General features: G+C 44.5%; 1 protein-coding gene across 4 annotated transcripts; it reads left to right on the forward strand.

Annotated features, from left to right (window-relative positions):
• The first annotated feature begins 2,974 nt into the window (after positions 1 to 2,974).
• On the forward strand, positions 2,975 to 58,383 carry RCBTB1 (RCC1 and BTB domain containing protein 1). 4 transcript variants are annotated; one of them, XM_055143501.1, is made up of 13 exons: positions 2,975 to 3,097; positions 20,847 to 20,956; positions 21,211 to 21,379; positions 21,688 to 21,838; positions 31,477 to 31,643; positions 36,749 to 36,907; positions 40,370 to 40,477; positions 40,891 to 41,033; positions 42,116 to 42,306; positions 43,988 to 44,114; positions 47,341 to 47,492; positions 48,575 to 48,705; positions 55,861 to 58,383. In XM_055143501.1, exons 3-13 carry the CDS (start codon positions 21,254 to 21,256, stop codon positions 55,999 to 56,001), a joined length of 1,596 nt encoding a protein of 531 aa, XP_054999476.1. In that variant the 5' UTR covers positions 2,975 to 3,097; positions 20,847 to 20,956; positions 21,211 to 21,253; the 3' UTR covers positions 56,002 to 58,383. The 4 variants fall into 4 exon arrangements, with proteins under 4 accessions (XP_054999476.1, XP_004604544.1, XP_054999487.1 ...); XM_004604487.2 differs by having other exon boundaries at positions 21,214 to 21,379; XM_055143512.1 differs by having other exon boundaries at positions 20,847 to 20,929.
• The last annotated feature ends 2,565 nt before the right edge of the window (positions 58,384 to 60,948 follow it).

Here is a 60,948-nt window from a genome sequence, read left to right on the forward strand (position 1 = left end):
CCAAAACAATGAAGCAAGATCCATATGAGAATATTTTTATTGATCCCAGCATCACCATGGAGTTATTCCAAGACTTCAAGATGCATACGAATCCCCAGAATATTAGTTCTAACAGTTAGAACTTTTGCCCTCTGAAAGACTAGAGACATCATATATCCAACCAGAATATAGTGATTGAGTCTTTAATGAGGTCTGTTGTTCTTGGTGCAGTCACAGCCAAGCGAAAGTGGAACCAGACTGCTGCTGCTGAATGAAAGAAATAGAGGAAGCCAGTTCACATGGGCAGTACAGGAATTCCATATTTAAGATGCTCTATCATTTGAAAAAGGACAAGGAAGCAAATATAAACAGTGTATTGGTTCGCGTTATACATGAGCATGGTCTGAAGTGGAGTTATACAGACCTTCGTAAGTGGTATATCTTGTTAAGGAGACAAGGTTTATTGCTTTTTATCTTTTTTTTTGCCACTTTCTCAGTGCCTGCAGGTGAAGATATAAATTAATGAGGACTACAATAGTGTGGTCTGTTTTAGGAAGGGGCAAGAAGCTTAGTTTAAATGCTTGCATGGTAAGATAGGGCAGAGAGGAACCTTCCCCCTAACTCTGGGTTGTTCTTGGGTTGTAAAGTAACCAAAGTAATACAAGGAAGAAAAGAACAAATGTAATTGCATATGTATGGGAATCTATAAGGATATTGATTCTAAAGTCAACAGAACAAAATGAGAATCTCTTCAGCTGAAGACAGGCTTCAAGGAGGGTTGAGGGGCGGAACTCTAAGACAAGCAGAAAGAGACGTCTATGATGAAAGCCAAATATCCTATGATTAATGTTTTCCCTACCATATAGATATTTTTCTCTAATAGAAAGGGTATTTCTATTGAAAATTCTTAAGAGATGTTACCCACAATTTCAATTCTTTTGTTCTTATCGGCATAGTAAAAGTTCTTCATGGGCTTGCATGGCCTCTATTGGCCTTGGCTTGAAATAATCTATATGCTAAAATGATGCATTTGGAAAGGTGTATTAGAAATGCCTTTCTGAATCTATTGGGGGCACTTGGTTTTCACTGAGAAAAGGGAATTCAGCTAGGTCTTTGGAAGAGGGGAAAAGGAAATTAGAATGAAAATGATCCTATTACTATTTCTTTTTTTAATTTAACATTCTTTTCTTTAGACACCTTGGACAATGCTAATAATATTGAAGTTTCAGGAATACAATGTTGCCAACACAAAATCCACCACTGTCATTTGCCTCCATCGCATCATAGATCCCCTCTCAATCCCTCCCCACAACGAGCAAACCCAGTTCTATAGACCCTCTTGCAGGCTGCTGTTTACTGATATATCACTTTATACATCAGAGGATTCATTTAGTATTTTAAAATGAATAGATTAATCTTTGGAGTGTTAGAAATAGTCCAACAGTAATTAAGTAGTAAAAAGATTTTATTCAGAAACTATTTAAATAGTTAAAAAGAGACTTCAATATGGGCTCAGTTCCTAAATAAACTAGCTTCAAGCTTCTGAATAAAACGTTTGTTGCACTCCTGGGCACCTATTCTGCCTAATAGAGAAAGTGTTGTGACTTAGGACATTCCAGAAAGGCAAAAGTATGCATAATGTAAAGACACTTAATGAAAAGCAAGCAAGACTGGAGCTAGTAAAGCAGAAAGTTGCTTGCCTTACATGTGGCTGACCCAGGTTTGATCTCCGGCACCACATACATCCCCTTGCACAGCTAGGAGTGATTCCTGAGCACGGATCAAGGAGTAAGCCTTGACACAGCTGGGCGAGGCCTAAACGCCAAAAGCAAAACAAGAAGGAAGTAAATCAGAGAAAGTAGCACTGTCCTCCCGTTGCTCATCGATTTGCTCCAGCGTGCACCAGTAACGTCTCCATTGTGAGACTTGTTAGTGTTTTTGGCATATTGAATATGCCATGGGGAGCTTGCCAGGCTCACCGGGTGGGCAGGATACTCTTGGTAGCTTGCCGGGCTCTCCGAGAGGGATGGAGGAATCGAACCCAGGTGGGCTGCGAGCAAGGTAAACGCACTTACCCTCTGAGCTGTCGATCCAGGCCAAATCAGAGAAAGTGAAAAAAAAATCAGTAGTTGGAGCCTGTGATTAGGGAGGGCACTTGACTAGCACTCCAGGTATCTGGGTTCAATACCTGGCACCACCAGGAGTGACACGTGAGCAGAGTCAGGAGTAAAAGCCGAGCATGCCCGGGTGTAGCCCAACAACTTCCCTTCTCCCCCAACCCCCGAAAGAAAAAAGTAATTTTTGGCAGCCAGAGCCTGCTGAAGAAACGGCAGATAAGGAGGAAAAGCAAGTTTCTTTTAGATTAGCACTTCTTTTCAGTAAGTCGAGTGATACTTGAAAATGAAATGCTTTTCTTATTCACGGAAGCCGAAATGGTAAAAGCTGTAACGAGTCTGCCTGGAGTCAATGCCAAGAACTTTGGACTTTGTCCTGATCAGTCATTAGGGAATTTCCAGGAAGGTGCGCAAATACAATTTTACAAAGATGATTGTGTCCCAATAGACGATAGCAGGAAAGCGAATCCCCTCCCAATTTCAGTTTACTTATGTAAAAGAAAAGGGTCTTCTGCCTTTTGGGGATCGGCCGTGACAGCCTCCTGAGCTACTCTCTGTTCCCTTCTGATCCAGGTCCTCGAGGCACCGGGTGGGCGCTGCACACCGTCACGCCATCCCGGGGGGAAAGCGGGCCAGCTCCCCGGCCCCCGGAGAGATAAAAGCCCAGCAACTAGCACGCTCCACCGCGACGCCCCGCAGAGCTCTGGGGGCCCGACAGCCAATCGGTTTCCGCAGAAGTCCGGGCGCGGCCGCCGGAGCCCACAGAGACCCGGCCTCCCCGGCCGCGTGAACGCGCGCCAAAATCCCCGGGCGGCGCGTCGCCGTCACGTGACGCGACGGTCCGCGTGACCCGGAGGCCCCGCCCCCGCGCCCGCCTCCCGCTCGCCCCTCCCGCGGCCCCAGGCGCCGCCGCTCGCCTGAGTCCCTGCGCCCGCGGAGCTGGCGGCTTCCCCGCGGCGCTGGCGGTGTCCGGGCCCCGCGCGCGCCGGCGGCTCCCCTCCCGGGTAAGGCGCTCGCGGGGCCGCTGCCGCCTCGGTCTCCTCCTGTAGCTGCTTCCTGGCCGGCCGGCCGGCCCGGCGTGGCCCGTTACTCCTGCCTGTCCCCTCCCGGTTGTGGCCGGGCCGCGGCTCAGTCCGCGGGGCTTCTCCGGCCGGCGGGGGAGCGGGGAGCGGGGTGCCCCGCGCCCCCCTCGGAGTCGGTGCGCGGGGTTCCTGCGGGCTGAAGGCGGTCAGTGCGCTTCACGTTGCTTTGGCGGAGCGGGGACCTCCCGCCGACCCCCCGTATCCTCTCTGGGTGCTCCCTGCATCTCCTCGGTCGCCTGGGCAGCGAGTGACGAGCCTTCGTCCCCCCAGGCCCAAGGGTCCTGCGCGCTTAGCTGGACCTGGACGCTTCTCGCCCGCCGGGAAGCTCCAGTGCCCACGTAAGATAACTAGCGAGGCATGCTGCTCTCATCGGGGGCTTTTCCCATATACATATACGCATATATATGAAAAAATAAATACATACTGTAGTGAGACATTCCGAAGTCACTGCAGATGGCTCTCCGCTGTTGGGGATTACGGAACAATATTCTATCTGTATGAAAAGGTTTGGCAATCTCGTTTGTCTTTAAATCTGTTGTTTCCGAGGAGTCCGAGGCGGCCGGGGAAGAGGTAGTACTCTTAGGGACAAGAATTGTGAGTTTCTAAAACCGATGTGTGTTGTGGGTTAGTAACAGAACATTAAAGAGGTGGGGGGAAAAAGTGATCCAACCCTGATAGTAATTTATAGCTTGTTTTTAACTCTAGAAAGTGTCCATTTGACATGAGCGTTGGTCGACTTTTAGTTCTTCCCCGAGCTCTCAGGATAAAGTAACTGTATATTTTGGTTCTATTAATATAGCAGCTAATCTGTGGGGTGAATATCTTTTAATCCACCGTGTGAATGCCAGTCTGTTTATTCATGCTCCCAGACAAGTCCTTTTCTTTTATCTTTAACTTTCTCTAGAAGAGGAAAGATGACTAATTTTTAAGGAAGTTTTTTCACATTGACTTTCATTTATTTATATATTACTTTTTGAATTTTGGGCCACCTGGCAATGCTCAGGGCTTACTCCTGGCTCTGCACTCAAGAATTACGTGCTCAGGGGACCATATGGGATGTTGGAGATTGAACCCGGGTCAGCTGTGTGCCAGGCAAGCACCTTACCAGCTGTACTATCTCTCTAGCCCCATCACATTGACTTTTATGTATGTGATCCAAATGATAAGATCCTGGGAATTTCAGAAAACAGCCATTGACCCCAAAATCGTCATATTTGCAGCTTTAAAAAAATTCTTAAGATTTTTAAAAAGTTATTTCTTACGTATACCAGCCATGAGCAAGACTTCTTTTTTTAAATTTAATTTTATTTTTATAAAGTTGTTCATGGTGATGTATTGCATTCAGTATTCCAACACTAATCCCACCACCATTATTTCCAATTTTCCCAACCACCACCCAAACCTGCCCCAATAGCAGGTCCTAATTAATTTATTTTGTATTGCTTATTATGAGTAATTTGCTACAAATGATCAAAAAAGATTTCCTTAGAAGAAAGTGTGTGAAGATTGTTGTATCTTACCCTGGAGCCATTAAGCCCTTATATAAGAGATTACTAAAGCATTGTTACAGGTTAAGCCTTGTGTGTGTGTTAATATTTTCTTAATCGAGATTGGTTGCCTTCTTTTTTACTTCCCATCCAGTGTGATATGGTACTCTGGTCTATCAGTGATGTAGAGTTTGAGGTGTTGTGCGGCCGCACCTGAGTAAAACTTCTTAATAATTAACCCACGCTGTTAATTCTGAGATAATATCCTTTATCTGAAAGTCAGGGAGAGGATGAAATTGAAGGGAATCTAAGGACCTTTTATTACTATTATACCATCCCTCCACGTCTCTTGTATTTAACAGTGGCTCCTGTTTGTTAAATCTGGTCCATAGGTGTAAAACCCTAATTCAGAAGGACAGTTAACGCACACCTGTGTTCAGTGCTGCTCTGCTTACAGTAGCCAAGACCTGAAACACCACAGGTGCCCATTGCACAAAGGCATATCATGAATGTGATCTGAGTTTAGCCAAACTAGAGAAAGTAAATCAAATAACCATCTGAATCAATTATGTCTCATTATTTTTGGTGTGGGGGCCACACTTGATATTACTAAGGGCTTACTCATGGCTCTGTGCTCAGGGAGCACTCCTGAGACTCAGGGGATCATATTTGGTGTGGAGATCAAACCTGGGTCGGCTGTATGCAAGGCAAGCACCCTACATGTTGTGTTATCTCATTGGTCCCTCAGTTGTGTATTTGACACATAATATGTATTTAAGAAAGTTTTTACATACGTCAAGTCTGTGATATTTTAAAATGTTTTCAGGCCAGAGAGATACAGAGGTTAAGGTGTTGCTTGCATGCAGCTGACCCAGGTTCATCTCTGGCACCACATAATGGCCTCCTGAGCAGAGAGCCAGGAGTAAGCCCTAAGCACCACCAATGCGCTCCCCACCAAAAAAAGAGAGAGATAGATAGATAGAAAGTTTCAAATAAAAGAATGAAAGAAAATTTAGAAACTACAGAAGAATAGAAAATGTATATCTGTAATTATATCATTCAAAGGGCTGGAGCGATAGCAGAGCGGGTAGGGTGTTTGCCTTGCTCGCAGACAACCCGGGTTTGATTCCTCCACCCCTCTCAGCCTGGCAAGCTACCAAGAGTATCTCACCTGCACGGCAGAGCCTGGCAAGCTCCCCATGGTGTATTTGATATGCCAAAAATAGTAACAACAAGTATCACAATGGAGACGTTACTGGTGCCCACTCGAGCAAATCGGTGAGCAATGGGATGACAGTGATACAGTCATCTGTATCATCCAAAGAACAATATTTTGGGGGCATAAGTCTCTCTTACTTTGCTAATTTGCTGGATATTGTTGTGTTCAAATGGTGATAATTCAGATTGTTAGTGATTAACTGTGATATTCAAACCTTGCTTATTTCTGAGTGGAGTAATACCAAATGCAGTCTGGCCAGGCTCAGTGTCTTTAGAGCACTTACTGTGCATGCATGAGGGTCTGGGTAATCCATTCCTGGCACCAAAAAAGACAAATTTAAAGGAGTTAGATTTAAAGAAGTTAAAATTTAAAGAAACTTAAAGAAGTTAATAGGTATATTATGTGTACATAAAAGGTGTGAAATAGCCTCAGAAGATAATGAACCCCATCTGGGAAAGACTATCTTCAGACCCTTGTTATTTTGGAGTTTGGGATCATACCTGGTGGTGCTCAGAGGCTATTGCTCCTGGTCTGTGCTCAGGGATCATTCCGTGCTTGGGGAACCAGATGCCATGTTCGGGATTGAACACGGGTCACGAGCATCCCTAGGCAACTGCCTTAATCCTGTCCTGTACCATCTCTCCGCTCCTCCGACCTTCTCTATCACTCTAGTTTGTGGGTTTTTTTTTTTCTTTTCTGAGGGGCGAGATTTGGGCCACACCTGTGATACTCAGGGGTTTCTCCTGGCTTTATATTCAGAAGTTATTCCTGGTGGTGCCCGGTGGACCACATGGGATGCTGGGGATTGAATCCTGGTTGGCTGTGTGCATGGGGAATGCCCTACCCACTCTCTGTTTTCTAAGAGATTGAATCACTGTGAGATACACAGTTACAAAATTGTTTAGATTGAGTTTCAGTCATACAGTGTTCCAGCTCTCAACCCTTCACCGGTGTACGCCGCAGATGTCCCCAGACCCTGTTTGAAGGCCTGAGTTCTGTCTCCCACACAGCCCCTATGGCTGTCTGGGGTTAGTGTTCTCAGGGCCGAGGAAAACGCCCAGGACATTCTTGTCAATGCTTATGAAAAAAGTCTCGTCTTGGAAGGACAATCTATTTCTTCTTTAAAGCTTTTGTGCCTAAATTTCGTGTGGTACAGTGGAAACTTCCAGTAAATAGTGTACATGGTTGTGACAGTGTTTCCGGAGGTGACTCCCAGCAGGGCCTGGGTGTCACCGCTGTTCTCCCTTCGAGAGAGGGGGTCTCTTTCTGCCCCGTGTGAGTCTAGGCTGGCTCGTGGCAGAGTGGTGCCCTGTCAGTCCGGGGCTAGTTCTTTTTTTTTTTTTTTTTTTTTTTAAATTTTTTATTGTGGAAAGTTACAAAGTTACAAAGTTTTCAGGTTTAAATCTCAGTTATACAATGCTCGAATACCCATCCCTTCACCAGTGCTCATATTCCACCACCAAGAATCCCAGTATAGCTCCACCCCGCCCCCTCACACCCCAACCCCCCCCACACCCCTAGCGCCCCCCCCCACCCCGGCCTGGGTAACTAATAAATTTCACTTTACTTTCACTTTGATTGCATACAATATTTCAACAAAACTCACTATTATTGTTTGGAGAGTCTCTCCCCTAAAGTCAGACCTGCTGAAAAGGAAGCATTAGATAATTTGTTTTCCGGGGCTAGTTCTTACGGTCCTGCTTACTTTTCCTCCAGGAGCCCAGTCAGCTTGCGAAGTAAGACTTGGGCCGTGTGGAGAGTCCGCCCGCAGTGGCCAGGTAGGGGAGAGGCCATTTCAGTCCTCATCAAGTGTCCGATGCCTGTGACCTCAGATAACCCTCACTGAGTCAATTCAAGGCACAGAATTGAAGGACTAGGAGTTAGTACAGCTTAATTCCCGCCACTATGTGGCCCCCCAGGCGTCTCTGGTGTGACCCTGGAGGCCCCCAAGCACCATTGAGGTGGTCTGGGTATCCCCTGCATCGCCTGAGCGTCTTCGCACCCCCAGACCCTGTACTGAACTTACTGAACAGCTAGCTCAGTTGGCTGAGAAATCACTGGTGGGCCCCCGACTTGGGAGACCCCCCAAAGCAAAAGCCTACAAAATACCAACTTGAGAGAAATAGCAAATTTCTGTTGTTTCAAGTTGCAAGTTTTGAGTTGGTGTGTTGCTAAGAAGAGAACTGAAACAGACTCCTGTCTGAGCAGAGCCTGGGCCACACCAGCGCAGCCCTAGTGTGACCCCTGAGCAGGCTTGGGGATGTTGGATACAGTAGCTTTAATAGAATATCTCTACAGAGAAATTTACTTGGAATTTTGTAGGGATGTCCTTACTGATTTGGAAGACTGCGGTTCTATCTCACACCCTGTAAGGTAACTGGTTAAGTATTTTCTTTTAGGTGATCGCTACCACCTGTTTGTATCAGTGGTTTCAGCTGCTGCTCTGAGAATGGTTCCAGTCTGCAAGTGTAAAACGCTGAACTATCTGTCTCGGTCAACGCTGTGGCATTGTTGTCATACCTGTGCAAGGACTCTCCAGTCATTGAGATGATGACTGTGTGAGGTCAAATGGTTATAGGTACGCGTTCGTTCGTGTCTACATTTTTGTGATGAGGAGGCCAGCACCCTGATTGTAGTTTAGTTCCACATAGGACAGGCTGAAGAACACATAGATAGGAAGTGCTGAAGGGGCACGGAGGGTAAGTCTGACACCCCCTGCCCTTTCTGAGGTGTATGTTATCTAAATCTTGAAACAGATGAGGAGGAGCACTTCTGGCATTGTCTCTAAATGAACAAATCCTCTGAGCAGCTTTCTGTTCTGGTTCATTTTTTTTCTTTCCTGGAAAAGGTCTCAAAGGAGATCAGATAGTATCTTTGCAAACCTTTGGTCTCCTGCTTCTCCTCCTTAGCTTCTTTTGAAAACTTCCTGGTTCTTGCTCTTTCCTATTACTCCACCTGGCCAGCTCAGACCTCTCTTTTTTTTTTTTGCTCCACTTACTCTTGCTTTCTCCCTTTTTCTTGCAACAGTTTCTTTCTTTGTGTCTCAGAAGGGATTGCCCCCAAAGGCAAATCATCCCTCCAATCCAAGCTGCTTTATACCTCTGGGGTGATACCTGTGGGGGGGGGGAAAGGTTTGAGAATATGGAAAAATTGGAACCCTAACTTAGGGTGGAAATGAAAAATGTAGACTCATCAGACTCTCCCCAGGGAAAGAGAAAGATAGAAATTGCCCCAGGGGGTGACTCCCTTCATCCTTCTCTTCTGCTTTAATGGATGGTTTCTAGCTCCTCTGCTAATCTTAGGCCTCTTCATCACATCTGTTACTGTTACTGTCTCAGAAATCTCATTTAGTTCTTAGATCCTCCCCTCTTTCCACTGGTTTCTTCACATTAATATTTAAACATTTTCAGTCTCTTAAGATGTTTGAAAGAAAAGGGTCATACAAGATACATATTATCCTTCACAACTACTAGTCTATTTTCTCTTTCATAGTCAAGTTTCTTGAACAAATTATACTCATTGTTCCTCTTTTCCACCTTTTATGTAAACCTCGAACTGTTGTACTCTGTCCTTTTCTGCTCACAACCTCAGGGGAACTTTTTTTAAAGTCACCAGTAATCCTGGGTAAGACCAGTAGGTGGTTCTCAGTCCTTGCTGGCTTCTCAACAGTGGTGATACGACACAACCTCCTTTGTGTGGTGATCCCGTCCTTAAATGTTTGATGCTGACTTCTCATTTGCGTCCCATCTTTCCCTTTTCTCTAGTCTCATCTATGGGGGTTGCCCTTGTCCCTTTGCCGTTGGAGTTAGAATTCTGTCTGCCACCCTCTTAGACCATACAATTTTCCATGTCGTACTTGGTTTCTACATCTCCGAGATCTCTTTTGATTTTCAGATTCACAAAACTCTGGATCTTCACATAGCTACTTTGATAGCCCACAGCCAGCTCAACAGAATGCTGAGAGTAGAATGTGCTTGACCTTGCCCTCTGCTGCAGTTGGTGGCAGTACACTTCGCTCCTCTGAGCTGGGATCTGGTGTAATCTTTTCCTTTCCTTCATCTGTCTGGCTCATCTCAACCCAGTCATTCAGTCACAAAACCTTTTTTTTTTGTTTGTTTGTTTTTGGGTCACACCCGGCGATGCACAGGGGTTACTCCTGGCTGTTCACTCAGGAATTACCCCTGGCGGTGCTCAGGGGACCATATGGGATGCTGGGATTAGAACCGGGGTCGGCCGAGTGCAAGGCAAACGCCCTACCCGCTGTGCTATCGCTCCAGCCCCCACAAAACCTTTAAGTCCATTGCTTGCCCAGCTTTCTCCATGTCCATCTCTCTGTTGGAGGCCACCTTTCTTTCTTCCATAGCTTATTTGCCACAGCCACCCATGATTCCACCTACGCATTCCTTTCTCACCACCATCTGATCTCCGCTTTCAACCAAAGTCGTCCTGAGCAGACTCGGGTCTGATGGTCCTTTCCCTGCTTTAGATCCCTCCATGGTGACATGGCGTATTTTGGGATAAAGCCCCAGCGCTGTGGTCGTTGCCTGGCTAACCTTACGTTCCTTACGCTACACACATGGGTATGTGTTTGTTCCAAGTGCCTCTTTTGTCCTTACGTGGTTGCCACTTCCAGTCCTCTGTGTGTGTGTGTGGGGGGGGGGGGGTGTCAGAACACAGACAGCACTCCATGGCCAGCTTCTGTTTGTGTTTTGACCGCTGTCCCCGTCTGTGCAGGTTCAGCTGGGAATGGGAGAAGATAGAGAGCATTCTGTAAACATTTATTACCTTAATATGGTGTGGTTCTCTTTGAAAGAGTCTATCTCACCGTGGGGCCGGAGCGATAGCACAGCGGGTAGGGCGTTTGCCTTGCACGCGGCTGACCTGGGTTCGATCCCCGGCATCCCATATGGTCCCCCAAGCACGCCAGGAGTAATTCCTGAGTGCAAAGCCAGGAGTAACCCCTGAGCATCGCTGGGTGTGACCCAAAAAAAAAAAGAAAAAAAAAAGTATCTCACCGTGATTCAGTTAAAAAAATATTGCGTGGTTCTGTCTGCTTATTGTTTGACTTTTCATTTGGCTTTAGACCACTTCAAGGTACACTTGATGCTTTTCAGCAGAGACTAGATGGAATGACTTTAGAAATTCACATAAGAAGGATTCCTGATACCATAAATTTGAGCTTGGGCTCCTTCATTCTAATTTTAAACTCCTTAGGGGGAAAAAAATGAAGTAGCTTTTTTTTTTTAATAGCCTATTGGCCCATCTCTTTTGCTGTGGTCTGTTTTTCAAAGTTTGTATGTTCCGTGCAATAAAGAACAAAACTGTAGAAGATTTTAAAAAATTTAATCATGGTGGTTTTGTGTATCTCATAAAAATAATACTTTGAATGCAAAAATGTATCTCGGGCCGGAGCAGTAGCATAGCGGGTAGCGCATTTATTTGCCTTGCACGCAGCCGACCTGGGTTTGATTCCCAGCATCCCATGTGGTCCCCCAAACATCACCAGAAGTAATTCCTGAGTGCAGAGCCAGGAGTAACCCCTGTGCATCGCTGGGTGTGACCCAAAAAGCAAAAAAAGGAAAAAAAACCAGTATCTCATAAAAGCAGTACTTTTTTCTTTTGGCTACTTGGTTTGTTTTTCTAATCTGAGTATATAGCAGTAGAATTGCTTGTTCATTTGCACTGTGCTGCCAGGTTCCCTTTCCTTGAATCGTTGAAGTCTTCTGTGAGTGAAGTGAAAGTGATCCCTTGGAGGACAGGCTAGCGAAGGGGTTCTATAGTACCCCTTGCTTCAAGTCAGAGAGCTTCACTGGAGATTGGAGGTGACCGTTGTTCCTCCGGCAGAGTAGGGCAGAGCCAGGGTTAGCAAACTCTGAATCAGTGCTGAGGCTGTCTGCAAGTGAAACTGGACTCACCTCTCACTGATAGAGCTGCATTTTAGGAGGGACGGCAGACATTCCTGCCGAGAGAGCTGTCAGAGGTCCTTGGTCTTTGCAAAATTGGTCGAGAGCGTTCAGAACATTTCCCCCTTTCATTTTTATGGCACAGTAAGCTTCTTGCAAAGAGGATTGGGCCGAGGGGTGTGGCTTGGACACCTGTGGCCTGAGATCCCTGCTGTGTCCACACGACCATGACATTTCACTTCTTTGTGGAACTTCCACCACAGAACTGGTGAAGTAGTTTTAAAGTATATTTTTATTTTTATTTCTAAAATATTGAGGCTCGTGTGAGAGTGTTAGTGCATCGGGTAGGGCGCTTGCCTTGCACGTGGCCAACCCAGGTTGGTCTGCAGTTCCCATATGGTCGGTCCCCTGAGCACTGCCAGGAGTAAGTCACCCCTGAACATCACCAGGTGTGGCCCCAAAAACAAAAGCAAAAAAATGCTGAAGCTGAGACTCCCTTGGGAAATACATGTGTTGTCTGAATCCTAGCCAGCATCTGTTCAAACTTAGAAAGTTCATTAGAATAAATGTGAAAGAAATTAGTAACATTTGACTCTTTTGTAACTGGAGAGATTTTATTGAATTCCTTTTACTGTTGCATACAAGTATGGTGTAGTATGTTGTAGAGTTGTATTCCAAAGGTTTACCCAAAACCCTAGAAAGCCACTGTTTGAAAGCTGTACTAGGATTCAACTCTAATATGCTCAAGAAAGGAAAATAGATAGCTACACCCTTAAATCAGAATGTTCATTGGTTAAAAAAAATATTTTTTCCTAAGTGATGAGAAGGTGGAGGAAACTGGGTGTTCCCTGAAGAACATTTTGTCATCTCCTGGGCTATTGAGAAGTTGATTTCTGGGATTTCATGGAACAGTTTTTTAGGATATACCATTTTTATACAGGTGTAGTCGTGCACATGATTTTCATGCATTTATACATTGGTAGGTATCTCATGAAGGGTATATCTGCACATTGAATCCCATTGTTCATTATTCCACTTAATCTTTGCATTTTAAGTTTCTGCTTAAGACACTCTGACTTTGACATGCTGCTCCTCAGAGGCAGGGTTGGGATGGCTTAAAGGAGGATTAATAAAATAGGTATCATTTGTTTATATTATCATATGCTAATTATTTTGCTGAGATATCTTAGACTTAATGACTAACTCCAGATTAATTCCTACCATAACAAGCTTGGTAGCTTAACAATTTAGGAAAAGAGAGAAATGATAGGAATAGGGATCTTCAGTGTATATGAGTGCTTTTAATTAACTATTTGGCAATTTAAAAAATACTAGATTTCATGCTTAATGGCTTGTATGATGAACTTTAACTTTTCATGCTTGATGGCTTGTATGATGAACAATCCTGAGCCAGAGAGATAGTACAGTGGGCAGGACACTTGCTGAGAGCCTGGCTGACCCAGGTTATTCCCTGGCACCATGGATAGTTCCCTGAGTGATGCCTGAGCACAGAGTCAGGAGTATATTCTGAGCCCAGTGATGTGTGCCTCCCCCCAAACAAACAAGAATCCAAATAAAATGGATCATTCCAAAAAGATAAGTATTTCCTGTAAGATACGATTTCTACAGCGAAGAGTACACTCTCATTTATTATCCCCCCAAATGACACTAGATGAGGAAGAATTTTGATGCTAACTAGTTCTGCTTAATCACTTGCTCCGTTCTTAGTGAGTGTTTAGGCAGAAGCTAGTTCTAGAGGGTTCAAGTTCCTTTGTACCAGATACATTCTGATTAGTTTGGAGGCTGGTCTTCTGTGGAAGACACATGCTAATACATCAACCCTAAACGTTTACTTTATTTTATTTTAATTTTTTTTTTTTTTTTTGCTTTTTGGGTCACACCCGGTGATGCACAGGGGTTACTCCTGGCTCTGCACTCAGGAATTACCCCTGGCGGTGCTCAGGGGACCATATGGGATGCTGGGAATCGAACCCGGGTCGGCCGCGTGCAAGGCAAACGTCCTACCCGCTGTGCTATTGCTCCAGCCCCATTTACTTTTTTTTTTTTATTTTAAAACAAATTTATCTTTTTGGTTTTGGGGCCGTACCTGGAGGTGTTCAGAGATAACTCCTTCCTCTGCACTCAAGAATTGCTTGTGATGGATTCAGGTCCTCATGAGCTGCGGGGGATTGAACCCTGGTTGGCCGTGTGCAAGGCAAGGGCCTTACTTGCTGTGCTATCACTCCAGCCCCTCAACCCCAATTTTTAGTATTGCTATTGAGACCTGTATCATCAAAAATCAAGATTCCTGAGCCATTTTATCCATTTCCTGTTAGTTTTTAAAGGTTTATAAACATACTCAGATACATTTTTGATATAACAGTAAAGCACCATTTTTGGAAGAACCTTCCCTTAATATTTGGTTTCTAGGGCACAGAAAAATCAGTTCTCTTGAAGGAATCAGAAGGTTGTTTGCTACTTCTTGATTCTTCCTGTTGCAAATGTAGCTTTTAAAATGGGAATGTTATTTGGCTCCCTATGTAAATTTTCTTTCAGAATATAAAAATAACATAACCCTTTATCCCCATATGCCACAAGCACTTAAGGGACAGTGCCAGTTGCTAGGAAAAGCCAGCCCAGGAACCAGGATATGATCGATAGCACTAATGGACACAGAATAGTGCTAGGGGAATATAGTCTGTTGTTAAGTGGCGGAAAAAATCTGTAGGTCCAGGTGGGTTGTCTTATCCTCAGAGGGCACTGAACTCTCTTCAAACCTCGCAAGTCATTGGCTTGCCTCTTAATGAACAATGAATGCTAATTTGGGTTGAGCATACAAATGGTATTTATAAGAAATCTTTTCTGAGTAAAATTAATAGATTTAAAAAATGTTGGCAGACTTGAGAGAGCAGAAGTTAAGTCATTTACCTTGCATGTGGCTGCCCCTGATTGTTCCAGGGCCCAGGGTCACAGCTGGAGGTATTTGGGGGACCACATGATGCCATGGATCAGAAGTGTAACTCACTGAAAGTCCAGGGCTAGAGTTCTGTATAAGAGGAATAAGAAAGGTAGATGTTGAGTCTTTATCTGTGTCTCTTCCTTCTCTGTGACCTCAGTCATTTCACCCTTGAGTCTTATTTTTCATCTGCTAAGAATAGATTATGATCTCTCACATGCATATTGCTTTGTGACAGTAAAATGTGTCTGAAGCATCTGCAACAAAGCTGGTTCCTGGTCATTTCTAGTGCCTCCCTTCCTGCTCCTTATTTGCTTTGTTTGATTATATTGCTAGGGCTTTGCCAACATCACTGCTTTTGTTCTCATACTTCCGGGAGCATACCCCTTCCTGCTTCTTTATTACATCTCACATAAAATCATAGGCTTAAGCACAACAAGTTTTGGACACCCAGAGTCAGAAAGATAGTAGCATGCTGCAGTGGTCGACGAAAAGAAAATCTCAGCAACGCAGAGAGGACTCACTGGACTGAGCTTACGAGTTGCGTGCAAGAGACCAGGGCTCCGTTCCTAGCGTTGTATGATCCCCCGAGAACCATGGGGACTGACCCCTGAGCACAGAGTAGCCCCAAAACTGGTTGGGTGTGGTCCCTCTCCCAAAATAATCATCATCTGGAACTACTTGGGTCGAGATGTAAGCCAGTGGTCAGAGGTGCATGCGTCACTCGCAGACTCGAGTATGTCTTGATCGTTGTGTGATGCCGCCTTTGGTGCTGTTTCCCGGCTCGGCTGGGTGGAAGCAGGATGCATTGCTGGCTGAGCATCAAAAAGTCCATCGAACGAGGTTAGCTGAGTATCAGGAGGGACACCCAGGAACCCCAAAAAATTTGGGGAAAGGAATCAAATCCGAGAATAAGAGCGTTCAGGACTCCTCTTCCAACCATGAGAAGCTAGGGATGGTGCTTTTGCTTTACATGATGGGTATAAACATGTAAGACACGTGATGTGGTGTGGGTTTTGGTATTTGTTTTGGGGGCATGGGTCACACTTGTGCTCAGTGCTTACTCTTGATTCTGTGCTCAAGAATTACTCCTTGCATGCTCAGGGGACCATATGGGATGCCAGGTATTGGGCCTGGGGTGTCCACATGCAAGGCAAAGCACCTTACCTGCTATGCTGTCGCTTCATTCCTATGAGTTGGTTTTTATAGTAACAATTAAATTGCAAGCCTTTGAAGAGATAGCTTGTAAAATGAAGCTTCAATGAATTTAGCAATGGCTGAACTCAGTTCATATAATAAGCCATTATTAAGAAAGTTTGCTTGGTTTATTTCAGTAATTACTAACCCCTAGGGCAGAGAGAGTTGCTGGTAACTGATTAATGACTTTACAGTAATTGTGAAAATATTTCTTTGTGTTGGGAGGGATACTGGGTTCACTGGTGGTGGAGAATGGGCACTGGTAGAGGGAGGGGGTGCCCTAACATTGTATGAGGGAAACACAAGTATGAAAATGTGTAAATCTGTTACTGTACCCTCATGGTGATTCACTAATTAATAAATTAAAAAAAGAAGTAAAATAAATAATGGATAAAAAAAAAAGAAGAAGACCACATATTGTGAGTGGCACATACATAGATTAAGGCTCTTATTTTTGCATGTGTTTAAACCTGTTTAATTCCCCCCACCTGCATTATATATGGTGCCCTGAGCACCACCAGGACTATTACAGGAGGGAACTCTAAGCACATAACCGAAACCAAAAAGGAACTCTTTTATAATTTGAGTCAACTATTTCCTTTTCTCCAGCCTAATATTTATTATTAATATTCTGGAAAATACATTGATTTTTCAGTTGAATTAAATAGAGAACATGCATTAATACAAAAATATTGAGCTTTACTTTTGAAGACTGGTGATTTAATAAACTCCTCTGTGGTAAGAAAAAAAATATTTCTTTGTGTTATTTTAAATGTGAAACTTACATTTTTAATCCAGTTTCACTACTCCCTTTTTACTCTTAATTCTATTCAAACTTTAATTATATACTATATAAAGTATTAAAATTTGAAGACTAACTTTGATGTGGTTTGTATTCTAAGACAATATACTTCCTGGCTCTCTTGGAACTTAGCTCTCTGCTCCTGTACACACACTGTTGCACATCTGTGTCTTCTTTCCCTGTTTTGTAAGAGAATCGAGGCAGGTTACATGGTGGGGCTTGGGGAAGCATCTCTTGTTACTTCTAAAAGCATTGAAGTACCATTGCAAGGAACACTCATAAATCAAGAACAGAGAAAGGAACAATCCAGTAGTAAAAACAGGGCCTTTTTGTGCAAGGATCACACATGGGCTCTTTGGCATGAGATGGAGAGGCGGAGTCCGGAACCAGCTCCTAACTGTATGACTGAGCCCTACCTCTGTCCCTTTCTAGGGTGAATAAATCCCTAAAATCTCTGTCTGTAAAAGGAGGACTCAATGAATTAACAAGCGTAGATGGTCTTGAGAATAGTTCTTGGTGCGTTGTGCCCAGTAAGTGCTAAGTGTTAGTGCTGTTGCTAAGTGTTAGTGCTGTTGCTGTGGCTGTATCGTTATATTTATTTTTAATTAATTAATTTTACTTGCTCTTTGGGTCACACCTGGTGATGCACAGGGGTTACTCCTGGCTCATTCACTCAGGAATTAACTCCTAGAGGTGCTCAGGGGACCATATGGGATGCTGTGAATCGAACCCGGGTTGGCCGTGTGCAAGGCAAACGCCTTACGTACTGTGCTATTGCTCCAGCCCGTGGCTATATATTGTTGTGATCGAAGTGGCACTCGTTTGTGGTGCTTGCAGGGGCTTGGTTGCCCACTTGTAGTTGCCTGGCTGCACCACCAGAGGTCTCATTCCTTTCGTTCTGCATATGCATGTTCTGGGGGTTGTGCATGCCCAGGGTCCCTGGGGGGCTGACATACCTGCTGGCTGTGGTTTCACTCTAGCACTTGTATCCCTTTTTTAGTTGGAGAGCTCTCAGCGGCCAGACACCTGGCTGGAGGTGGAGATCACCTGCCCTTGCGCCGCCAGCGGATCCAGACAGCAGTTTCTGGGGCTGCTCGGCTTGTGTGGGCAGCTCCAGGTGCATGGTCTCTGGTTGCAGGACAGGTGCTCCCACCCAGTTCATCTCTCTCTCTTCTCTGTTATTTGTTGTTGGTACTGTTGTTGCAGTCACCACACTCCTATTGTAGTGCTTGTACACCTTGAAAGTTTTAGTTGTGTCTACTAAGGGTTGCAAATCGGGTTTCTATGCATTGGCTACCATTCTTGCCAGGGTTGCACCTCTTTAGTTTTGGTGTTTGCACATGTACTCACCAGGGGTCCTGCTCTTGTGATGCTCACTCACATTCTGGTTGTAGAGTTTGCAGTGCGGGCTATGGGGGTCACTTGTCATTACCCATCTGCTCACTGGGGGTCATGCTTCCTGGCCAGGATGCTCACATACCTTTTAACGGCCATGCTTGCTGGGGTGTATATGTGGGGTCTCATCCCTTCGTTGTGGTGTTTTCACATGTATGGCTGTTGTATGATCAACGGTTTCACGGATCATAGACAGTAGAGCTGCTGGCATCATACATGGTGCATGTGGTAGCACTGGGGATTGACCTTTCAATCATATACCTGTGAGGCAAGTGTTCTAAGCCACTGAGCCATTCCTCTAAGCCCCCAGTGTTTTTTTTTTTCTAATTACAGTGATGGGGTGCCAGAGCAATAGTACAGCAGATAGGACGTTTGCCTTGCACATGGCTGACTCGAGTGTGATCCCATATGATCCCCAAGCACCATCAGAAGTGTTCCTGAGTGTGGAACCAGGAGTAACCCCTGAACATCATTGGGTGTGACCCCTCCCCCAAAAAGGTCAAAAAATTACAGTGATTTAAAAAATATATATATATATGATGCCCAACTTCCTGCATAGCAGAAACAGAAATCTGAATTGAGATTCTGGTTCTGTTGTTAATGCATTTGTAATTCTGTAAATAATAGTTTATATTATTCTAGAATAATCCTAATTATTGTAGAATAAAAAGTCAGTAGAGGACAATTTGAAATTGCTATTAGTGATAAAATAGCTGTTAGACTTTGAGCTGTCAGCTTCATGTTTAGGAATTTATTTTAGCAATTTATTTATGAAAAAGATCATGACTGGTTCATCTCGGCAGGTCAGCATCCAGATCTCAGACTTTCTGCTTGCTCCTTCAGCCTTGCAAGCTATTATTCATACTTTGTGCCCATAATTCTTTCTATGGTTGCCTGTTGTGTCGAAGCAGCAGCTCTGCTCATCACACCTCACACTGCACACTACACACCTGCTGTCTCTGGGAGAAGACTGACAGGGAAGGACAAGTTTAACACCCGGCCTAATTCCTCGAAGACCCTCAGATTCACCCTCAGAGCACAGTAAACACAGTGGAAGAGCTGCACAGAAGCTCGAGTTCAGTGAGTGGAAATTAAGGTTTGGGGGGCCGTAACCATCGTAAGTGGGTAGGGCGTTTGCCTTGCACTCGGCTGACCCAGGTTTGATCCCCAGCCTCCCATCTGGTCCCCTGAGCACCATCAGGAGTAATTCATGAGTGCAGAGTCAGGAATAACCCCTGAGCATTGCTGGGTGTGACCCATACGGCAAGAAATAAAACATAGCAGACAACACGGAAGGTTCTGCCAGCACCAGCCCGCTCTGCAGCCTCACAGAGACTGACTGCAGTGATGCCACATGGAGGAAGTTTGATGGGCTCAGAGTAAGGTGGCACTGGTGGTCAGCAAAGTAAAATATGAGCAAAAAAAAAAGAGAAGCTTTCCACTGCTGCATGAGCATGATCCCAGAGGCCAGCTAAACTACTTTGGGCACCAGCAGCTTGCAGAAATGTCTCTAGGCTGTGAACTGAGCCACTGCTCCATGCAGCGCCAGGAGGAAAGGGTTTCTCGGCTTTTCCATTTTATGAGCACCACAAAAGGGAAGTAAAAGCTTGCAGCGATGCAATTTCTGGTAGAAATTTCCCTGGACTTAGTTACTAAAATACAGAAATCCAAAACTTCATATCTCTTAATTGTCAGCAGTGGGAAACATTATCAAATGGTTCCTTTTCAACAGGTCTGAATTTGGGGGGCAAACTCCAAACAATAATAGTGAGTTTTTTGTTGAAATATTGAAGGTAATCAAAGTAAAGTGAAATCTATCAGCTACACAGGCGGGGGGGGGGTTGGGGAGGGGGGGTATACTGGGGCCCCTGGTGGTGGAAAATGTGCACAGGTGATGGGATGGGTGTTGAGCGTTCTAAAATGGAGATTTAAGACTGAAAGCTCTGTAACTTTCCACATGGTGCTTCAATAAAAAAAAAAAGAGAGGGGAAAAAATGCAAAAAAAAAAAAAAAGAGAGAGAGAAAACAAGAATGGTTTCACCCAAGTAAATAGTAGGGTAATGCTTGTTACTGTTTCTGGCTCTGAACTATACATTCGATTTGATTCCTGTCATTAAATAGTGGTTCAGTGGGGGCAGTGTTGTTGTGTTGTTTTGTTTTAAATTGGGGGGGGCAGGGCAGTCTCTTTTGCATCATGGAGGTTGGTAGTAAGAGATAGAGGTACTATTCTTATTTTCCTCTCTCTCTCTCTTCCCCCCCCACCTCTCTCTCTCTCACACACACACATACACATACACAGCACATATTTTCATTCCTATGCATGGATCTAGTGAACTTAGATGAACTAACAGTAACTTCAAATTTTTGCCTCAGTTCTTTGGGAGAGGCACAGAGTGGGGTAACTAGTGAGAAACCTAGTTTCACCCCTTGTCTGCTCCTGGCTTGGTTCTATTTTTTTTTTTTTTTTGCTTTTTGGGTCACACCCGGCGATGCACAGGGGTTACTCCTGGCTCTGCACTCAGGAATTATCTCTGGCAGTGCTCAGGGGACCATATGGGATGCTGGGAACCGAACCCAAGTTGGCCGTGTGCAAGGCAAACACCCTACCCGCTGTACTATCGCTCCAGCCCCTGCGCTTCTTATTCTTGAGCAATGACTTGTTACTGATCAAGACAGATCACGGTGTCTTACAAGTTTCTTCTCCCCTTACAGGAAAAGCCCTACTTGTGAAGGTGGAGGAAGGACCTGATTCTTGCTGGGAGCACGTGTGATTCTTAACCCAGGGTGTACAGAAGGTTCTGGAATTATCTCTTGTTGCCTTTGTGAGAATCATCTTTTTTTGAGGGGTGGGGATGGGCCACACTGGCTGTGCTCAGGACTTACTCCTGGCTGAGCTCAGGGATTATTTCTGGTGGGACTCTGGGGACCATTTGGGGTGCTGGGTATCGAAGGCAGGTCAGCATGTGCAAGGCAAGTACCTCACCTGCTGTACTATCACCCCATCCTGGGAAGTGTCCTTTCTAAATTTTGTTTTTGTCTTACCAATATTTCTGGGATTCCTGTTTGTCTGATACAGCAGAGATGCCGGCTAACCTATAGACTTGCTTGAAGCCAGAGTCATGGTGGATGTCGGGAAGTGGCCAATCTTCACCCTGCTCTCGCCTCAGGAAATCGCGTCTATTCGGAAGGCATGTGTCTTTGGCACCTCAGCCAACGAAGCCTTGTATGTTACTGATGATGATGAGGTAAGAGTCTCTCAGAACTCATTTTGGAGCTTGACTTAAAATATTCGGTGTGAAAAGTGAGAAATGCTGAGGGCTAAAGAGAGCTTGAAGTTCCGAACCCTGTGCCTTGCTTGGTTTCTCAGTTTTATGCCCCTTCACCCCTCCTGTTTCTTGAGGTGCTTAGAATAGCCATGTCCCTTCAGACTTGGGGCCTGTCGGCAAAGCTTAACTTTTTTCTGACTTGCCTCCTCCTCCCTACTGAGCCCTCAGACAACTTCTGGTTGAGTACGTTAGGCCCAGAGATGCAGAACTATTTTTTTTTTTTTAAGGTCTTTGTATTTGGACTGAACTACAGCAACTGTCTTGGAACTGGAGATAATCAGAGTACACTTGTCCCCAAAAAGCTAGAAGCCTTGTGTGGAAAGAAGATAAAGAGCCTTAGTTATGGGAGTGGACCCCATGTTCTTCTCAGCACCGAAGGTAAAGAGGGCCCAGTGCCAGCTTTCAGTTTGTGGAGCTTGAGCAGCAGACTAAGGGCAGGGGAGTGGAGCGAGGACTGTCAGATGCCACGGGCTAATTCACTTCTGTGGGGGGGTACACAGAACATCTCAGGTTAACTCAAACAGTCATGGATGATTTGCTAATGAAGCAGATTTCTGGGATTTTAGATGGCACTCAGTAAATTTGTGTAAGATTAAATACAGCAAGTGAAGAGGTCCGCTGTCTTAATTTTTCAATGTATGTGTGGCAGTATGGCAGCTTTCAGGTCTTGTACACTTGTTTAAACATAGGTAATGGAATCCTTCTCATTTGTGTTGGTATAGTAAGAAAAGAGTGTGGGATACATGTGGTTAGATTCTTCTTTTTTACTTTTATTTATTATTTTTAATTGATTCACTGTGAGATACACAGTTACAAAGTTGTTCATGATTGAGTTTCCGTCATACAGCATTCCAACACCCATCCCCTCATCAGTGCACATATTTCATTACCAATGTCTGTGGTTTCCCTCCCGCCCCCACAGCCTGCCTGTATGGACACTTTGCTTCTCCCTCTCTCTCTCTCTCTCTCTCTCTCTCTCTCTCTCTCTCTCTCTTAGTCACTGTGGTTTGCAATACTGTAGTGAATGGATATCCTACAAACCACCTTACATCCCTTCAGTACTCAGTTCTTGTCGATGATCATTTCCAGTTATCAGTGTCACATTGGTCCCTTCTCCAGCCTGACTGCCCCTCTCCCTTTGTGGCAAGCTTCCTGCCATGGGCCAGTGTTTCTGTCCCTTGTTCTATTGTCCTTTGTATTACTCTCACAATGTGTTATCATTCTGTGTCTTTCCCTCCTCTTTGACTCAGTATGGTGCTCTTCATGTCCATCCACGTGTAAGCAAATTTCATGACTTCGTTTTTCCTAGTGGTTTCGTATTTCTCCATTGTGTAGAGGTGCCATAGTTCTTTATCTGCTCATCTGTTCTCCAGAGCTTGGGTTGTTTCCAGATACTGGCTACGGTGACTAGTGCTGCAATGAACATAGGAGTGAAGATGCTTTTCTGCAGTATGTTTTTGGTCCCTCGGGGTGTATTCCCTGGAGCAGCATTGCTGGGTCATATGGAAGCTCAACTCCTAGTTTTTTGATGAATGCCTATATTGTTTTCCAAAAAGACTGTACCAGTCGACATTCTACCAGCAGTGAATGAGGGTTCTTTTCTCCCCACATCTGCACCAGCACTGGTTGTTCTTGTTCTTTATGATGTGTGCCAGACTCTGTGGCATCTTCATTTCTTTTTCTTTCTTTTTTAATTTTAATTTTTTGAATCACTGCGAGAACAGTTACAAAACTTTCCAGTTTAAGTCTCGGTCAAACAATGATCAAACACCCATCCCTTCACCAGTGCACATTTTCCATCATCAAGAACCCCAGTATAACCCCCCATCCCACCCCTCCCCCTGCCTGTGTGTCAGATGATTTCCACTTGACTCTCTCTCCACTTTGATCACATTCAATATTTTGACAAAAGACCCACCATTATTATTTGAAATTTCCCCCAACAATCATGCCTTCGGAAAAGGCATCATTAGGTAATTTGTTTTCTATTGCTGATTATGAAGAGCATATTATGTCATGTGGCGAGCGCGCGATTTTGGATTTCTGATATTTTAGTAATAAGTCTGGAGGAATTTCTGCCAGAAGCCGCTGGTTTCCGAGATTGATTTGTGTACCTCTGGGATCATGGCCGTTCAGGAGTCAGGAGCTGTTCCTGGGTGGCAACTCGTGGCCTCGTAGGGGCAGGGGGAGGGTCTGGTTCCACCCCACATCCCGTGAGGCTCGAGTGTTTTGTCATTGCAGCCTCATACCTGACTGTCCAGTAGACTCTGAAAAGATGGCGGCCACCGTGCTGCTGGGGAGAAAAGGCAGAAGGGACAAACACTGTTCCCCACCCGGGGTGGCATGGTGCCATAGTTTAATGCTCAGACCAGGTGCATTTCTGCCAAAAGCCGCTGGGTTCCGAGATTGGTCTGTGTGCCTCTGGGATCATGGCCATTCAGGAGCCAGGAGCCATTCGTGGACGGCAACTTGGGGCCTCGTCAGGGCGGGGAGAGGGTTCATTTATTTCTTTCTACCTCCCCAAGCACTCTGAAGAATGGGACTAAGGTCATTTTTGGTAATTCATCTGTGCTGTGGGCAGTCAGAACTCTAAAAATGTGTTACATATAACCTCAGTTTCCCCCTCTAAGTCTTAGGCACCTTTGCTCATGCTCCCTCTCTAGGTCAGGGCCTCTGCATTGGGGAGTGGGGGGGCATGGAGAGGCACGGGTTATTCTCTGTAGTGTGGCAGTGGTTTTTCAACCGTTGTTTATCTTTGGATCAGCACTGGGCCATAGTCCATCAGTTTAAAGGTGTTGTATTTGTGAGGCAGATAGTTTCCCTGCATTTTTGTTTGGTTGGTTTTGGAGCCACACCCGGCAATGCTCAGGGCTTTGATCCTGGCTCTGCACTTGGGGTTTTGGAGCCACACCCGGCAATGCTTAATGCTCAGTGCTCAATGCTCCTGGCTCTGCACTTGGGGTTTGCTCCTGCTGGGGCTCAGGGGACCATATGTGGTGCTAGGTCAGACCTGGGTCAGCTGTGTGCAAGACAAGCACCTGACCTGCTGTACCATGACTCCGGCCCTCCCTGAGGTTTTGATTATAGATTGGGGACTCACAGCTTTCTTGAATGCTGCCATAGGTCTAGAATTGAGATTTTCAGTTGCTTTCAACTCCCTTTTTCTCTAGCTGAGAGGTGAGATCTGAGCGTGACCACCTAGTGTGAGTAGAGCTGGTGTTGCATAATGAAGTGATTATCCCTCTGCTGCATAGCCATGCCCCTGGCCATACACTGGTGCTTTCAGACAGCTGCTGCTTTGATGACTGGCTCTGTTTGTCATCCATTATGACCTGATTGAATTTTCCTTAGCATGTCTTTGAGTTTTTTGGTACTGGGGGCGGGGAGGGGTGCTCAGGGATCACTGTTGGCGGTGCTAGGGAGACATATGCAATGTGGTGGTAAACTGTGAGTGATGCAGGTAAGGCAGGCATCTTCCCTCCTATGCTATCTCTCTTCCCAACTATTTTTAATTAGTCCTTGACTTATAAAATTCTAAGGCAGGTTTTTAGAGCAAACATATTAAACACAGATGTTCTAATTCTAGTTTTTCTTGAACATGGTGTCCATTGGAAATTACAGCTTTTGGAACTGTCTTCAGACTCCAGGTCAGGCAGTTTTAACTGTCTTGAGTATTACAGTTAAGATATAAGTCAAAGGGCCAGAGAGACAGTACTGGGAGTAAGATGCTCCCTTTGCTGAGCCCAGGTCTCTCTCTCACCATGATCCTCCAGGCACCACCGAGACTGGTCGTAGAGTACAGAGCCAGGGTCCCTGAGCACCACTAATTGTGGCTCGCCCCATCCCACGTCCACACAATATAGAGTGTCCACCCCAGCAACACTGCTTGTGTCTGGAGAGGTAGTACAGGAGCTAAGGCAGACGTTTGCTTTGTATCCTGCTGACTTGGGTTTGAGTACTCAGCACCACATATGGTCCCTTGAGCCCTTTGAGCCAGGAATAGCTCTAGAACACCACTGGTGTGGCCAAGTGGAGAAAATTTATTATATTTGAAAATAGCAAGAGGTACAGTCTCTAAATTATCAGAAGTCCAGAAGGAAAGAGAGAAAGGGTTGTTACTAAACATAATTGCTGAGAACTTCCACAGTGTGAGGAGGGCGTGTTGGCTGATCCAGGAGCCCAGAGAGTGCCAGATAGAACCCAGAACAATGCCAACACATATTGCAGTCAGAATGGAAGAGTCAAAGAGATCATTTAAAGCCGAAAAAGAAAGTAAAGCCTAAAGTACAAAGGAAACCAAAGGGAATTCCCACCAGATTTCTCACATGAGACTCCACAAGCAAGAAGAGAATGGAATGGTACCTAACTACTGAGTGAAAGGAACCCCCAGGGCTGGAGCACAGCACAGCCGTAGGGCATTTGCCTTGCACATGGTCAAACCGGGTTTGATCCCCAGCATCCCACATGGTTCCCTGAGCACTGCCAGGAATAATACCTGAGCATCTCGGCGTGTGACCCAAAAAGCCGAAAAAAAAAAAAAGAAAGAAAAGAAACTCCCACTAAGAATGCTATACCCAGCAAGGTTACTACTCTGATATGAAGAAGTAATAAAACTTTCTCAGACAGATAACAGCTGGAGATACTGTTGAATCTAAACCAACAATGCCTGGAATATTGACTTGCCCTATAAACAACAAATGTCAAATGGGGGAAAAATATGTTCAAATTCCTCATAGAAGAATGGGAACAAATTCCTTTATGTCAGTCATTTTTCTAAATGTCAGTGGATTGACCTCACCTAGCAAAAGGCACAGAATGACTGGAAGGGTCAGAAGGCAAAGTTCAACGTTCCGCAACTTAAAGAGACACATCTGAACTTTTACAATAAACAGGATCAGAGGAAAAGGCCGGTCAACAATCATACAGACCAATGGTAGACTGAAAATGGTAGGGTGACCTTATTCAGACCAGCTGGCATTCAAAACTAAAGCAAGTAAGAAATTGAGATGGGCATTACATACTGATTAAGAAATCGAAAGATCAAGAGGACTTAACTCTCCTCAGCACTGAATGAAATAGTGCAGAGCTTATAAAACAGCTGCTACTAGACCCAGCGAGGTGCATCAGTGGGAAATTCTAACACCCCCTTTCCTCACTGGGTAGACCAATCAAACAGAACACCAGTAGGAAACAAAACCCTAAGTTAGGAATTGCAAGAACTGGAATTAATAGACATCTACAGGACCCTTTACCACTCCACCCCCAACCCCTCCCTCAAAAAAGTTGAATAGATATTCTCTCCAGCATGTGTGGATCATTTTCCAGGATAGATAGCATGCTAGGGCCTCATTCAAGTGTTTGTAAGGTCACAAAAATAGAAATCATAGTATTGTTTAGGCCACAATGCCATGAAGTTAGAAATTAACCGTAAAAAGAAAATTGGAAGGATTGAAGTATTTAGAAACCAGACAGCATGCAGTTAACTCTCGGTCAGAGGAAATCAAAGAAGAAATGAAAAAATTTCCTGAAACTATTCAGTGTGAAGATCCAAACTGTCAGAACCTCTGGGGAAAGCAGGCAAGGGGCCATCCAGAGCCCTCAGGGTTACACCGGAAACAGGAAAAATCTCAAATCAATAACCCAACCTCAGAGCTTGATAAACTAGAAAAAGAACAATAAATAAATCCCAAAGTAAGTAGAAAGAAAGAAATGAGAAAACTTAGGGAAGAAATCAATTACGTGGAAATCAAGAAAACAGCACAATAGGTTGGTGAAACCAAGAGCTGTTTTTCTTTGAAAGAACAAACAAAACTGACAGACTTTAAGCCAGACTCATGAAAAAAAGGAAAAACCCGTATTATTTAGATAAGGATGAAAGGGGGAGAGAATACAACAGATACCTTAAAATACAAAATATGTTTAGAGATGACTATGAACAGCTAACTCTGTACCACTAAGCTGGAGAATCTAGAAGAAATGGATGAATTCTTAGAATTGTACAACCTCCCCAGACTGAACCAGAAGTAAATAGACCTCAGCAGGCCAGAGCAAGGAAACAAAATGTGATTCAAAGTTTCTTCAAGAACAAAAGCCCTGACCCAGATGAGTTTGCTGTTACATGTGTATGACCAGGTTCAATCTCAGGAACCTATGTGGCCCCACCCAGTTCTATCCGGAGTGACTCCTGAGCACTCCTGGGTGTGATCCCCACAAAAGAAAGTTGAATATATTTTAATAAATGTGAATAGCAAGAAAATAATATGAACTCAAGTTTTAGAAACTTACAGGTTTTCGTATTTGGTAGAGTTAACTTTATTTTTTTACTTCTTAGAGTTTTTAATCTTTATTTTTGTTCTTTTTTTTTTTTTAATGCTTTTGGGGTCACACCCAGCGATGCTCAGGGGTCACTCTTGGTTCAGCACTCAGAAATTATTCCTGGTGGTGCTCAGGGGACTATGTGGGATGCCAGGATCGAACCTGGTTCAGCCATGTGCAATGCAAATGCCTTAACCCCTGTACTATCACTCAGCCCCTATTTTTGTTCTTCTCAGTGGACATTCTAATTTTTCTAGCCCAGAAAGTAACTCAAAGCATTTTTAACCATTATTTTAAAATTATGAATTTGTGTAGAAAAAATGGGCATCTTTGATATTGCGTTTTCTTATTCAAGAATAATGTATGTATATCTGTCCAAGTTCATTTTTTTGTATCCTAGGAAAACTCCCATTTGAACATTTCTTCTTTTGTTTTTTGTTTTGTTTTTTTGTTGATGTTGTTTTAGTTTTTGGTCCACATCTGGCAATTTTCAGATGTTACTCCTGACTCTGCATCAGGGATCATTCCTGGTGAGGCTTGAGGGACCGTTCCGGGATGCTTGGGAATCAAAGCTGACCCAGGTCAGCTGCATGCAAGGTGGCCCAGGTACTATCTCTCTGGCCCCCTGTTTGAATCTTTTTATCCTGTTGGAATTTTAACGTGATATTGTGTTTCTGGAAAAAAAAAACCCTTTAGAATCATGAACCTCATCTTAAAGATGAAATTTCCCATTTGCATTTTGTCATTAGTTTCTGTAGCAAAGAGAAGGAGTTGCGAAACATACCTCAGAGCTTCTTCAGAGTCTCAGGAAGAGATATCAGATGTGTTGGGATCAGAGTTGTGCTAGAGGTCACCAGAAACCTACTCACATGCTCTTCCGGTCATGCAGGGACTGCAGTCAGTGGCAGCAGTGTGAGAGCAGCCCCTGGGTGCTGTTGTCGGTGGGTCTAGGTGTCCTCCCAGAGTGATGGCTTTGTTTCCTGGGAAGGCGGAGTCAGGAGCATGACTTGGGGATGTTACTCCTGAAACGCAGGAATGCCTTAGGGAAAAAGACACGAGTAATCCTTCCAGAGATGACGCAAAACAGAAAAATCACTTTACACAATCCTAAAAAAGATTAAAAATTTTAAAAAGGCAGGCTTGGGGATACAAGGGAAATTGGATTTGGGTGGAAGATGCTGGTGATGGGATTGGTGTTGGAACACTGTGTGCCTCAAACTCAATCATGAATAACCTGTAAATCGCGGTATATTCATAAAAGTTGTTAAAATAATTCAGCCAGAGAGAAGCTCTCAAATATGTGTAATATGTTCAAATAGTATACCTCTTTGACACGAGGAAATGGAAAGACATTCCCTGCTCATGGATTGGAAGAATTAATATTGTCAAAATGGCAATTCTCCCCAAAGCATTGTACAAATTCAATGAGATCCCTATAAGGATACCCTTGACATTCTTCAAAGAAATGGAACAAGTGCTCCTGAAATTCATATGGAACAATAAGCCCCCACGAATAGCTAAAGCAATCCTTGGGAAAAATAAAATGGGAGGAATCAACCTCCCCAACTTCCAACTCTACTACAAAGCGGTAGTCATTAAAACAGCATGGTACTGGAACAAAGGCAGAGCTGCAGACCAATGGAACAGGGTTGAATACTCTAACATACACCCCCAAATATATGATCATCTAATCTTTGATAAGGGAGCAAGAAATGTGAAGTGGAGCAAGGAAAGCATGTTTAACAAATTGTGTTGGCAAAACTGGACGGCTACATGCAAAAAAATGGGCTTAGACCTCCACCTATCACCATGTACAAAAGTCAGATCAAATTGGATTAAAGACCTCAACATCAGACCAGAATCCCTAAGGTACATTGAAGATAAGGTTGGCAAAACCCTCCACGACATTGAAGTCAAAGGTATCTTCAAAGCTGACATGCCACTGGCCAAGCAAGTGAAAACAAAGATCAATAAATGGGACTATCTCAAACTAAGAAGCTTCTGCAACTCAAAAGAAACAGTGACCAAAATACAAAGACAATCTACAGAATGGGAAAGGATATTTATGCAGTACCCATCCGATAAAGGGTTGATAACAAGGATATACAATGCACTGGTTGAACTCCACAAGAAGAAAACTGTCAACCCGATCAAAAAATGGGGTGATGAAATGAACAGAAACTTTTCCAAAGAAGAAATCTGAATGGCTGAGAGGCATATGAGAAAATGTTCAACATCACTAATCATCAGGGAGATGCAGATCAAAACAACAATGAGATATCATCTCACACCACAGAGACTGGCCCACATCCCCAAAAACAAAAGCGACCGGTGTTGGCGTGGATGTGGGGAGAAAGGGACTCTCCTTCACTGCTGGTGGGAATGCCAACTGGTTCAGCCCTTTTGGAAAACAATATGGACGATTCTCAAAAAGTTAGAAATTGAGCTCCCATTTGACCCAGCAATACCACTCCTGGGAATATATCCCAGAGAGGCAAAAAGGTATACTAGAGATGACATCTGCATTTCAATGTTCATTGCCGCTCTGTTTACAATAGCCACAACATGGAAAAAACCAGAGTGCCCGAAAACAGATGATTGGCTAAAGAAACTCTGGTATATTTACACAATGGAATACTATGTAGCAGTCAGAAAACATGAAGTCATGAAATTTGCATATAAGTGGATCAACATGGAAAGTATCATGCTGAGTGAAATGAGTCAGAAAAAAAGAAACAGATATAGAAAGATCTCACTCATATGTGGAATATAAAGTAGCTGAGAGGTACAAGCTTACAATGTTGCGTACAAGCTTACAATGTTGCGATTCCTGGCAGACATTTCTCTGGACTTACTTACTAAAATACTAAAATACAGAAATCCAGAACTATGCTGCTGCTAGTGCGGCCTCCTGACCTCATATCTCTTCATTCTCAGCAATGGAAAACAAATTACCAAATGCTTTCTTTTCAGCAGATCGACTTTAGGGGGGAGAAACTCCAAATCAATAATAGTGAATTTTTTTTGTTTAAATATTGAATGTAATCAAAGTAAAGTGAAAGTAAAGTGAAATTTACCAGTTACACATGCGGGGTGGGGGGAAGAGGGGAGGTATATCGTGATTCTTGGGGGTGGAATATGTGCACTGGTGAAGGGATGGGTGTTTGAGCATTGTATAACTGAGACTTAAACCTGAAAGCTTTGTAACTTTCCACATGGTGAATCAATAAAAGAAAAAAAAAATAGTATACCTCTTTTCTCTGACTTTGCAAATTATACACATACCAAGGATTGCTTTAGACTTGATATTTGGTAAAGTATGGTAAAAGTTAGGATTGAATTTTCCTTTTTTTTTTTCTGCCCATTTTTCATGGTACCCAGCACAGAAACTATTGAGATGGACAAAGGGTTGAGAAGATCCAATTTGTATATAATTTGTTCAGTTGTGTACAATTTGTATACTTTGACTTCCTGGCCCAAAGCTATCAGTATAATCCTAAATCCCTTCTTCAATAGATTTGTATCTTTTTTTATCCATTCCTCTTGCCCCAACCCTTCATTATCAGTGGTTACATTATAGTAGGAGACAATGTGTAAGAAATTAGGCTTGGAGAGTGAGTTGTGCAAATTCTGGGGAGGCAAGTACAGGAATTACCATGTCTGCTTAGAGCTGATTCTTTGTATGTGGCCATCATGTATAGATGGAGTTGTTTACGCCTGGGGCCACAACGGATATAGCCAGCTTGGAAATGGGACGACCAATCAAGGCATTGCCCCCATCCAAGTCTGTACCAATCTCTTGATCAAGCAAGTGGTTGAAGTAGCCTGTGGTTCTCATCACTCTTTGGCTCTGGCGGCTGATGGAGAGGTAAGTGCCCTGATTTAGTCTCTAAGTTGTGATGAAATGAATGAATGAATGATGAAATGAAACCTCCACCATCCACCCACAGTACTCTTCTAATTCTTCGAGCTCGTTAAACAGTATCTCCACTCCCTCCTTCCCCGAAGCTTTGGCTACCACCATTCGACTTACTGTCTCTGATCTGACTATTCTAGCTATGTCATCAGCAGAGCCTGGCAAGCTCCCCGTGGCGTATTCGATATCCCAGATTCTGACTTCTTCTTTCCTTTCTTCTAACCACTAATTAGTAGTCCAGAAGTTTATTTCTGTTTAACTTAGTCATCTGTTAGTCTTCACTGTATACCACACCTGAGTGAAATTACATGGTGTTTGTATTTCTTCAAATGACTTATTTCAAATTTCAGTGTAATAGCCTGTCTCTCCATGTTACTGCAAGTGGCAGGATTTTTGTTTAGCAACAAGTAGTATTGTTCATGTCTTCTTTTTAATTTTTTTTGCTTTTTTTTTGAGTCAAACCCGGCATTACTCCTGACTCATGCACTCAAGAATTACTCCTGGCAGTGCTCAGGGGGACCATATGGAATGCTGGGAATTGAACCCGGGCTGGTCGCATGCAAGGCAAACGCCCTACCTCTATGCTATTGCTCCAGCCCCTCCTTTTTTTTTTTTAAGTTTTTTTTTTTTTTTTTATTGAATAACTGTGAGATAGATCCTTACAAAGCTGTTCATGATTAGGTTTCAGTCATACAATGTTCAAACACTCATCCCTCCACCAGGGTACATTTCCCACCAATATCTCTCTCTCTCTCCCTCCCATTCTTCCCCCTCTTGCTCCCTTGCGCGCGCTCTCTCTCTCTTTCCCTCTTTCCCCTCCCCCTCCCTCTGCCTGTTTTTTAATCAGTTTTTTTAATTGTTTAGCTTTATGATTTCTTTATGCATTTTGCATAAAACTCCTTGCCAGATGTGTGCTGTACCACTATATTTTCCAGGTATTTGGAAATGCAACAGAAATGCATATGGAAATACAACAGATTTTTTTTTTAATTTATTTATTTTTAATTAGAGAATCACCGTGAGGGTACAGTTACAGATTTATACACTTTTGTGCTTATACTTCCCTCATACAAAGTTTGGGAACCCATCCCTTCACCAGTGCCCATTCTCCACCACCCGTAAACCCAGTGTCCCTCCCACCCTCCCCAATCCCATCTCCCCCCCACCCCACCCTGCCACTGTGGCAAGGCATTCCCTTCTGTTTTCTCTCTCTAATTAGCTGTTGTGGTTTGCAATAAAGGTGTTGAGTGGCCGCTGTGCTCAGTCTCTAGCCCTCATTCAGCCCGCAACTCCCTTCCCCCACATGGCCTTCGACTACAATGTAGTTGGTGATCGCTTCTCTGAGTTGACCTTTCCCCGGAACGTGAGGCCAGCCTCGAAGCCATGGAGTCAACCTCCTGGTACTTATTTCTACAGTTCTTGGGTGTTAGTCTCCCACTCTGTTATTCTATATACCATAGATGAGTGCAATCTTTCTATGTCTGTCTCTCTCTTTCTGACTCATTTCACTCAACATGAAACTTTTCATGCCCATCCACTTAACTACAAAATTCTTGACCTCCTTTTTTCTAACAGCTGCATAGTATTCCATTGTATAGATGTACCAAAGTTTCCTCAACCAGTCATCCGTTCTGGGGCATTCGGGTTTTTTCCAGATTCTGGCTATTGTAAACAGTGCTGCGATGAACATACATGTGCAGATGTTGTTTCGATTGTACTTTTTTGCCTCTCTGGGATATATTCCCAGCAGTGGTATTGCTGGGTCAAATGGGAATTCAATATCTAATTTTTTGAGAGTCGTCCAAATTGTTTTCCAGAAGGGCTGAACCAGTCGGCATTCCCACCAGCAGTGAAGAAGGGTCCCTTTCTCCCTACATCCTCTCCAACAGCGGTTGCTTTTGTTCTTTTGGATGTGTGCTAGTCTCTGTGGTGTGAGGTGGTATCTTGTGGTTGTTTTGATCTGCATCTCTCTGATGATTAGTGATGTAGAGCACTTTTTCATGTGCCTTTTGGCCATTCGTATTTCTTCCTTGGTAAAGTTTCTGTTCATTTCTTTGCCCCATTTTTTGATGGGGTTGGATGTTTTCTTCTTGTAGAGCTCAACCAGTGCTTTATATACCATTGATATCAACCCCTTATCTGATGGGTATTGTGTAAATATCCTTTCCCATTCTGTGGATAGTCTTTGTATTCTGGTCACTGTATCTCTTGCGGTGCAGAAGCTTTTTAGTTTAATGTAGTCCCAGGAAATACAACAGATTTTGCATATTAATTTGAATTTTTTGGAGTGCGGGGCTCCACGCTTGGCAATGTTCAGTGGTTACTCGTGGCTCTGCACTGAGGAATTATGCCTGGCTGAATTCAGGCGTCCATTTAAGGGGCCAAGAATGAACCTGGGTCAGCCACGTGTAGCACAAATGCTCTACCCACTGTGCTATCCCTCCGGCCCCATTCATCTTGCTACTTTGCTATATTTGCTTATTTTTCAGATAATGTAATGTCACAGCAGATAGTTAGCATTTCAGTAGATATAGGACCACCTGCTCATTCTCTAAATTCAAAGCTTATTGTTTTGTTTTGGTTTGGTTTATACCCTGAAGTGCTGAGGATTTACTCCTGGCTCTGCACTACTCCTGGCTGGGCTCAGGGGACCGTATGGGATGCTGGGGATCAATCCTGGGTCAGCCATGTGCAAGCAAATGCCCTACATGCAGTACCATCACTCCAGCCTCTGAATGCTGGTGGGTGCTAGTTGAGCCTTGTATGCTACTGGTTTTGCTCATTGCGCGCAGTGGGCTTCAGCACGACTTTCCCATCTATCTGGCCATGCTTCTCCTGAGGTGGTTTAGCAGCATGGCGTTGCAGCCGAGACACTTATTTGCAGGAGAAGTTGGGTGTGGGTGGAGCCCTGGGCCTTCCAGCAGGTGGGGACTCGGCTCCCCTCCATGCCCAGGAAGGCTCCGGAGGCCTGGGCCTGGAGACGGGGTTTGCCGGGGTCGGCTCAGCTGTGGATCTCTCTGAGGTTGGTCACAGATTTGGGCTGTTTATTTGCCAGCAGAATCTGATGATTCTGCTTTCTTTTATCATTTTTTTTCCTCCACGTCCATAACCTTTGTTCAGGCCGTGTTATCTTCCTGGACTGTTGCCTTGATTTCTTGCTCCTTAGGCTGTTTTATCGACTTGACTGTCCAGTCTTTCTTGTATCACTGCGACGTTTAAAACACAAATGTTGTTCCCTTTTTTAAGTCCTTCCGTGATGTCACAGTGATTTTACCAAGCAGGAAGGTTGTGGGTGAAGAAGCTGGAGAAATGCAGGGATCCCACATTCCCTGACTGATGTGCTGAGGGCTATTGCCCAGACCATGTCTGAGCTAGTGCAACCAGAGTCGTCATCCATTTCCCCCAGGTCTTTTAAAATAAAAAAACTCTGTTTCACGGAACAAAGGATGTTTGAGAAGTGCAGAGAAATGGTGGTGAAAATTAGATAGATTCATTTATTTGTACAGCCTGTGTTCCTGCTTCATTTTAATCTTATTTTGCCCTTAACTGTGCTGCTTTGGAAAGTGTGCCCGTGCTGATGAGGATTCTGGACATTCCGAGACCCCGCCTTCAGGAAGTGGGAGCGGGTTACCACTTCTGGACCTGTGAGACAGATCTGTAGCACCTATTATTTTTAAGATCACAGTGGGTTTCACTATTGTTGCCTTGGGCAGCGTGACACACGTGAACCTAGAAAATGGTGACAAAAGGAAGAACTGTGAAAACCAGAACTTGGGACGTGTGCATTATCGCTGGCAGGTGAAGGGCAGGTTCTGTCAGGGCTGGGGTGGCTGATGGAGGAGGGAAGTCTCGGCTGACCCCTAGAGCCAGTGGTTTCTTTGGCTTCCGGTATCCCTTGTCCCCTTTAACTCTGGCCACACTCCTGTTTGATAGGACAACTTGATAATCTGAAGGTTTTTTTTTGTTTTTTTTTTAATCCTTGCTACTGATTTTAACTCAGTCATCTATGTGTCTTTTTATAGAAACCTTGTTTCCAGACTTGGCAACTCCCAGGCCAGAGTAAATGGGGCCCAGCTGAGCAGGAGGGAAGGGATTAGAGTCCAGTACTCTGAGATCCTGACACTGAGAGTGGCCTCCTGACCCGGTGTCGTTTCCATAGGGAAATGTGTCTCGTTAACATTTGTGAGCGCTACTGCGTTATGATGCGGAACAATGACTGATAATTACAGCTGAGATGACTGAGTTATCAGTGAAAGATTATGTAATATCTCGTACTGTTGAGTAGTGAGACAAGAAAGCGCATATTGGTTTCATGCGGTTTCCATGAGGTAGAAGTCTTTGTGCCCCTCAAAGTAAGTCTGTTTTCCACATTGCTGTTACCTGTGTTACTGATCATTTCCTGCTGATGTGCAGGAGGGTGTTCACAAGGTGTAATTATAAAGGCAGTAGAACACAGCAAGACACTCCCTTCAAATTTCTCTCTCACTACTTACAAGTATTAGAACCTCCAGCAAGTCACTTGCCATCTCTGTCTCCACTTCCTTATGCAGAGCGGAGTTGGGGCAGGGAGGGGTGCACGGTGGATAAGGTACTTGTCTTGCATGTGGCCACCCTGGGTTCAGTCCTCAGGACCATGTAAGGCCCATGAGCTCTGCCAGGAGTGATCCTGAGCACTGCTGTGGTGACCCAAAAGTAAACAAAAGCTAAATGAAGTTGAGATGATACTGCCTTCTTCTCCAGAAGCACGTGACAGGGTTCCTATGAGGATTAAACACATTAATGCATGTGAAGGACTTGTAACCCTGGAGCATAGTAAAGTTTTCTGAAGCATAAGACCACATTTATTTATTCATTCTCCAATGGTATAGACCTGATGGTTTGGTGCTCGCACCTGGCAGTGTTGGGGGCAGCCATGGTACTTGGGGAGCCCCCCAGGGCCAGGGTTTGATAGAGGCCCCCATGCACACCAGGCTGAGACCCTGACACTCGCACCCATGTTGTCTCCCCATCCCAGAATTTATTATTTTCACTTTCTGTTCTTCCCCCCTTATGTGCAGGTGTTTGCTTGGGGCTACAACAACTGTGGTCAAGTGGGCTCAGGCTCTACAGCAAATCAGCCGACTCCTCGAAAAGTCACAAACTGTTTACACATCAAGAGGGTGGTAGGCATTGCCTGCGGCCAGACCTCGTCCATGGCTGTTCTGGACAACGGTGAGGTGAGCTCTCTGCATTCCCGTCTCTTTCCACCGCCTTCTGTGAACTGCGTGGGTAGGTTGCGGGAAGACCAGTGCTCTGTTTTGTTTTTTTTTGTTTTTTTTGCTTTTTGGGTCACACCTGGCAATGCTCAGGGGTTAATCCTGGCTCTGCACTCAGGAATTACCCCTGGCGGTGCTCAGGGGACCATATGGGATGCTGGGATTCAAACCCGGGTCGGCCGCTGTGCTATCGCTCCAGCCCCAGTGCTCTGTTTTTATGGCTCACTGGTTCCTGATGGATTACTAACCAAAGAATGTTTGTTCCTCAGCAGAATTGTTATTATTTGTATTTTTGTTTGTTTGCTTTGGGGCTTACCTCTAGCTTTGTATTTAGGAATCACTCCATCGACTTGGGAGACAATCTAGGATGCTGGGGATTGAACCTGGCTTCTCCATTTGCCAGGCAAACACCCTGTCAGATGTACCATCACTCTAGCCCTCTTAGCACAAATTTTTAAACTGTGAGATTTACCTTTAAATAAAGATTCTAATATTAGCAACAAGGCTCACCCTGTAACAACATGTTAGTAATCTACACAAGGGCTAATTTTTTTTTTAGTTCAATCGAGATTGGTTGCCTTCTGCTTTATACCCCATCAAATATGGTGTGCTATTCTCAGTACATCAGTGGCATAGAGTGAGATACTGGACCAGGAATTCTAAAATTTTAAATGGTGGTACAACTGGAGTTAAGTTTTTAACTGGATGGTAACTTCAGGGCCCAAAGGTGTCTGTGTAGCTTGTTGCTCCCTTCGGAGATTTGTCAGTTTCTGGATCATGGCCTCTAATGAGCTTATATGGTGCCAGAGGCAGTTTGTGGACGTAACTACCAGGCTCCCAGAAAAACGAAAGCTAAATGAAGTTGAGATGATACTGGCTTCTTCTCCAGAGGCACGTGATAGGGTTCTTATGAGGATTAAACACGTTAATGCATGTGAAGGACTTGTAACCCTGGAGCATTGTAAGGCTTTCTGAAGCGTAAGACCACATTTATTTATCCATTCTCCAATGGTGTGGACCTGATGGTTTGGTGCTCGCACCCGGCAGGGGAGATCGCCCGTCCTGAACTCCGTGAGAGCCTGGAGATTTCCGTCACAAAACCCGAATACACATTTCAGTTGTTAGTTGTACAGTATTGCACTCCAATTTCCCAACCTCCCCTCTAGCCTGCCCCCATAGCAGGCCCATAATAATTTATTTTATATTGCTTATTACCTCTAAATGGCTAACAGAACAGTCGAAAAATATTTCCAGAACAGTCAAAAAAATATTTCTGTAGAAAAAAATTTGTGAAAATTGTTGTATCTCACCATGGAGACGTTAAGTCCTTGCCTGAGGGTTTATTGAGCTGTTACTGCGAATTAAGGCTTCTGTGTTAATGTTTTTGTTAGTTGAGATTGGTTAGTTTCCATGTTCCCTTCCCATCCAGTCTGGTGTGCTACTACTGGGATATCAGTGAGGTAGAGTTTGGAGGTGTCATGTGCCACAAATATGGCTGTGTGCTCCAGAAAATCCGGACTGTGAAACTGGACGGTCCAGCTGGGGACATGGTGGTGGTTTTGGGGTATGGGTGTGTCTGTCAAGACTGTTAGGGCAGGAGCTGGCTTAGCCCTCCCCCCCCTTCCCAAGATCCTTCCAGAGGTCTCAGCAGGAACGGGTATCCAAGAAACTCTTTGCAGCTAGTTGGTCTCTTTCAGAATGTGTTTGAGTCTCTGGAACAAGGCGGATAGATGCTCATGTGATGGCAGTGGTGGCTGTGAAAGTGTCACTTTCAGCCTGCCCAGTGCTCCCTGTCCTGGTCCCAGTGTTGCCGCCACTGTCCGTCCCTGTCACTGTCCCTCTTCGTCCCAAGGAGTGGTCATCTGAGTGACCTCTGGTCTCACATGCCCCACCGCCCCTTCATCTCACGGCCAGGGTGATCTGACCACGTGATTCAGCTCTGCCGTGAAGCCTTGCGTTCCTCTTTCCTCGGCACTTGATTTGGAATTCTATGCCCCGGTTGTCATTTTTCCTTCTCGACTCTGCTCCCCGCTAGCCACTGCCTTGCCTGTGTCTGTCCTGTCCCCTCTTGCTCTGAGCCTGCCTCTGGCCTCCTGCGCCCCTGCCCGGGCCCCTCCAGCCCCCCCCCATCTCCATCAGGACAGTGTTTCCGAGGCTTCTGCGCCTCCCCGCTGCTCCTTCAGTCCTTTGTCATTCCTCTGGTACAGCACTTACCGCCTGTTGACCTCTGACCTGTTGACCTCTGACCGAAGAGTCCTCGATGCTTTCCACAAGGTCCTGGCACACTGTAGGTGCCGAGTAAATTGTTAAAGGGCCCCGATTCTCCTGTTTAAAGGAGACTCCATGAGTTGCCCAAGGCTACGCAATTAAGTTATAGAATAAGAAATAACGTCAGATTGGGGCAGCCCTGCCCTCCGTCACATCTGTGCAGATATGTTTCCATCACAGAGGGAAGAGAGAGTAGCAGCTTTGCAACGAAACGGTTACGTTTGGACGGACTTTATTTTCTTTCTTCCTTTTCTTAAAACAGTTTTTCCTGAGGTACCAGAATTGACAGTACTGTCAGTCACGCTTCCCCTGCGGACATCACTTGTCACCAGAGAGCTGCTTCCCTGCGCTGTGTCCCTGGCCCCTCCCAGCTTCCTGCTCCCCATGGAAGCTGGGTGGACTTTCTTTTCATTTCTTCTCTGCAACTAGCTGCTTTTATTCGTCTTCTTGTTAAACTGTTTGTATTCTAGTCGTCCCGCCCCTGCCTGCCGCGGATGCCGTGTCTCCTCACCTCTCCAGCCTGGCGCTGCTGGCTGAGTCACGGCAACCATGGTCTCTGCCATTGCTCTTCCCTTACTTCATGAGTGAAAGTGAGTGAAATCATTGGTATTTGTCCTTCTCTTTATGACTCATTTTATTTAGCTTGGCACCTTCCAGTTCCATCCAAGTTGCAGTGAATTGCAGTTTTCTCTTTTCTGAGTAGTAGTCCACTCTGAATATATACCACAATTTACTTTCCTTTTCTTTGTGTGTGTGAGGGGTTGAAACCAGGGCCTCCTACATGCAAGCTCACACTGAGCCATATCCTCACCCTCATCCCCTGATCCCGTAGTTTCTTTATCTACTCATCTGTTGTACTAGCCCCTTTTATTTGATGCTTGTTGGAGGGACGTGGGGTCTTTCCCAGCAGCCCGGGGGCCTCTCTTGGCTATTCTGGCCAATCAGGCCACTATGAGGGTTCAGGGTGCAGTGTTACTTGGGTCTTTTCAGGGTTATCCTGCAGTGCATGGTACTGCCCAGGGGACCAAGCGATTCTAGGAATCAGATCAGGTCAGCCACCTGCACTACAAGACACGCACCTTCATTCACCCTATATTGCCTCCCAGCCCTGCACTGGCCCCTTCAAAAGTCTCTCTTCTCCCTTTCTCTCCCAAGGTCTATGGCTGGGGTTATAACGGCAATGGTCAGCTAGGCCTGGGCAACAATGGCAATCAGCTGACCCCTGTGAGAGTGGCAGCTCTGCACAGCGTGTGCGTCAACCAGGTACGTGTGGCCAACCCCTGGCTGCTAGCACCCACCCAGTGACCCTGCTGACCTTGGGGGATAGTGGGGATTCATTCTAGAAGAAATCTTTGCAGACAATTTTTCGTGCCTTCCTCTTCCACTCTTGGTATTATATTGTCCCTAAGTGCTAAGTCCCTGAGAAGGAACTTGATGGTAGAGGCACATTCGTCTTGAGAAATTGATGAGGGGTGGGGGGTGTAGGGGGGGCGGGAAAATCCAAGTCTCAGATTTCAGCTTTTCTGATCTTTTTTTAATGTTCCAGAAAATGTCAGTCGCCGCCTGACGAGGCATTGGCGTTCTGCAGGAGATGGCTGTAATCATTACATAGATTTTTTTTTCCCCCTGTCCTTCCTGTTTTCCTGTTTGTGGTAACCATTTCAATTTACTTGCAGATTGTCTGCGGCTATGCACACACTCTAGCACTAACCGATGAGGGCTTGTTGTATGCCTGGGGAGCTAACACGTATGGGCAGTTGGGAACTGGCAATAAAAATAACCTGCTAAGCCCAGCACACATCATGGTGGAGAAAGAAAGGTAACTGTGCCGTGCCTGGTCTTGGGGTGGTGTGTGACCGGGACCTCAGGGCAGGTGCACTGGGCTGTGGTATTTGGCTTCATAACTCGTCTGTTCATTAACATTCTACTTTTGAATGAAAGAGTTGACGTACCAATTAGACTGAGCACGAATGGACAGGATTCTGGTACATCTCTCTGAAATAACCTGTGATCCGCAGGCAAAGATGTGCCTTCACACAGACTTCTTGCTGTCTAGTTAGTATGAAAGTAAAATAGCTTCCCGTGCCCCCCCCATTATGTTAGTTTTGGGGTCACACTTGGTGATACTCAGGGGTTACTGGCTGCATTCAGGAATTATTCCTGGTGGTTCTCAGGGGACCAGATAGGATGCCAGGGATCAAGCCTGGGTCAGCCATGTGTAGGCAAACACCCTACCCCGTGTGCTGTCACTATGGCCTGGTAAAATGGGGTTAGTGCATTTAGATCTGCCCCTCGGAAGAACACAATCTGTTTCAGTATTGAGTTGATTGTAAAGCATGTTGCCGGAATAGATGCTCAATATTCATGAGCCCACACTGCTGGGCTTTAGGGTGTTGACTTCTGATTTGGGGACCCTCTTAAGTCCGAGTCCGTGTCCATTTGAACTGATATGTTCAGAATTCAGGGGCCCCAGATGTGCGCTCATCGGCAAAGTGAGCCTGTGAGGCTCTAGTAAGGGTGAGGAGAAAGTTGTATTTGTAAGAAAATAATAGCATGAAGGTGAGGTTTTCTCCTTTTTCTTTCTTTTCCCTTTTCCTTTCTTTTCTTTCTTTTTGCTGCTCTCTAATACCCCAAGACATTTGGTCATTGTCCATTCCTTTATTATTTTGTTCCCTCTTTCTAAGTTTTCTCAAGTGTCCAATGATAATTCTCCCCAAGAATGAGGTCAGGAGGGGGCCAGGAGAGAAGCCGCAGCTCAGTGTCTGGTGACTTGCAGCTGATGTCCCGGGCTGTCTGTGAGCTGCTCTGAGCATGGACTGTGAACTTACCCGGTGTGCTGAGCTGAGCCCTGGGCATCTGAGAAGGGAGTGATGTGCCTTTTCTCTTTCTGAAACTTTTCAGGGTGGTAGAGATTGCAGCCTGCCATTCTGCCCACACCTCTGCCGCCAAGACCCAGGGTGGGCACGTGTACATGTGGGGCCAGTGCCGGGGCCAGTCCGTGATCCTGCCTCACCTCACCCACTTCTCCTGCACCGACGACGTGTTCGCCTGCTTCGCCACGCCCGCCGTCTCGTGGCGCCTCCTGTCTGTGGGTAAGAACGCAGGCGTGTCCAGGAGCCTCAGGGCACCCTACTGGCAGTCTCTGCTGCTGGGTGTCACAGGCTGTTTTAGTTCTGGATTATGTGTGTTCTCCATCAGCTTTTGTACCCACCCCCAGTCAGCCTGTTGTTTCTCTCTGTTATTAAGTGTCTAGGGGCATTGTTTACCCTTCCACACTTTCATCCCGTTGAGAGGCGCTTCAGGGCTGGCTCAGTGGGAGCAAGTGTGACTGGGGGTACCAGGCCTTCGTTCCGTCACTGTGACCTCCCCACATGCCTCTGACCTCCAGCACTGCCACCCAGCTCAGCTTGTGAGCCTCCATCCCCACTGCTATGGCGAAGAAAAGCGGGCAGGTCTGTCCTGTTAAAGTGTCTGGTTCAGAGGCGTGGGGTGCATTCATGATGCTGCACAACCCCCACCACTCATCACGCATGCCCCACTGCCATCCACATCTCCTCTTCAGTACTTCAATCTGTGTTTTATTTGGGGACCACACTCAGCTGTGCTCAGGGATCTCTCCTAACGGGAATCAGGAACCAAACTGGCTGCCAGGGTTGAACCTGGATCCGTGGGGTAAAAGCATGCATCCTGCCCATCGTACTCTCTCTCTCTGGTCCCCCCCCCCACCCCGTACTCCGTACTTTCATCTCACAGACCTAATCCTATAGAGCATCCTTTCCCAAACAAAGACCCTTTTGTTTCACAACGCTAAGCTCAGGAGAAAATAGGGTCATTAAACTTATCATGTATTCCTTCCTTCCCTGATTGAAAATTTCACTGATTGAAAATCAGGATGGTTTGTTTCCCCGCCCCACTTACTATTGATTTGTAAGGAGAAAAATCTGTCAGGAGAAAAAATTCAGTATTGAAATGTCCCCTTTGAATATTTCTTCTTTGAAAAGATGTTGTAGTACTTGTTGCCAGAAACCAAGATGGGGCAAGGGTGACCTTGAACCTTCCAACTAGATGCAGAAGGAAACACTTCAGTTCCCTCAAGAGTTTGGGGTTTGGGGGTGAGAAGGGAGGAGAGATGGGTGGGGTTTCCACTTAGACTGCGAGATTCCCGCTTATCTTAGTCATTTCCTTCCTGTATTTCAGGGGTGACCAGCACAGAGGGCAGGGACACCTCCTGTTGGAGATTAGCTACCTTGCTTCTGCAGCGCAGAGTGCTCTCCGGGAGTGGGGGAGGGGAGGTGTTGGAGACTGTAGGCACCGGTCCCGGACTTGGGCAGATGCTCTTTCCTTGCAGACTTTGTAAAGCACACAGAAGGGCAGGAGAGAGTACAGTGGTCAGAACTCCTTGCCTTGTATGCACTCAACTCTGGTTGGGACCCCGATACCCATTCCTGGCACCACAAGACCCTGAGCCCCATGTTCAGTACTAGGTATCAAACCCAGGTCCACCATGTGCAAGGCAAGTTCTTTAACCCCTATATTATTTCTCCAGTCCTGTATTTTTTAATGATTTGGCCTGTAAGACTGGTATTTTTTTCCAAGTACGTATTTCATAGTTTACTTTTGCAGAATGTTTACAGTACTATGTAACTGATTTGTCAAATAAAGTATGATGTTTTTTGGGAAAAAAAAACATGAATGGATTATGTAATTATGTTTTGAAAGCTTTCAAATCTTAATTCTTGAGTTTTCTGATAATAATATACTTGTTGCTTTTAGAACATGAAGACTTTTTAACAGTTGCAGAGTCACTAAAGAAAGAATTTGACAGTCCAGAAACTGCTGACTTGAAGTTCCGAATCGATGGGAAATTTATCCATGTGCACAAAGCTGTTTTGAAAATCAGGTATTTTTACATGAGCTTGATGTGTCAGTAACCTTATTTCCTTTTTGCAACCTCTATTATTCCACAAAATGGATTATGATAAGAAATAGCTTTAAAAACTCTAATAGTATTGATTATTTCCCAAATGTCACTGATTATTTAAAATATTTTTTTCCTAGGGGACCAAAGCAATAGTATAGTATAGCAATAAGTATAGCAATAGTATAGCATTTGTCTTGCATGACCGACCTGGGCTTGATACTTACCATCCCGTGTGGTCCTACAGAGCCCCACCAGAAGTGGTTCCTGTGCACCAGGAGTAAGCCCTGCGCGCTGCTGGTTGTGACCCACACACCAACCAAGAAATATTTATTGTAGAATTACTGTTGATAATCAGATAATCATTGGCAATTTAACCAAAAATAGTTGTTCAAGCATTTCCATTAGCGAGCAAAACCACGTGAAGGCAGATAGTACCACGTTTCTGAAGCAAAACAGCTTCATTCTACTTTCCACACACATTAGAGTTTTGATAGCATGTGTTGAGGTGAGCAGCCGGACTTGAAGTGTTGACCAATAGAAAGGTACTAGTGTAGTGTCTATTGTTTTGTAGTTTTAATCTGTCTTCTGCAGGAGTTTTGTTTGTTTGTTTTTGTTAGTGGACCACAACCAGCAGTATTCAGGGCTTACTCTCGCTCAGCACTAAGGAATTACTTGGCAGTGTCCGGAGATTATATGAAATACAGGGGAGGGTGTCAAAGCTGTGTGTCAGCCATGTGCAAGGAGAATGCCTTGCCTGCTGTGCTATCACTCCAGCCCCCTCTCTCCTTTTTTTTTTTTTTTGAGTTAACATTTGGCTTACAAAAAGTGTTCTTTTTTTTTAGAGAATGAGAGATGTATGTTAGCTGAAAAAAGTGGTTTGATTATGGATATATGTACATAAAGACATTTGAGTACAAAGATAATTCCTAAGATTTTAGTTCCTAAATTTTTTCATTAAATTTCATTAAGTTTACTCATTGCATAAAGTTGGCTGTCAAGTTCTGTGATGTTAAGTTTCTAAGAGCAGCTCCTCTGTCAATTCAGCATGCCAGTTGTGAGCCCAGGAGAGATGGCCCAGGGGCCTGGAACGCATGCTTTGCAGGCCAGGACCACGTGGTCCCCTGGCCCAGCAGGTATGGCTGAGAAACAGCGACAGAAGCCTTTCTTCAGGCCTAGGGATGGAGCTCAGCAGTACCGCACTTGTCTCATGTCCAACACCCTGGGGGGTTCCGGTGCAGGGCACAGCAACAAGAAAAGACTCAGTTTTGTGTGTAAGACTTGCTTCTAGTTGCTTAGCATTTTAACAGTATTTAGGGTTTTATTCGTCCATATTTTATGCAGACTTTACGCACAAACAGCTCCCCCCCATGTACACACACCCCATGACCAGGAACATGTTTTGCCACAGAGCCATCATGTTATCATGTTCTGATGTGTCCCAGAGGAGCGGTTTGTCACCGTGCTGATTCTTTGTCCCCCAGGACATACATGCACATCTGTGCCTTGATGATATGTAGTGCTGCTGGGTGCCACCATGCTGGGTGTGTGCTCTGGCCCCAGGTCTGGCTGGCCCTGCCTTTGAGTGAGCCACTTGCCGGCCTAATGTGGATTGAAATGCATCCACATTCTTCTTGGAGCTGGTACAGAAGCAGAAGCACAGTAAAGAAATCTGCTCTGTGATTCTCTCAACCTCGGGACAGTAACTCAGCATATATTTCTTGCATTTGACCTTTTGCTCTTAATTAAAATCAAGTTTTTACCAAATTCCCTATTGTAAAGAGTATGGTAATGGTTTGCTGGTTGGTATTGGTCTTGAACATTCAAAGCTCCATTCACAAGGGAACTCCGGTTTTTACTTTCTATATTTTGGTAACACCTGGCAAAGCTCAGGGATTACTCCTAGTCATGGAAAGGAAAAAGTTTCCATCTTCCTGTCCCTGAGGGAAGAGCAGTCAGCTTAGCCCTGAACTCATTCACCTCGAAAACAGTCGTAAGAAAATGCACATAATGTGGGTTAGAGCGGTCATATGGCCAGGAGAGTCCTTACTTTGCATGGAGCCAACCCAGGTTCAATCCTCAGCATCCCATGTCATCCCCCAGGCCCTCCAGGAGGGATCCCTAAGCACAGAGCCAGAACTGAGCCCTGTACCCCCAAAACAAAAGAAATTATGCACATACATTAAAGAGATGCAAAGGAATCACTTAGTTGTTAGAGACATGTCCAAGAGTTTGAGCTCTTCTTTCTGAATTTCCTGAATTTCATTGTTGAAAATTAATATCTTGGCCTGGAAAGCTAGGACGGAGGGCAGGAAGCATTGGCAGCTGTGACCCTGATTCAACTCCTACCACAACATAGGGTCTTCTGGACCCTGTCAGGAGTAACCCCAGCATTGCCAGGTGTTACCAAGAGACAGAGTAAAAAGCAGAGTTCCCTTGTGAATGGAGCTTTGAATGTTCAAGACCAATACCAACCAACAAACAGGAGTAGCCCCTGAGCACCATTAGGTGTGGCCCCCAAACCAGAAAAAATAAAAGGTGTGTTTCAGTGTCAGCACAGTGGCTCAGTGATATTTGCGTTTTAAGACCCCACCCAGATCAATTCCCAAAACTAAAAAAAAAAAAGTCTTGAAAATATCTGTAGAAAATCCTTTTTAGAAGCCAGGCTAGTGAAGAGCTGGCTGGGAGTGTGGAAGTGGTGGCTGGGCCTGCTCACGGTCTCCTGGCTGTGTGGATCCCAGTGCCCCAGCCCACTTCTGCAGAAGCATGTCGCCCCCTCGAGCACCGACACAGGTGTGCGAGTCTCCCTCCCCACAGAGGCCCCACCACAGGAAGCAGGGTGGGGCTGGGACGGCCTAGGTGCCCCATCTTTGTGGAGTTCCCTTCAAGAGAACAGGCCCTCCACCTGATGTGGGGGCATCCGAGGGCTCTCTCCAGGGTGCCGCACGCTGGGCTGGGACTCCAGGCCTCACACACAGGCACATACTCTGCCAGTCGGGCCACACCCAGGGGCCACCCCACAAGATTCTTAGCACTTAAACAGGAAGTTCTCCTCAGAGCTGGGAGGGTTTGTGGAGAAGTTTCCCGTCTGGAGACTGGGGGGGTTGTGCTGAAGAACCGTGGTTCTGCTGCGAGGGGTGGAGGGCATGTTCAGGACCTGGAATGACTCTGTCTGGTTTCTGATGGACCTTGTGCTGTTCTGCCGCAGGTGTGAGCACTTTCGATCTATGTTCCAGTCTTACTGGAATGAGGACATGAAGGAGGTGATAGAAATAGACCAGTTTTCCTACCCTGTGTACCGTGCCTTCCTGCAGTACCTCTACACGGATACCGTCGATCTGCCACCCGAGGATGCCATCGGTACTGCATCCCCTTCAGAACATTCCTCCTCACGCCCTCGCAGGGTTAAGTTTACTTCTGCAGGCCTGGCAGCTTGATCATGGCTTTTGAAAAAAAAAAAGTGGGCTGAAATGATAATACAGCCAGTAGGGCACTTGCCTTGCATGTGACTGATCCGGGTTCTATCTCCAGCAACCCATATGGTCCCCTGAGCACTGCCAGGGGTAATTCCTGAGTGCAGAGCCAGGAGTAATGCCTGTACATTACCCAGTGTGACCCATAAACCAAATGACTTAAGTTAAATTTAAAAACAATTTTTTTAAAGGGCCAGAGAGATCGTCCAGCAAGCAGAACATTTGTTTTGCATGTGTCTGACCCAGGTTTGAGCCCTGAACATCATGGGTGTGGCCCCGAAACCAAACCAAACTAGCAGAGTTTGAAGAAGTTTTTTGTGTCGTAGATTATAGGGGTCTAGGGTATGACTTAGGGCTGGAGCATGTGCCTCACATGTGTGATGTCCCAGGTTTGATCCCTGCCATTAAAAGCAATATCCTGATTAAGTATGGATTTTTACTGTCAACTTTCTCTTTTTTGGTGGGGGCGGGGAGGCGGGGGTTGGCTTTTGGGTCACACCTGGCAGTGCTCAGGGTTACTCCTGTCTCTGCACTCAGGAATTATATTCCTGGTGGGACTCAGGGTACCATATGAGATGCTGGGAATTGAACCCAGGTCAGCCGCATGCAAGGTAGTCCCTTCCCCGCTGTAGTATGGCTCCAACCCACTGTGAACTGTCTTTCTTTTTGTACTATTGAAGTCAAAGTTGCTAACAGACTTAGCTTGTCATTTAGAAATAACATGAGGTGGGAAGTTCCCTTTCCCCCTTTAATATTAAAAGGAAGTATGTAAAAGCCATATTATAGTATAGGTCTATTAAAGACGTTGGGGGAGGTGGGGTGGGAGGTAAGGCATAAAAAGAATTTCCTTAGTAAAATTCAGAGTATCATCACCAAGAGAACTCTGCTGGTTCAGTGAAGCAGAGTACATGTCTCTCAGTGATGGGGATTGCCATGAACCCCGGTCACCCCCATTCTTTGCACCTGTAGGTCTCCTGGACTTGGCGACGTCTTACTGTGAAAACAGACTGAAAAGACTCTGCCAGCACATCATCAAACGAGGCATCACCGTGGAGAATGCCTTTTCGCTGTTCTCTGCTGCAGTCAGATACGATGCAGAGGTAACATAAAGTACCAGGCAGAGACCTGCCCCACGCCCCGTGCGCCTGCCCCTCTTCCCGAGCCCCACCTGGGCCACCTCACTTCCTGTCGGCCTGAGGTGGCGCATTCGTCCTGCTTCTTCATGCTCTGCTCACAGTTTTCAAGCTCTTTGGCCTCTGCTTTTATTCTACATTAACATAAGAAACTGATGCTTGTGAGTTGGGGTGGGGAGAGTACATCCCTAAGTGGACTTGCGAACATGACATTTAGCTTCAGGTGTATTTCTCAAGGCTAATGTGTATAGACCCCGCTCTGCAGTATGCTTTCTTCTGTGTATTTTGTGCTCTGGAATTCTGTCACTGGTTGTAACTTCCATTTACCTGTGTGTGAAGAACATGCTCTGGACTCCTTGTTTGTTTTTTCAGTGGACTGAAACCCTTTTCTGGGATTCATAGATATTTAAGGGAATCTATGATTAATGGGCTTGGGGGAGTCCTGAAATTTTGTGTTTGTGTGTATCTTTTTGAAGTTGAGAACCAGCGTGCATCAATTCCTCCTGACTGAGAAAGTGTCTCATGCTCATGTGTGGCCCCGTGGTCCCTAGGAAGCAGGAGACACCGGCTCATGAATGTTTGCTGAAGGCTGGGAGGGTGAGTGTTGGAAATTCAGGGAGGAGAAGAGGCGGCAGTTAGCAGCTAAGGAGTTCAGGGTGTCCAGCCAAGGGCAGTGGCATAGTCGCCCTTGTTTGTGCCGACAGGTGTACTTTGAAGTTCGTTCTTCAGGTGTCTTTGACGAGGCCCTTTGATGAGGCCAAGTGCCTGCAGTCAGGCACTTTACCCAACACCAGCAGAGATACGCAGCTGTGGCCTTGGTGATGAGGGTGTCTTGTATTTTAGATCATGATGTCTTGGTTTTTTTGTTTTTGTTTTTTTGTGTTTTTTAAAATGTATCCTGCTGTTACCTGAGATTATATCATGATTATAAATTTTTGATAAGGTCAAATATAGCTCACTTTCTCTGTGGCTTTTTCAGAGAATGGAATGATGATACAAGTAAATCATTTCTAACCAGAAATAGCATGGTTCTTTTTCCCCCTGCCCTTCCTTTGTTGAAATTTTTTTTAATTAGAAATGTCATCTCCTTAGATTTTTCTATCCACCCCATGGTATCATTTTAAATTGGTCTGTGCCTTTCCTCTTGGCTTGGTGACTAATTTGAGAGTTCCTGTGTCTCTTCACACCCCTCACTACTAATGAGTCCCCTGCACTTTAAGCTTATTCCTGTGAGCTCTGTGTCTTGCTGACCGAGGTCATCAGAACCACCTTGACCAATGCAAGTATCTCAGCTCTCGTTGCTGGAAATTTCTTCCTCAGTTTCACCTGAAATCTGCCCCAGGATGTTTACCAGAAACATCTTCTTCCACTTCTCCTGTGCCAGCTGCTCATTTCCTTTATTAGTTTTTTTCCCCCCTTATATCGTGTTATTAAATCTCCCCTTACCTGGCCCTGGGGAGATATATAGCAGGTAGGGTGCTTGCTTTGCATGCAACAGACATGGGTTCAGTCCTTGGTACCCTCATATGGTCCACTGAGTCTATCAGGAGTGATCCCTGAACAGCTCCTGGTGTGACTCCAAAAAAAAAAAAAGAAAAGAAAAGAAAAAGGTGAATAAAGCTGCCCTTACTTGAGACCACAAATACATGCTACTCAGAGTCCTTCCAATGTGGGCCCAGAAAAATACTTGTTGAGTAAAGTGAATGAAACACATGGAACTCTCCACTCTGAAAGTGTGCTTTTTCAGAAGAATAAAATGCAGAAATGTAGACAGGAAATCCAAATTCAGATCACAAATATGACATATTCCATGTAGAAAAATTAGAAATAGCAGCCCACAAGAAAAAGAACCATTTTCTTAAACTAGACTGTTTCTGCTCTGATCATCAGTACTGCTGAAGTTGATTTCTTTCATGCTTTCTAGAACACAGCAGAAATACTCTACTCTAGGCACATGGTCTACAGCATGTTGACAGTAGGGCTCATGCAGATAGTGTTCCAGCACCACGCCTTCCACCAAGAACTGCCTCCACCATTGTCCCCCACCCCTCTGTATACCCTCCTTTGTGGTAAGCTTCCTATGAAGACCTTTCCTGTTGCCTTTGGGCGTTTGTTACTCCCCTACTGTGTTCCCTGATACCCCACATATCAGATCGTTCTTTGTCTGTTCCTCTCCCTTTAACCTCACTCTGTGATACTCTCCAGATGCATCCATGTAGCAGAAAACTGCATGGCTTCATCTTACAACTGAGTGGTTTCCATTGCGTGGATGTGCCGTAGCTTCATCCACTCATCTGTTCTTGGGCACTTAGATTGTTTTCAGACTTTAGCTACTGTGAATTGTGCTACATTGAACAGAATGAATTTTTTTTTCTTAATAGGGTTTTTGGCCACACTTACTTTACCAGTAGACAAAGAGCTCCTACTACGTCAGATGGAAATTAACTATAATAACTATTATTTTCAGGTGCTGGAGCAATAGCACAGCAGGTGGGGCATTTGCCTTGCACATGGCCAACCCAGGTTCAATTCCCAGCATCTTATATGGTACCCTGAGCACCGCCAGGGGTAACCCCTGTGCATCGCCAGGTGTGACCCAAAAAGAAAAAAAAAATGTTATTTTTAGAGTTTAAATTGGGGATAATGATTTTTTTCTTCCTTCTGGGCTAAAATGGCAGTAATATGGAGAATACCTGCTTCTCATGTTCCATCTTTTCTAAGAAAGTTATTTTGGTTCCTCCAATCCTCCTTTTTGCAAGATAATTTTGGAGCAGATGTACACATATAAAAGCAACATGCTGACATATTAGTTGCAAAGATATCTCAAAGTAAGCTGCTTATTGTGATTTTTTTTTTTTGCGTTGTGACTGCATTGTCAAACTTCCTGCAAGTTTTAATAAAAGGCAAAGAAGGACTTGGGACAGCATTTATATATTTCTTTAGCAAATGAATATTCAGGGAGAATGTGTGAATAAAACATTCTAAGGACAGTTCTTTATCACATTATAAAAATCTTAAATGCTCTATACGCTTTGTTTTCTGGGAAGTTTATTTTCATGTATATATTATTTAAGTACAAAACTTTCTAGAAAATTCTGTTTGCGAACCAGATAAATAATAGGTAGGGTGATTGTCTTGCATGTGGTTGACCCAGGTTCAATACCTGGCATCCCATATGGTCTCCCAAGAACCACGAGGAGTGATCCTTGAGCTCAGAGCCAGGAGTAAGCCCAGAGCACTGCCAGGTATATCCTTAACAAGCAAACAAAAAAATTATATTAGCAACTTAGATCTTATACTGTAGCTTTTGTGGGATGCAATAAATCCATGTATAGGAATCTAATTCCAAAATTGACTTGAGGTGAAAAGTATTGGAAAACTCAGTGCTGAAATCCAGTGATTAGATTTTTTTTTCTTCTTTGAAAGGGCCAAATGAAAATTTTTCCATGATTAGTAAACTATCATTTCCGGGGGATGAGGTGGAGCATGGAGTGTGGTAGTGAAGGAAAGTGCCTGCCTTTATTTTTTCCCATGTGACAAGATTTAGGTATATTCCAAATAACAAAAATAAAACCTGAAATTGTTTTGTTGATCTGGAGTAATTTATGCTTGAAAGACTGTAAAATAATTCTGGGTTTCTGATTTCCAGGTTTCTTTTGTGGTCACTTGAACAGGTTGGGGCAGGGGTGCGGCACTCTTTGGCCACCTGGATTGTAAATCTGAAGGGGGCTGGGCCCTTTTACAGGGAGTCTTGGGAGTACCTCTTATAGCTTTGACACTTCTTAAGGACTGGGGAAAAAAAATTCCCTTGGACGGAGCATCGCCTTTTTTTTTAGGGGGTATATTTTGAGGGGGTATTGCCTGGGAGGCCATACCCATTGGTGCTCAGGGATTAGCCCAGGGCCTGCCCCTGCCAGTCTTGGGGGACTGTATGGAGTGCCGGGGATTGAACCCAACTGGCTGCATGCAAGACAAGTACCCTGCCTGCTGTCCTGCATTTAAAATTAATTAATTTACTTTATTTTGGTGAAATAAGTTTTTATTGAAATTTATTTAGAAAATGTGAGGGGAAAGAGAGGGAGAAGTACATGTTCAAAAGAGAACAAAGCCTTCAGAGTAGAAATAGCCAAACAAAGAAACAGACGAGCAAATGAGAGATCTGTTCAAGGGAGAGCATGAGCTTGAAGAATGAGCCCCTTGCATTAAATTTTTTAAACTGTGGATGTTAAAGACCATCAGTTTTCTTTGTTTTAGTTAAAAAATGGAAAAAGAAGAACTTATTTTTTATTAAATCTTCAGAGTGAATTTATGAATTATTTCAAAGTAGCAGTTTTTATTTTGATCTTCTCTGCTAGTTATACCAAGTCTGATTATTTGAATTGCCTCTGTCAGGACTTTAGAGTAATTTCACTACCTAATGTCATAAACACGAAGCTTACTTTCTGAAATACCAAAATGCTGTGGTACAGCTCGAGGTTTTACACTTCTCATCTGGAGACCTTGAGGAAACTCATTCTGAAGTTTTTCCGTCTATTGGTCAAGTTTCCCTTCTCGTCTTTCTTTGAAATGTTTCAAGTCCAAGAAATCCTCTTGTCACTGACTTATTGGATGAGTGAGAGTTGCATAACCTCTTCTAGGTAATTGGAGATCTGCTCACTGATGGAATGAGCTGGAATATCCTGTACATTCTTACAATAGCTCAGGATTTTCGGAAGGACGTTGGTCTGATTGGAGCATCCTGGGCAGACTGGCCAGTCCATGGTTTCGGAGTAAATCTCCTTGTAGAAAGATTCTGTGGGTCTTACTGTCTATCCAGCTGCGGTCAGTGCTTCCTTCCCAGATCCTGCCTTATCCCAGGTTCATTTCTTTCGGCACCACAGAGTTAGAGTGTTCCCAGTGTTCTCAAGTTAGACTTCCAGTGTTTGAAGCATTTAATTGGCTGAATACTGGGAAATCTGAGCATTCCCAGCAGGGGAGGAGTGCGGTTTGATAGCCATTCAGACTGACTTGTAGTTAGAAGCACCGCTGGAATATACCTGTACTGCATAGAAGAGTCCATAAAGCTCGGCTCAAGGTAGTCTGCACTCTTTCTGGATACTTTGAATTCCAAATTCATAGACAAAGGAGTGATGAGGTTTCACAATGCCAGAATTTAGTGTCTTCTTTTCTTTGAATTGGAAATTATAAAATTATTTACTATTTAAAGCTCTTGTTTGATTCATGGCTTGAATAACTTTGTGCTTATGACTGGCTGATACTTCATCCTACTATGTAGTTATGTATAGATGGATCAGTTTTCTGTTTTTGATAAATACATTTAAATATAACTCTTCCCTCCGTAGAGCCGTTTGGTTGCCATTAGGTGATAGTACACAGAGTATTAGTGCTTTTTCTTTGATAATGGTGTGAGAGGAATTGTTTTATAGCTTGTTTAACACTTTATCATATATACAGCATTATATATGCTGTATTCATCCCACTGAGAATTTCTTATTTTAAAAAAATGAGTCCAGAGATGATGCTGACATTTTAAACACAGTTTAGATGACCTGAAAACAAGACTCCGGGCGTAGCTGATCACCACGCCATGGATGAGGCTTATCTTTGCTGACTTCATAGACTGGCCTGGCCCCGTATTTCAGATGGGGACAGAGACCTTCAGAATAAGGAAGTATTTCTGTGCAGAAATCTGCATTGAGAGAACAACTTTTACGAGAGAGTCGTGTTTGTGGAGTCTTCCCAGTTATCTAGTGCTCTCATTTCCTAGAGACGGGAAACTTGAAGCCACCATCCTGTTATTGATACACTGCTGAGCTTCTGTTTGATAGAACTCTTAAGTGTTGACTAATAATTTTTTTCTAAAAAATGTATTTGAGACGAGAGCTTTCAGCATATTTACTTTTCAGTAGTCTTTGTGTATGTACGAGGTATATAATTCATTTATGTTCCAAGTGAAAGAAGCTTTGGTACATTTATACAATGAAATACTTGGGCTTTAAAAAATGATGAAGTCAGGGGATTTGCTGCTCCATGGATGGATCCTGAGAGTAGCATGTAGAGTGATACTAGTCAGAGAGGGACAGATAGAGAATGAGCTGTCTCATATGTGGGAATACCAAGAAGCATAATAAGGCAAAACCAATTCCCAAAGGCAATAGAAGCTACATGCGAATTGGTCTTTGGTATGAAGCTTCCCATGGGGGCGGGGTGGGGATGGGGAGGGAGATAGGAAAGGGAAGGGACACTAAAGTGGTATGCATATACCTGTCATCACAGTATTATGACCACAGGGGAAAGTGCCTGCCGCAGGAGCACGCAAAGGGGGTGGGAGGGAAACTGGGGGTACTGGTAGAGGGAACTGGGCTGGTCTGAAACCATTGTATTCCTGAAACTCAATCGTGAGTAACTTTGTAATTCATGGTGACTCAATTTAAAACAGGAAACAGAACATTAGCTTTTTGCTGGGGATGAAAGGACATATGAGCATAGACAGAGAGATTTTCATTGTTCTGGCTTACCACTTCTGAGTGTTGGAAATTGGTGATTTCCATTTGTCTGACTGAAAAAAAAATGTTCCTATGAATATTCCTCTCTGAATTGATTCTGAGAGATCAGTGTGGTGGAAGTTGTAGTATTCGTCGTGGTGTCAGAAACGAAGGCCTTTGTAGTTAGGCAGTCTTGGTGAGTGAGCTCACCTGACTTTATGATCCTGGGGCTTTTGTTACCAGTGTGCCACTCTTGACTGATCTTACCTCTGTCCCTTTTCTACTTCTTGTGCTCTTTTTCCTTTAAATATGACTCTATTTTAATTACTGTCTCTGACTTTTTCAAGTGTGGCAAAACATGGATACTGGACTCAGGCTACTCCTGAGCATCTTGAGTGCTCTGAGGAAGGCTGCGTTCCTCCTGAGGATTGTGTGTGTGTCCAAGCCAGACTAGGGCAGGGTTGTGGTGTGTCTCTCTCTCCCCAGGATTGTTGATAGACTGTGAGATTTCTGGCCTCCAACATCTTCCCTGGGGGCGGGGTGGGTCTGGAGAGAATTCCAGTCAAAGTTAATAAAAAAAGGCCTTTTCTTGTTTTTGTTTTTGTTTTTTGTTTTTGTTTTTGTTGTGTGTGTCCAGGATTTAGAAGAATTCTGCTTTAAGTTTTGCATCAATCATTTGACAGAAGTCACACAGACTGCAGCATTCTGGCAAATGGACGGCCCTCTGCTAAAGGAGTTCATTGCTAAAGCCAGTAAATGTGGAGCCTTTAAGAACTGACGCCCAAGGCTGCTGGGCTGTGTGAGTGCTCTGGGGTGCGGGTGATGGTGTGTCGCTCAGGGGGCCCCCACCCCCTCGCCCCCCGCTGTGATTCTGCTGGTGCTGTGATCTGCAGGTAACAATCCCATCAGGCTGTGGAGGACTCTGAAGGCTGTCTGCTCTCCTCGCCCCGCCTAAACGACTGTCTCCAGTGTGTATTGTCAGTGAGGCCTGACTGGGCTGGACCACTGGCCCAGGGGGAGGGTTTAGCAGGCCGCTTTCTGCTGCTGATTCAGATGAGAGGAACGTCTGTACTCGGACAGGGGGTGCTCATGTCCCTGTGCCACAGCAGCACCCCTCTCCATGCCCCAGGAGCCGGGGGAGTTAGTGAATCGTGCAATAGATGGAGCTGCCCCCACTCCCCTCTAGACACGTGGGGCTCACTGAAGCGCTGCATTGGTTGTTCTTTGGCAGCCTGACTGTGAAGGGACAGTTAGGTTCTGAAGGATTTTGTTTATGTGTTTGTACTGTTAATGGCTTTTTGTAACTTCATGTATATCAAAAATAATATCCAATTTAGTATGAATTAAGCCTATCGAAATGATAATCATGTAAGATATAAATTTCTAGATTGACTTAAGCACATAGGAGTACTAAATTAGACTACTGTGAGAAGTTGATAAACTTCCTTTGGACAAGTTTTATAAAATTAGAATCTCCATTGCTATCCAGTGGTATTTTATTAAGATAAAATTTGAGAACTTATTCAAAATGTGAAGTTGCCCCTTTTTTTCAATCCTAAGAGGAAAATGACGACACAAGTCAGTAGACTCTTGGCTTTCTGAGCCATGGCTGTGACATCATCAGATCTGCTAAATGACTCAAAGAAGTGGTTTTTAAAACCAGCTTCCTTATGAACTTAAGGAATTTTAGCTAGGCCTGATTCCACCCCAAATTTCCATATTTCAGATATAGCCACCTTTGACTTTTGATTTTTCTCTCTCGTTTTGAGGTATAATATTTAGTGCAATTTAATTAAAAAAATTTTTTTAATTAAATCACAGTGAGATGCACAGTTACAAGGTTGTTAATGATTGGGCTTCAGTTATACAATGTTCCAACACCATCCCTTCACCAGTGTACATTTACCACCACCAGTGTCCCTCGTTTCCCTCCCACCACTTCCCAGCCCCTCATCTGCCTCTGTGGCAGTGCTGTTTAACTTGTAAAAAGGATCAAAATGATAGTTTTCTGAGAAGTTCCTATGTAAAATCATCTTGCCAGTTTTGTGGTTGTTTTTTTGTTGTTGCAGGTTTCTTGGTTTGGGGGTGTTTTTGTTTTGTTTTTCGTCTGGTCTGGTTATGTGACTGGATAGCAAGGACGTTTACTGGCCTTCGAGTTCTGTGCCCCAGGCCACACTGACCTCCTGGGAGACATGCCTCTGCTCTGCCCTCAGCTGGACCCGCTCCTCTCGCCTACTCCCTTCCCTCCCAGACAGGAGCAGAACAACATTATTGGCAAAATGGTGAAGATATACGGTGGCTCCTCTAGTAGCAGGTGTTTTTCAGTGTCTGATGGGAGGTGGCGAGTCGGGGAGAGGAACTAGAGAAGGAGGCCCCAGACAGGAGTCACGCAGTGTTGCATGCCCCAGCAGCCTGCCCCTGCCTTGTTTGATCATCTTGCGGATGTTTGAAGCTCAGTGAATTATTAGTCAGGATTAGTTTTGCAGAAAGATAGAATTTTTCTTAGGTTGATAAATGCACATTAATTTATTAACTAGGATGGGTAGTATTTGTAACGATCACTGTAGGCATATCATTGTCACACACAAGAACTTCAGTATGTTTACTATTGCTCTTACTTGAAAAAATACCCCCCCAGGCACAAATAAAAGTAGTAAATCCATTTTCATAGATCATTCATTCATTCAACAGATATTTAATGAGTTCTTACTGTAGGTGAAGAACCACTTCTCATGTTAGTTGATGACTGAATACTTTATATGAATGTAGTAAAGAGAATAGGAGTAAGTCTTACACAAAGTAACTTATCTTTTTTTAAAAAAATACTCTTATTTTTCTACTTGGTTTTGTTGTTAATTATAGCAGGAGATGAAAATTATTCTTTGAATTGCTTTTTTTCACCTGGTGTAGTCTAAAAGCCAAAGTATTAATTTTTCTTGAAATAGCCCGTGATGTTATCTTGAACTTTTTCTTTTTTGTGATACTGGGGATTGAACCCAGGGTCTCCCATGCAAAAGCAGGCACTGGACCACTGAGCTGCAGCCCTGGCCTTACTCTTGAACTTCTTACTGGAATAATGTTTGATACCATAGAATATAGGCTGCATTTATGTAATGTTTAGAGTGGCATATTAATAAATAAAATAGTCTATTACAACAGGCGTGTAGAGTTGTTTTTCTCCCTCCCCTCAAAAATCAATAATATGCAGCCTCCTTAAGAAGGACGGAATCATGACGTGCACCGCTGGGAGGAACAGAAAGACATTCTGCTCAGTGGATGGTCACAAAAGGACGACATGTGCAGTTCCACTTCATGAGCTCCCTGGAGCAGCCTCTCCCAGCCAGCGGCCACAGGAGTGTCCCGTGATGTTCTCAAGGAGGCCGGCCAGATGGGAAACTTTTGTTAAAGGGGGGGGGCTTTATATGTTTATAATAACATTGAGTTTTGCAAGATTAAAGAGTTCTGTGGCTGGATGGTGGCAGTTGAATGTGCTTAAGGTCACTTGTACTGTGCAAACACATCTAATCTTGGTTATCATGGTAAAACTTTCATTGTTACAACTAAAAAGATCAGAATCAGAACTTCTTTGCAGGTGTTGGTAACCACCATGAGCATATCAGATGTTTCACACTATAAAACCTTTCGTTTTTATTATTGCCAAAAGATAGTATAGTTGAATTGTTAGTTTAAAAAAAGAAATCTGGATCCTTTGGAGGTACTCTGGATGACCATAAAAGACATTCTTACCTCAAGAAGAGTATAAATTTCTAGGAGAGAAAAGAAGCAGATTTAGGCATTAACAGAACATTTATAAACAGCTTTTCTTAATGTGAAGCTGATAGTTAATAGGAGAAAATGTTCTGATGCCGTTTCTGCAGTAGAAAGAATATTCACATATGTTCCTTTGGCTTCATCCCCCAGATAACAGTGACAGAAGTCCAGGTGTAGGACTGACTGCACGTGAGCCCAGACCTATGTTAGGATGGAGAAGAAGGGCTGGGTGCATGAGGAAGAAACATTGGCAAAGGGGTAGAGGAGATGTCTCTGTCTGAAAATATTTATTTCCTACAGCACTGGACATTGGGCCCTGCATTTCCCGTACATTTTATTTTCCAGTTGTCATATTTTGTACCGTAGGGCAGGGGGATTAAGCTTAGCTGACGTATTCTGATTACAGTTTTCACCAGTGATAGAGCTGAAGTGGAAGTCAGGTCTCTTTGTTTGCCCAGTGTTTACCTTTTTGTGACATTGCTCCTTTCTGCCAGTTTACCAGCTGTGCACAAAATTAAGATGTGAAGTCAAGTGGGACAAAAGTTTCTTATGAAAGTTTCTTAGAAAATTTTCTTTAAAAAGTTTCTAAATAAAAATCTTGATATCAGTACTATTAGTCAGAGAGGCCTTGCTGTTAGATGTAACTAAAGGAGGAAGTTGAATTTCGAGGAATCATCTAGACCAGGGAAATCTTACCCAGCGGGTCTGTAGAGGACTCTTGGTATCTATCAGTGTTTAAGTGTCTGAACTGATTTGAAATTTAGGAACTACCATTCAGATTTGGAAAGATGATGAATCAGAGACCATGTAAAATAGTAGAAGTATGATGTGAGAATTTCATATTGCTAGCCATAAAACTCTGAATTGAATATTGTTGAGAAAAACCTTATCAGTCACAGTCCATTTTTGCATATTTCTCCTGATGTTCTTATTCAGAGTCTCATTTGAAATTTAAATATTTTTCCTGAAGATGATGTATGCCCATATAGTATCTGCTGAAAAGAAATGTAAGTAAACATGGGTAAATCTGGCATAAGCAGAATATTCGAGTTTTTATTAAAGGCATTTGGGACTGACTGGAACCAGTTTCAAAAATAACAGTTTTGGGGACAGAAACATAGAACAGGGGTTAAGGTACTTGTGGCCAACCAAAATTTGATCCCCAGTACCACTTATGGTCCCCTGAGCACCCATTGGGTCTGACCCCAAAACCAACAGAAAAAACAGCTTATGCATATATCCAACAATAGAGAGTACATGGGAGCTTGGGATGTGGTAAGTAAGCAAATCACAAGAATTGTGAGTTCTTGCCTCAGTGCTATGCTGTAGTCTGTGATGAATGATAAGGGGTTACGTGGAGTGACACTGAGGCAAAGTGCGCTCAGATGGAATAAATGAGAAAACTGTCAGGAGAGCCGCAGGAGCAGCAGTTGGTTAAGGTTCACAGCAGGGAATGCAAGAAGGGCTCGGGGGAGAAGTGCCTGGGTGTGACTAAGACCAACTTAGCCTACAGGAGTGGAAGAGGGCTGAAGGCAGTGGGCTGGCGCACATCATGGAAGGATTCCTAATGCATAGGGGAAAGGATGAGAGGTATGATCCAATTGATTCAGAACAGAACATTTTGTTTGAGAGGAGCAGTTAGGAGAGTAGGACCAAGGCAGAGGCAGTAAACAACCTCGGCACGAACAGTGAGAGCTGATGAGGACTGAGCTACATGACTCATGAGACAAGAGAGGCTTAGTTTCGTTCTTTGACTTTTATGCACTGTGGTTTACAGGACTGCTACTGATAGGGTTTCATGTGTGACACATTCCAGAGTGTTCCCGCCACCTCTGTCCGAGTGTCCCACCATCATGATTCCCCCACCACTCCCCTGTGGTAAGCTCAGTCTTCATCTCACTGATGGGTGGTGCACTTTTTACGGGCCGTGACTGTGCTGGTAACATCTAGCTTG

The sequence above is a fragment of the Sorex araneus genome, chromosome 1 (assembly GCF_027595985.1).
Source record: "Sorex araneus isolate mSorAra2 chromosome 1, mSorAra2.pri, whole genome shotgun sequence".
NCBI classification, from domain to species: domain Eukaryota; kingdom Metazoa; phylum Chordata; class Mammalia; order Eulipotyphla; family Soricidae; genus Sorex; species Sorex araneus.

Excerpts from the sequence above, each read along its gene's own strand:
- RCBTB1 (XM_055143501.1), top strand. The coding sequence starts at position 21,254 with ATGGTGGATGTCGGGAAGTGGCCAATCTTCACCCTGCTCTCGCCTCAG. Across the intron at positions 44,115-47,340 it reads AAAGCTGTTTTGAAAATCAG|GTGTGAGCACTTTCGATCTA; the intron begins GTATTTTTACAT and ends GTTCTGCCGCAG. Across the intron at positions 47,493-48,574 it reads GCCACCCGAGGATGCCATCG|GTCTCCTGGACTTGGCGACG; the intron begins GTACTGCATCCC and ends TTGCACCTGTAG.